General features: G+C 40.5%; 5 protein-coding genes and 1 non-coding gene across 7 annotated transcripts in view; 4 read left to right on the top strand and 2 right to left on the bottom strand.

Moving 5' to 3' along the window:
• The window catches only part of LOC146628216 (mannose-binding protein C-like), a 2,225-nt gene extending 2,197 nt beyond the window's left edge, over positions 1 to 28 (top strand). Inside the window, exon 5 of the mRNA XM_085357654.1 lies at positions 1 to 28. This exon is cut by the window's left edge and continues 741 nt beyond it. The gene's annotated coding sequence lies outside the window, so the exon portion shown is untranslated.
• A 1,477-nt stretch (positions 29 to 1,505) lies between these two features.
• Positions 1,506 to 3,997, top strand: LOC146628215 (mannose-binding protein C-like). Its single transcript, XM_085357653.1, has 5 exons — positions 1,506 to 1,556; positions 1,808 to 1,997; positions 2,161 to 2,214; positions 2,987 to 3,052; positions 3,305 to 3,997. The coding sequence occupies exons 2-5, from the start codon at positions 1,823 to 1,825 to the stop codon at positions 3,685 to 3,687; spliced, it is 678 nt and encodes a 225-aa protein (XP_085213779.1). The 5' UTR covers positions 1,506 to 1,556; positions 1,808 to 1,822; the 3' UTR covers positions 3,688 to 3,997.
• Positions 3,998 to 4,406: 409 nt separating this feature from the next.
• trnam-cau (transfer RNA methionine (anticodon CAU)) lies at positions 4,407 to 4,478 on the bottom strand. The gene has a single exon. It is a non-coding gene; the product is annotated as a tRNA-Met (tRNA).
• Positions 4,479 to 13,400: 8,922 nt separating this feature from the next.
• Positions 13,401 to 15,679, top strand: LOC146628213 (interferon-induced transmembrane protein 5-like). The gene is made up of 2 exons (XM_085357652.1): positions 13,401 to 13,640; positions 15,321 to 15,679. Exons 1-2 carry the CDS (start codon positions 13,434 to 13,436, stop codon positions 15,540 to 15,542), a joined length of 429 nt encoding a protein of 142 aa, XP_085213778.1. The 5' UTR covers positions 13,401 to 13,433; the 3' UTR covers positions 15,543 to 15,679.
• Positions 15,680 to 21,215: 5,536 nt separating this feature from the next.
• LOC146628212 (uncharacterized) lies at positions 21,216 to 28,963 on the top strand. Its single transcript, XM_085359418.1, has 11 exons — positions 21,216 to 21,343; positions 23,909 to 24,057; positions 24,243 to 24,431; positions 25,193 to 25,254; positions 25,494 to 25,547; positions 25,669 to 25,767; positions 25,920 to 26,055; positions 26,331 to 26,449; positions 26,948 to 27,043; positions 27,236 to 27,346; positions 28,466 to 28,963. Exons 1-11 carry the CDS (start codon positions 21,336 to 21,338, stop codon positions 28,529 to 28,531), a joined length of 1,089 nt encoding a protein of 362 aa, XP_085215544.1. The 5' UTR covers positions 21,216 to 21,335; the 3' UTR covers positions 28,532 to 28,963.
• Positions 28,964 to 33,692: 4,729 nt separating this feature from the next.
• LOC146628211 (uncharacterized) lies at positions 33,693 to 46,069 on the bottom strand. 2 transcript variants are annotated; one of them, XM_085359417.1, is made up of 5 exons: positions 45,752 to 46,069; positions 44,697 to 44,845; positions 38,000 to 38,164; positions 37,786 to 37,920; positions 33,693 to 34,659 (listed from the first exon to the last, which is right to left on the bottom strand). In XM_085359417.1, exons 2-5 carry the CDS (start codon positions 44,751 to 44,753, stop codon positions 34,270 to 34,272), a joined length of 747 nt encoding a protein of 248 aa, XP_085215543.1. In that variant the 5' UTR covers positions 44,754 to 44,845; positions 45,752 to 46,069; the 3' UTR covers positions 33,693 to 34,269. The 2 variants fall into 2 exon arrangements, with proteins under 2 accessions (XP_085215543.1, XP_085215542.1); XM_085359416.1 differs by lacking the exon at positions 45,752 to 46,069 and having other exon boundaries at positions 44,697 to 45,169.
• Positions 46,070 to 71,503: the final 25,434 nt, after the last annotated feature.

The raw sequence follows: 71,503 nt of genomic DNA, 5'->3' as shown, positions 1-71,503 counted from the left end.
TATTGTCAATAAATCATTTAAGCTAACTCTTCATGGTTTCAAATAAATGCTTTTGCATCACTATTGTGCTTTCTGCTATATGTCAGTGTCTTTATGTTAGACAAAAGCCTTTTTCTGTCTCCATCTTCATAATTCTATAAATATAATAATAAATGTATAAAGAATTAAACATTGAACTGCAATAGAAACAAATTTTGTAAGTGTGGCATTCTAATCATGAACTAGTGAAAGTAGGTATTAAAGTATTATTCACATGGTTATAATGCAGTCCCAGACAATGCCATTTGAAGATATTGTTTAATTTTTTCCAAAGGGTGCTTTGAACACTTATGTAGTGTTTTCCTATAAAAACATCACATATTGTGCATTTCTACATAAAAGCCTTTTCAGCTGATTGGTGTTTGCTTTTTGCGAACGCAATACTGTACTTGTGGCTGAAAAACTGGAAAGAAATATTAACATACTTAGGAATAAAATTGAGGTGTCATCATAACTTCATAATATCAGAGATCAAAAAAGAGGTTGTGAAATCTTTATATAAATAAAGGTATGTGCTGTTATATTTGTTGTTAAAAATCCCCCCCCCCCACACACACACACACACACACACTAATCCAACTCCCAGTTCCCATATGAGAGTATGCAGCTGTTGTTTATATGGAGGTCTGTCTAATATCTCAGCGATTTTTCTGTGGAATGAGCAAAAAGGAGGTCCACCCAACATAGCAATGCTTATTTGTATTTTGACTTCTTCCCTAGAGTCTTTTAAGCACATCCCTAATGCTTCCATGGGAGTTGAGAGGACAAGTAGCAGCCATATGCTGCTAATCAAATGTACCAAAATTCCTCTACAATTATGAGAGAGCCTGATGAAATCATACAGAGGATGCTTTGTTCAAATTATTGCTGCTAAAGGTGATTCTGCAAAAGTCTGATTCACAGTGTTTGTAGTTTTTCACTAAGAAGTGAACGTAATGAAATATTTACATTGCACACAACCTCTGCAACATCTCAGTGTACTATTTTAAACATTAAACTACTGTTAAATTTCCTTTAAATATGTGTTTCAAACAATTCAGCGTCAACTGATTTATTAATCTTAAATGTTGAACTTCGTCTTTTTAAGTCTGTCAATTTTAAGAGAGCTTTAAAACAATAATGCACTCATGTTTTAATCTTATAGTGATGATTGTGTGGTCAAAATGTGCACAATTCTTTTTGAAATTGAGTTTTGTACAGGGAGTTGCCTTTTATGTTAAGTGGCAGAAACTGTTTGTGCCTCATAAAGTCAAACGTTATCATTTCTGCATTCACCCATAACTACATCAAATCCGTATTCTCATGTTTAGATTCATAGAGTCTTTAAGGTATCACAACACAGTGGCCTTTTTTTGGTTTGAAAGGAGGGAGGTTAATGGACAATCCCTAATGAGATGTTCCAGCTGCTTACTGTGGACTGAATCCCTCCCACATTACTTCTAGCAAATATCTCAGTTCTTTTTCTGTGGAAGCAGCAAAGAAGCAGTATGCCCAGCACATCACTTCTCGTTGGTGGGGTGAGTTCTCTCCTGTTTATCTCTGTATTGTACTAAATTTTGTGCTACCAAATGGTTTTAACTCTTGAAAACACTTTAAAACAACAAAGATAAAGAAGTACAACACACTAGCTAGAAAAAATTAATTAAATTTAGCAATTTCTGCATAAAGAATGTCTATAATTGGAAAATTTATCATTCTTCCATTTGAGGGTTAGGGCTACATGGCTTTTATATGGAAAACTTAATACTATATTTAACCAAAATTTCAGTTCTGAACTACGAAGATGAGACTGCTTCTTTTATTCTCCGTCATCTGCTTGATGGCCACTGTCAGCTTCAGTCAGCCTCCTGGTCCTCCAGGTCAAAAAGGTGAAAAAGGAGATCCCGGATATCCTGGGTTTGCTGGGATGATAGGACCACCTGGACGAAATGGTGTTCCTGGATTACCGGGGATTCAAGGTCAAAATAACCGATGTTATTACTTCATTCCAGCAGTATTTTAAAGGATGTAATTTCGAACTAAATTTAGGTCATTTATTTTTTATTTGGACAGACAAATATATTTGATTTTGAAGCCACAAGCACCTTTAGCTGGCTCACTACCTGTTTATCTATTCTGCAGGGGACCGAGGATTTCCTGGGATACCTGGATATCCTGGCGTTCGTGGAACATGCTGTAAAGTTTACACTTAAACACCTTTTTTTTGCAATGATTGCTTTAGATCATGTACACCTCAGTTATCTGGCATGTTTTCTAAAGATAAAGGCTATGTGTCCCCTGATGTGCCTTGAAATCTATGCATATGGTGACACAATTAGGCAGGCGCAGGATTAGAAATAAGTCTACTGTATTTATAGTCTGTAAAGTCTAAAGGGAAGCTTGACTGTAGACTGTCGTTCTCTCTGTAACATTTGTAGTCACACAAATTTCTCACAAGGCCTCAGTTGTTTTGGTTGGTTACATTTACTCAAAGCTGGAGTATATAAAACAATTTATGCCTGCACGCATTTTGTATTTTCTCATGTTATCTTCTGATTTGTTGATCATAAGTGCCCACAACATAATTCACATGGGGGTAATTTGATCACTGTCTAAATTTACATGCTGGTTAGCAGCATGTCAACGATGATGGATGAGCTAGAAAAACAGTTTACAAATGGTAACCACTTGTTTTTTCCATATTTCTCTCATGACTGAACAAAACATCCTGAAACAGTTTAAAGAGCCCGTAAGCTTAACAGAGTGATTATCTAATCATTTCAGAAATCAGAAAAACAACAACAATTCCTTCCATGTCATAAATAAATAAAAGTTTGGAAAAGAAAATCTATCAGTGGTTAAAAGTGAGGCATAAAACGAAGAAACTTTAAATGGCCATTTGTAGATACAGCAGAGCTGTAAGTGTGGCCTCTGTGTAAAGTTCACTAACTTGATCTGTTTGATCCAGCTGCTACTGAGACGAGCTGCCCAGACCTCAGAGCTTTGAAGGACAGACTTGCCAAGCTAGAGCTCGGTAAGTGTCACAATCATGTGTTTTTAATTCAAATTCAAACACAACTCAGTTACAAAGAACTGTTTTTGTCAAATACACAGGACATCTAAAAAATGCAACTTTAAGTCTAATTTTCAGACATGATTGATAAGTCATCATATTCATCATCATATTTCTGTGTGACAGTTTTCCATGTCTCTACAACATTAGATTGATTTTAAATAAAAAGCCTAAGAGTAACAGTTTGCTTTATTACATTTTTCTGTTCTCTAGCCATTAACTATCATTTTGTCCGGAGAGTTGGTCAGAAATACTTTGTGTCCAACAAGGAGAGAGGCTCTTTCTCCAGGGCTGTCGAATTCTGCTCCCAACAACACATAGAGTTGGCTCTGCCCCAGAACGAGGAGGAGAACAACGCACTGACTCAAGTGTTTGGCGATGTTTACAAGGCAGCTTGGATCAGTGTCAACAACAAAAAGGCAGAGGGAAATTTTGAGGTGGATATGAAAAACCAACGTCTGACATTTACCAAGTGGGGAGAAGGTCAGCCAGACAAATCCATCCAAGATACAGGCTGCACCATGCTGTCAGAAAACGGCATCTGGCAAGTTACACCAGAATGCTTCCTGAACGCTTACATCATTTGTCAGTTATAGAAAGTTCACAGTTCCTTGCAAATCTCACTTTGGGGGATTTTCTTTCCCCATGTCATGTTTATCTCAACTTTTCATGAAGGGAATTAACACATAACTTTCTTAAACAATGATAAATTACATTCTACCCCATGTGGGGTTTTTTAACAGTTTATTATTTTTCTTTTACCTGTATTATAATATCTGATTTTAAAAAAATTACTACTGCAAACGAAACATATTTAGAGTATTCATCTCTCTTTTATATAAATGCCAGATGGTATTCTTAATGTGTACATGCTTTAAATATAAAAATTATACAATAAAAACAACACTGCAGAAGTGTGGGATTTTACGTTTACTTTTTAATTTTTACCTTTTACTAAAGTGAAAAAACGCAACTTTAATTGCTGTTTTCATTAATTGGTTTGACTTTGTAAACTGATATTAATGAGGCACCATATAGTTTTCTGCTCTTTTTATTAAACGCAGACAGTAATTTTGTTTGTCTCTAAACATTTTAGAAAGTAATTACATAACAAAGAGAGTGAGAATTTCAGAACAAAGATAGTGTTGTAGATATAAACTGTATATAGGTATAAAGTTACTGTGGTTTGATTAGATGTTAATACTAAAATAAACATTTATTCCAAATGAATGTAATTACACGATTTAATGTAACATTATGTTACATATCTTGTAAGATTAGTTAATTAAAAAAAAAAGAAAAGAAAAAACATACATAGCAGAGGATGGTTTCGATCCATCGACCTCTGGGTTATGGGCCCAGCACGCTTCCGCTGCGCCACTCTGCTGCGCTGAGTTAGCGGCACGGGACACTATCAATTGGAGCTCTGCATACGCCCCTCCCACTGTTGTCTTTCGCAGAAGCGACGACGATAACGCATTTTACACCACATTTTACACCACATTTTGAGACGAAATACTTCGTAGATAATACGCAGCTTAAACCTACCTATCACACTACTGCAACAGTCTATGAGAACAACAGCTACCTGCTCCACGGTCACATAAAACATCACGAGGGACTTTTTTTTGGTTGTTCCGCCTTTGTTGTAAAGCACAGTTATAGGCGGCAGAGGGCGTTGTTGCTCATTTTGTTTCAACATTTGAAACAACAGCGTTCAAAAGCAAAGAGACACGTTTAAAAATCTAGATGATTCAATTCATTAAGTTATATTTGTTTTTTTATTCAGCCATACTTTGAACTCACAGCTCACTATAGTGGTCATAAGATTTCACAGTACTCATTTCTCTACTTAGCGCATTATCATGCCCGAGTTTATCATCAAAGTCGGTTTTCATTGTGTCATTGGCTCAAAGTTGACTCATTTTTATCACGTTTAAATAGCATCAGAATCATTTTACTGGTGTTCGGAAATCAAACGAAGAAATTGTGCCTCTAACAATGTTTTTCATAAGCTCTACAATACAATGACAGTTATTGTTTTGCTGAAATAAATCTTTTGAAAAATTGGAAATAATTTATAAATTAAATAACCTGTGTGTACTGTAATATTTTGATTATGCATATTTGATTGATTGATTGAATCTTTATTTTGAACATGTTGAAAAAGTATAAAAAAAATAGAATTAAAAGAGACAAATGAACAAAGCAAACAAAAGGAAAACGAGCAACCACAACTCCAAATAACGTCCATGTTCAAAAAGGAGCAGGAAGAAGCATAAGCTTATTTAATCCCACCCCTTTTCCACTATCTAGTATCAATAGACTACAGAAATACCTCCTTGTAATTACATTATATATTATGTGTAATTTTTTTTTTTTTTTTAATATATACACATATATGTTTCTATCTATCCATACCTACGTATATACACACATACGCACATATACACATTTTCAATAACCCCATTAACACCTGAAGGATACACAACCTACAATTTTATATATATATATATATATATATATATATATATATATATATATATATATATATATATATACATATATACATATATATATATATATATATATATATATATATATATATATATATATATATACATATATATATACATACACACATACATACACACACATATACACATATATATATATATACATATATACATATACATATACACATATATATACATACATACATACATATACACATACATATATACCCATACCAACAAACCAGTGCATGCGCACACACATGAAAATATTAGACAAGAACACCCTATCAAATCTCTACCTTTTCCCTGTACCCTGTAAAAACCATATCCTTAAACCGCTTTTTAAACTGCGCCATGCTTGGACATTGCTTCATATCTTTACTTAGTCTGTTCCACAGCTTCACTCCACACACAGAGATGCAAAAACTTTTTAATGTTGTACGGATACGAGGATGTTTTAAATTTAATTCCCCCCTCAAATTGTATCCCCGTTCCCTTTTAGAAAACATTTTTAGAATATTGTCAGGAAGCAGGTTATTTATTGCTTTATACATAATTTGTGCTGTGAGAAAATGAACCAGATCTGTGAATTTTAGAATTTTTGATTTTAAGAATAGTGGATTTGTATGATCTCTGTAACCAGTTTTATGGATTATCCTTATGGCCCTTTTTTGTAATATAAAGATTGATGATAGCGAACATTTGTAAGTATTGCCCCAAACCTCTGCACAGTAATTCAAATACGGTGCAATCAGGGAACAATAGAGAATGTGGAGTGATTTGTGGTCCAGAATGTGTTTTACTTTACTCAAGATTGAGACACTTCTTGAAATTTTGTTATGTATATGATTTATATGAGACTTCCAGTTTAATTTATCATCTATAATCACACCAAGAAACTTATGTTCAAGTACTCTTTCAATTTCCACACCATCTACATGAATCTGCACTTGTGCATTTCTAAGGGAATTCCCAAATAAGATAATTTTAGTTTTACTTAGATTTAGCGATAGTTTGTTCCTGTTAAACCATTTTTTAATTTTGCACATTTCTGAAGTAATTGTATCCAGCAGCTCCTTTAGATTCCCCCCAGAACAAAAAATATTTGTGTCATCTGCAAATAATACTAATTTTAATATATCAGATGCCTTACAAATATCATTTATATAAATAATAAATAATTTTGGACCCAGTACAGAGCCTTGTGGAACACCACAAGCAATGTCCAAGCATGATGAGGAATGGACACCCAGCTTCACAAATTGTTTCCGGTCACTTAAATAATTTTTCACCCATTGCAGTACAACCCCCCTAATCCCATACCGTTCCAGTTTATTAATTAATATGTCATGATTGATTGTGTCGAATGCTTTCTTGAGATCCAGAAATACTCCAGCTGCATACTGTTTCTGATCTATAGCATTCGTAATCTCCTCAATTGATTCGATTAATGCCAGAGATGTTGATCTTTTTGATCTGAATCCATATTGACTGTCAGAGAGTAATTTATATTTATCTAAGAATTTGTCTAATCGTTTATTAAACAGGTTTTCTAGGATTTTGGAGAATTGTGGTAGTAAAGAAACGGGCCTGTAATTTGTGAAGTGGCGTCTATCCCCGGTTTTATACAGCGGCACAACTTTAGCTATTTTCATTTTGTTTGGCACTTTTCCCGTCTGAAATGATAAGTTGCAAATATATGTTAGAGGTCCTACAATTCCTTCAATGACCTTCTTGACGATTTTCATGTCAATATCATTACAATCAGTGGATGTTTTATATTTACACATGTGTACAATGTCAATTATTTCTTTTTCCTCCACTGATGTGAGGAACATTGAGTTAGGGTTCCTATCAATCAGGTTTTCACTACATTCTACTGATGGCAGTGACTCAGGAATTTGTTCTGCCAGTTTTGGTCCAATATTTACAAAATAATGATTAAAGCTGTTGACCTTATCAGCAGTGTTTTCCATAATATTGCCATTATCGATAAAGTATTGTGGATAACTTTGTTGTCCAGAATTATTTTTAATGATACCGTTTAAAACATCCCATATTCCTTTCATATTATGTTTATTGTTGTTCAATATTTTACTATAATACTCCTTTCTACATACACGTATAATATTGGTCAACTTATTTTTGTATTTTTTATATTTATTTTCAGCTTCTTTTGTTCTTTGTTTTAGGTATTCCCTATAGAGTGTATTTTTCTTTTTACATGCATTTTGTAAACCCTTAGTGAGCCATGGTCTATCTGAATATTTGTGCTTTCTGTTGTATTTTATTGTTGGACAGTTTTTATCGTACAACTCCATGAATATTCTTAAAAATATGCCATATGCAATATCGATATCAGCTTCTTTGTACACCTTGTCCCAGTCCTGATTTAATAGATCGTTCTTAAATGCAGTCATAGTTTCTTCTGTCCTTACACGTCTGTATCTCAGTTGTTCTTCATGCTGATTTTTCTTATAATTAGTGTCATAAACTGCAAAAACTGGTAGGTGATCACTGATGTCATTAATTAATATTCCGCTCACAATGTTGTTTTCCATATTGTTAGTGAAAATATTGTCAAGTAAGGTGGCACAATGTGGTGTAATTCTGCTAGGCCTGGTTATTTTAGGATGTAAACTCAAACTGTACATAGTGTTTAGGAATTCGTCGGTCATTTTATGCTTTTTTGGATTCAACAGGTCAATATTAAAATCACCACAGATAAACATAACTTTTTGATTTGTTTTAGAGAATATTTCCTCTATGAAGTCATTAAATACTTGAATACTAGAGCCAGGTGTTCTATATATACAGCTAATTATTACATTTTTTTCTTTTTCCTTATAAATTTCAATTGTTATACATTCTAGTAAATTATCAATTACAGTTGTCATACTTTCTACCACCTTGTAGTTTAGGTTTTTATCCACATACACAGCTACTCCCCCTCCACTCTTGTTCCTTCTATTTACAAAATTCACTTCATATCCCTCCAGTCCAAAGTCCATTCCTTTCTCCGCATTGATCCATGTTTCAGAAATGGCAATAATTCCAAATGGATTTGTCAACTCATTTAGATATTCCTTTATATTGTTGAAGTTGGCATACAGACTTCTGCTATTAAAATGGATTATTGATAATTTATTTGTTGATGGTGTGCTTAAACTGTTCATCAGTGAAGTAGCAGCAGTTACAGCTGATGTTGTAGAAGAAATTATTTTCCGGGTCTATATCCTTTTCTAAGTCTAGAACATTATGGTCTGTGTATCGAAATGTTCTCAGTTCCAGATTATCATAAAGAGAATTCCAATGAGTCATGTTGATATTGTTGCCGGATGCAGATGAAGTTCTTTTGGACTGTGCCATGTGTTGTGTTGTGTGTCACGTCACATGTGTATTCATACCTCCAGAGTAAGTTGACCTCAGTATTTGTCCAGCTCTTCCATATTTCTGATGACCAACACTTTGGCTTGTTCCGGTGTTCCATTGAGTTTAATGAATACTTTGCAGTTGGTGGTCCATGTATTTTGAATTTTTCCCTGTTTCTTCAAGTAACGTGCTTTCCTGGCAATGTCCGCATTTCTTTTTATCAGATGTTCATTCATGAAGACATCGGATCCTTTCAGTTTCCTTCCTATTTAATGGCACCATTTGATTTGAATTAATGCCACATGTCATTGACACAAAATTGACACAAAATATCACAATATTGTCATCTCTGATCACCCCCCTGTCACATTAACCTTAAACATCCAAATGCAACTAGACTGCAGCAACCCTCTACTGTTAGGTGCGAAGGATTTTCATGAATATTTGGAAACACTGATCTCTCTGTATTTTGTGGTAAATGAAAACTCAGAAACTAAGCCTGCTACACTTTGGGAGTATTTAAGGGGTACTATTATCTCTTTTAAATCAGCCAGAAGGAAGAGAAACCGGGCTAAGCTCCTTGACTTGGACAAACAAATTAAAGATCTGGATAAAGAGAATGCCCAAACGCCATCCACAATGCTACCTAAGAAAATACTGTCTTTAAAATATGAATATAATAATCTACTCTCAGCAAAAATCAGTAAAGCCTTTTTGTGCACCAAGCAGAAATACTCTGAGCTTGGTGACAAATCGCATAAAATACTAGCAAGAAAACTTAGGAAACAAGAACAAGACAGTACAATTCATAAAATTAAAAATAATGCAGTTAAGGCTTTAATGGACCCCGGAGACATTAACAATCACTATTTCCAATTTTATCAAAGTTTATATGCTAAACAAAATATAGATTGTGACTCTACGAAAAAGTTCTTGGATAGCTGCACTTTTCCAAACCTAGGGGAGGATGAACTCACATGCTTAAACTCAGAAATAACAGTAGAGGGGATCAAGAAGGCAATTAGTAAAACCAATAAGGCTCTTGGACCAGATGGCATCCCCAGCAAATTTTATAAGAAATTTAGTGAGATTTTGTGCCCATACCTGCATAAAACATTCACTCAAGCTCTAGCAGATAAAGTCCTCCCTCCCACCCTTACAGAGGCAATTATGACTGTTATTTATAAAAAAAAAAAAGGTAGGAATGCTGAGAATGCAGGTTCTTATCGTCCCATCACCTTGCTAAATCTGGATGGGAAACTATTGTCTAAAGTATTTGCCAGTAGATTAAGCCCCTTTTAACACAGTTAGTACACCCTGATAAAACTGGATTTATACCCCAGAGAAATTCTTTTTTTTAATCTCAGGTGACTATTCGACATTATTTACTCCACTGCCAGACCTAAAGAAGAGTTGGCAGTTTTGGCACTCGACGCTGAGAAGGCATTTGACCAGATTGAATGGCCCTATTTGTTCGAAATATTGGAAAGATTTAAATTGGGCAAGAAATTTATTTCAGTGGTAAGTTTTCTTTATGGCAATCCTCATGCTCGCATTCTTACCAACCAGAATCTATCACTATCCTTTGGCTTATATAGAGCGACAAAACAGGGATCTATTTTTTAAAAAAATACTGATACAACTACTAATAAAATCTCACTCTATGCGAATGATGTGTTATTATATATCACCCAGCCAGGAAAGACTATTCCTGCCATATTAGACAAAATTAAGTTATTTGGGTCTTTCTCTGGATACAGGATAAATCTGAATAAAAGTGAACTAATACATGTGAGTAACCCATTCAGTATAGCTTATGAGAAGCTCACTTATCTGGGTATTCAGGTTACAAAATGCTATTCCTCTCTATTAAAATCTAACTTCTCTCCCTTAATATCTGAGCTTCAGTCAAGTGTACAATTCACTTCCTATATCACTCATTGGTAGAGTTAATCCTATAAAAATTATAATTTTGATTGTGGTTGTACTTATTTCAACATCTCTCTGTATTCCTTCCTAAAACATTTTTTAAAAACCTGAATTCACTCCTCTTACCTTTTTTATGGGGCAATAAAACACATAGAATTGCTAGGAAACAGCTTTGCAAGTCTAAAACGGAGGGAGGGTTAGCGCTTCTGAATTTCTTGTTCTATTACTGGGCTTTGCATATAAAATTTATGACATACTGGTTAGCAGACAACGGCAATCCCCTCACATGGTCGCAACTGGAGCAGGAAGCTTGTCAGCTTTACTATATAGCTATACTGCCCATTGATAAGTCTATGTATGATGGCAATGTGGTAATACATAGCACCCTATGTATTTTTAAGCAGATTAAACTATGTTTTAATTTGAAGTCTCTATCCCCTATTACACCCATTGTAGGCAATCCATCTTTTAAACCATCTATTCTAGACAATGCATTAAAACAGGTAGGACTTTGCTCAGTCAGTCATCTATATTGGGACAGTGTCTTTGCCTCTTTCAATCAGTTACAAGAGATATACAAGCTATCAGGAAGAGACTTTTTTAGATACCTGCCAGACTCTGTCAGGAAATATACAGGTCTTTGAGAGTCTCAACATTTCCGGTCTTGATAAGTGTCTCCAACTTTCACCTTGTAGTGAGAAATTTATCTCTTGCACCTTTCAGAATTTAATGTTAGTAAACCCTGCAAGCTCATCCTTTATCAAATCTAAATGGGAAGAAGAATTAGGTATCATAATCACAGACACTCAATGGGAAAAAGGTTTGCAGAATATCCATAAATGCTCCTATAATGCAAAACACTTCTTGATTCAGTTTAAAGCTTCATCTACACTTTACTAGAGAAAGGTTAAATAAAATATACCCTGAGGTCTCTCCTATATGTGAGAAATGCTCCGTAGCTGAAGATACATAAGCCACAGTTTTGTTTTTTGTCCCGAGGTTAAAAAATATTGGGCCGACATCTTTGATTCAATGTCTGAAATTCTTCATGTGTAGCTGAACCCTGATCCACTAATAATTATTATGTGCATCTTTGATGATACTGTGGGAATAGACAGTGCAAAGTGATGTTTGATTTCCTATTGTATTATTAACGCAAAGAAACGTTTATTATTATCATAACAATAAATCAGATGCGCGGATGTCGAGCCAGAGCAAACGCACAGTCACCATGGGGACTTCAGCCGAGATCTAGGTTGCATCAGAAGTAGTTGAGTGGCAGATCTAAGTGTTCTAGCAGGAGTATGTGGTTTGAGAAGTTCACTAAGATAACTCGGCGCTAATTTACTAATAGTTTTGAATGTAAGGAGTAATATTTTAAATTGAATACGGTACTTTATGGGCAGCCAATGCAAGCTAGCTAAAACAGGAGTAATAGGGCAAAATTTCCTCGTACCAGTCAAGTGGCGGGCTGCTGCATTTTGGACTGTTTGCAGTCTAAGAAGAAGAGAAGAGGGAAGACCGTAGTACAAGGAGTTACAATAATCCAACCTGGAGGTCACAAAAGCGTGAATAAGCTTCTCCAGGTCCTCATGCGGAACATAATGCCTAGCCTTAGAGATAAGGCGCAGTTGGTGGAAGCTAGATCTCACTACTTGGCTCATTGGTCTTTTAAAACATAGTCTGTTGAGTCTGTTTAATTCCCTTTCAAATGTATATAATCCTTGTGTTTATATCAAAATGATTTTCAAAAAAAAAGAAAACAATGAAAAGGACAAGCACTTGATTATAAAGCGTATCCTCTTACCCTGGTTAACCCTATTGTCCAGCATAAATTGGTCAGTGGCCATCTACTGTGGGATCTTCAATGTATGCAACTGTTACAATTTGTTACAAATATTACAATTTGTTTGGCTTCAGCTTAAAAAATAATGTTCAGGTTGGGTAATTTACTTTATTTTATGTAAGAAACTGTGACCGTTCACATGAAAACCAAATGAAATGAACTGAACTAATAGTTCTTATATGTTTTAGAAATGTGTCCTGTTGGTTGTGTTAACCCACTCTGTTCCCACCAAGATACAGATGCCTGCCTCAAGACCTCTGGCAGACTCTTCATCAGACATATCAAGGCTTTTCAACATCATTCAAATGGCCTTCACCTTCACCCAAATCACCACGCACCACCTTCAAATCTCTAGGAAAATTATTGTTTGGATACTTTTCTCAGCTACAGTTTATATATTTGGTCTTTCTCTCAGAGAACTGTTTCCCTGTCTTCTTCTCTCTATCTCTATTTCAGTCTCACAGGCTTGACCACATAATGACAGACCTGCAGTGCATTAAAGGACCCTGCCCATGGATGCTCTCCCTGCCACCTCCCTCTTTATGGGCCTTTTTAAGCCTCTCGCATAGAGGAGTGGGGGGAGTACTCTCAAGACGAGGACCAAGCATCTGGAAGGATAACAAGCTCACAAAGTTGTCTATCCACTTACAGCTAGGATTCCCCTCTCTGAACGCTAACAATGGACAACCATTCCTACAACTTCCCTTCCGACTGCACCCCTCTTACCAACTGCAAATCTGCTCGCAAGCCTGTTGGATCCACTGTAGTGAACATGGGGAACACTGGCAAGAATCCTCCCCGAGACTATCTAGTCTGGTCGCTGTGCAACACCTTGTATGTTAACTTCTGCTGCCTGGGTTTCATGGCGCTTATCTACTCCATCAAGGTGAGGCCTTGTGCTCTTTTTCTTTCTTTGCTTTTGAAAATGTTTTATAATCAATTTACAGACATCTAACAAAGAAGGGTCTACATTGTTAACTCAGTCCCAATTAAAACAAATCTTTCTATTAATGTATTTATTTTTAAATAAAGTAGCCTTCATTGTTGTCTCCAGTTATTTAAACTCTTTATTAAAACATTTTGAAAACAACAAAGGCAGAAACACTTGGATACACTTGATGAAAAAAAATGGAAGAATTTCTATGCAGTGTAATACTAGACTTTTGTCAGTCTTGAACAGCTTAATGCTAACAAGAACATTGTGTTACTATAATTGCCTCAGCCTTCTGCAATGAAACTTGGCAGCAAAAGCAAAAGTTGTGCAAAGTTGGCAAGGATACTTATGAAACAATGGGCAAAAGTCAAGCACCAATGAGTGGCTGCACCTACAATAACATTTCTAAAAGAAGCAGCGGGAACCAGCAATTACATTTTTGACAAAAAGAAGAAAATTGTTTTCTTTTAACCATGTGTAAGTGAGGGTATAAACTGTAAAAAGAGGGGAAAAAACCCTGCATACCCTATGATTTTTAAGGTGTTAAAAAAAATTCTTATAAAATGAATATGGAAGCATTCTTCATTTAAAAATTGTACATTTTACTTTATTTTTTTTACAGATTTTTTATGTGTAAAAAGCAGAACAACTTCTAGCTTTTCCTCTGTGTAAAAGTTCTGTTGCAAAATCTTTGAGTTTGATTAAACACAGTAAGATTCTGAAGCATGTAAAGACTTATTATTGTCTCTGGTCGAATGTCTCACACAGTAGAAAGCAGGAGCGCCCTTTACCACAGGAATGGAGCTGCAGAGAAACATAAAACAAAACAAAAAACTTAACACATTTTAAAAAGTTAAGAAGTCCTGGAAAATTGCATTTTCAAATCTTGTTTGGAAACACCGCATGACTACCTGGAAATAAAAGTTCCCGAAAATCTCACCACAAAAGGGTGTGTATACCCTTTATTTAATTTTTTTTCTGCATGCACGCGGTGCAGCTCAGAATCACAGGGCCACTGGCTCAGCACTCAGATTAAAGACAGTCACTGGTTCCTTGTCTGGGGAGTTAAAAATGGCATAATTGGTATCTTTCTAATGGGCAAGTACTCATGGGAAATTAGAGAGTTGTATGGAAGGCCCTGGCTGGGTTCTTTCCACAATAAATGGATACACTTAGAAGCTATTCAGTCTGCCCTGGGTCAGCACTGAACCAGATCTGTGGGACAAGCTGTCTATAAACAAAAAGATGATCTGTGTTTTACCTTCTTTATTTACAGTGAATTCATATTATCTTTTTTATGTAGTGCAGATGAAGCTTTAATGTCTCTAGATGTCCCACAAGACTTATGAGACTGAGGAGCAGGGGCGTAATTTCCAGGGGGGGTTATGACCCCCCCCCCCCCCCCCCCCCCCCAATAATCAGACCCAACCAATATATAAATAGGCTGTTCATTTTCTTTACTCATTTCAGTTATTACCAGCAAAATAGTTGCATGTTTAATCATCTGGGAATTTACCCAGACTTTCAGCACAAAGTTACGTTGATGCTGAGGAGTCTTCATATTTAAATTACCAGTTAAAACTGACTACACCAGATGTCTTAATATGAATTTGTCTTCCTGCATCTTTGCAGGCCAGGGACCAAAAGACTCAGGGCAACCTGCAGCTGGCTCAGGAGTGTTCGGACAAGGCCAAATGGTACAACATCCTGGCAGCCGGCTGGAACCTTCTCATTCCACTCCTGGCCATCGTCCTGCTTGTCCTCCTGCTCGTCCACTTGGGCTCGTCTCAGGGCTCTTTCGACTTCCTTGGAGAAGATGGACTCCAAAACTTCCTGAAACTTTTCAGCTGGTAGATGAAGGCAAGAGATAAGAGTGATATATGAAGAAGGCATTTGATTTAAATCAAGAATATGAAGGCTGACATGAGAATTTATTACACTCCTAACCTAAATGGGAGTCTGGACTTGGGCTGGCCTCTCTACCCCCTAATCAGCGCCAAAATACCATTTTAACTCAAAGGAAATCATGTCAGTGCATTATGAGATGGTCTCAAAAATGCGGAAAAGTAAACTTAAACTTACAAAAAATAAAAATTAAGAACAAACACATTAAGAAAAAGCATAACAGAAATTTCACACATGGGATCTGAAACACTAATATTAAAATTTCCCCATTTTAATGTCAGCCTTACTAGGATTGGTCAGTAGAGATGTGAAGCTGACCAAAGACTGAATAAGTATTAGTATTGTATTGAGACTGGGAGCTGAATCAAGTTGAGAGACTGAGCAAGCAGCTACTCTGCATCGTTTTTGTTATTTATTGTATTTATGAGTGAATTTGAATGATCTTTTGTCAGGTTAGAGAAAGAGAGAGAGAGGGAGAGAGAGGAATAGCAGAGAGAACAGGGGGCTGTGGAGCTGATGTCTGAATACCACGAGGATGAGAAACCACTTCACAAAAGGACAATCAACATTCATCTTGCATTGACAGTCAAATATATTTTATCTCTCAGCAGGCTTTAAATGTTATTAGTCACGACACACATTTATTTTTTATCACTATTCCTGTGATTTTATAAGTATTTTGAATTTCTCTTGCTGTCTTATAAATGAGTTAAATAAACCAGTTACTGTTAACACTTTTAGCACAAAACTTTTATTCTTTTGTTTAAAAAAACTTTTGCTCAATTCATCAAAGATCTACAAATGCTTTTCAGGTCTTTCAGGAACATAGAGGCAAAGAGGCGCTCCATTAAATTGCGGTTTTGCACCTACACCCAACTTTAAAGGTATCATTTTGGGCCTCATATGTAAGCCTGTAGGGTGGTTCTAAGGCAACGGGAAAAGCATGGTTGTTTTCATAGCAGCTGTGAGCCTGCTGTTTTGCCAATTATATACAGCACATCCTATTTCTGGAAGCTGCACAAATGTGCCCTGCAGTTTTGAGGCAGTGCCGACCACTACAGAGGAGTCAGCACCAATGTGGAGGCCTGCAGTGAAGGGGCAACATGGCTCATTTCCACTCAATCTGCTCTTTGCTCAGGCATTATTACAGACTGAATGGGTGTTGCTCCCTGTTTAGCACTCTGAGACTTCAGAGTCAACATGTTTTTGTTAGTTTACTCGTCTACTGCAGATGGACTCATTAGAACAGCCTTAAAACACCAGTTTTAAACAAATTATTACTTGTTCTAATAATTGGTAATATATCTGACAACATTCTTTAATTTGTTCTAGTGTTGCTTATATTTTAAGGAGTGAAGATTGTAGATACAGATAGAGCAGTATACCATATGGTTCAATTACATTTTATTTACATAGCATCAAATCACAACATTGGTCACCTTAGGATGCCTTATATTATTAGGTAAAGACCATAGAAAAACAAAGATAACGCCCCAAGAATCAAATGACCTATGACCAAGCACTTGACGACAGTGGGAAAGAAAAATACCTTTTAATAGGAAGAAACCTCCAGCAGACGCTGGCTCAGGGAGGGGCAGCCATCTGCACTGACCAGCTGGGGGTTAGGGGAAGGAGACAGGATAAAAGACACACTGTGGCAGAGAACCAGAGATTAATAACAACTAATGATTAAATGATTGTGGTGTATAAGCACATTAAACACACCCCTCAGCAGCCCTGATCAAGCCCTGACTATAATGACATGCGTTTGCAACAGCTGTCCCAAAATGACTTACCCTTCCAAGTGTTTTCATGTTCAGCTAAGCCCTGGTTACCATGTGCAACCCATAAAAAGAGAAATCATTTAGAAATGTACGCTCCATGTATGTTTTTTTTTTAGCCACACATGCAATGAATCAAACTTGTACTTACATATGTAAAATATACACCCACGAATACCTCATGAGCAAATCAGAAACTAACCTTTCATATAATTCTTCAGAGGCTCTGTTTGCCCTCCTGCAACTCATTTCCACTCTTTGATGATTTGGGTGTCCTGCTCCTACTAACCTCCCACCTTCTGGACTCCCATCACATTAGCAGCTTTTCCTTTGCTAGCAACTTTATTTATACACACCCAAATCACAGCCTGTAGCTTCCAACTTTCTATTTTCCTCTTGTGGTCTGAGAGAAATGCTTACAGATGTCTGACCCATGGAGAATTACAGGATAGGAGGCGGCACCGCATAGGGAGGTGGTGCTAACTTCTCCATACTCTTTCTCGAGTCGCAGCTGAGGCCTGTGGGAGTAAAGACGTGCAGGAGGACTGCTTAAACTCGTGCTATCAAGTCAGTCAGGAGACGGAAAAACTTCTTAGCAATGAACTTCAGTTGTTTTTTTTTTATAGTTGTGTGAAGGTAACTCACACAGTACGAATTTCATTGCTCAGTGTAACCAATGTATTTTGTGGTGTATATGACAATAAACTTCTTGAATCTTGAATCTCTAACATTTACACTAACCTAAACTCAATCATTAGTTTTCCAATATTGGTTTGTTAGTGTTTTATGTCAAAACCAAACCATAAAGCTACCGGTTTATGGCACTGTAACAAAAGTACTTTTACTCAAATTACAACAAGATAAACAACTAAACACTTTTTCAAGACATTTTCTATGAATTAATAAAAACCGTATCATTACTGGACAGTCTTGGCCAATGAACTATCAAATAGTTGAGAGTTGATATCTGCTATCAACTTTTTGCTGTAATTTTACACATTTATATTTTTATTTAGGACACAGACATATTTCTTTGCAACAGCAGCTTTTTCTGTCACGGAGAAAAACTGACACATAGTCTTAAAATTATTATTCTTTTTCATACATAAAGATACATTATTACATTGCCACCTGAAGCAAACATTTTCTGGTTCAACATCTGGGCTACAAGGGTACTAACCAGGTGTAGAAATTGTGAAGATGCTGTGCTTTTGTGTTGTATTTAGTCTCACTCTGGCTTATCACTTATTTGAGTCTAACCAAAATTGGTGTTCTACAATGTGCTCCAAGATGTATATGATTATGAATATGATTTCTACACATGACACTGTGGAGAAAAATGTGCTTCAAGTCATTCATAAAGGGTCACATAGTTTCAATGATGTCAGCATTGTCTGTAGGACATGTATCAACGTCACAGCAATCAGGAGTGGTTTATGGAATCCATCGCTGGAGTACAATGACTCAAAATTTTCCTACAATATAGTACGGTTGCTACGGTACAATCCTCAAAAGTCCAGTACTGGTCATTACAATTCATCATTTACACAGAAGTCAAACTGATTCCCAGATCATTTCTTCTTGTAGCACGGTCCAGGTTTTAAGAGCAAGTAAAAACTAAATTTTGTTTCGTAACACTCGATAAGCTTTCTTGCCACACCACAGCTACATGTTTTCCCTTTTATGGATAGCCTAGATAGCTGGGCTGTTGTTGTATTGAAGCAGGACAATGGTCATGTTGTTTTGAACAGTGTTTACATTAAACTGCAGCGCTACAGGAGGGTTAAATATCTCATTGTCTCCTTATTAGCACCAGAATGACCTAACTGAAGTGTAGCACTACGAACATTTACACATAGGGCCAGAATGTAGGTTTGCAAGAGCGGTTTATGCCTAGGAACAGCTCCTTTTGGTGAGTTGATCCAGCAGAAACAGAAGCGTAATGTGAAAAGCTAATTTCTCTTGTGGGTTGGCTCAAATATAATTCATGTTAGGTTAATGTGCTAAAAACAAGCAAAAATTATAGCAACTTTTGGTAAGTTACTTGTAAAGGATCACTATGGTCTAAGATACATCATGTTTTCTTTGCTTATTTTCTTTGTAAATATCCATCCATCTCTCTCTCTCTCTCTCTCTCGCTCTCTCTCTCTCTCTCTCTCTCTCTCTCTCTCTCTCTCTATATATATATATATATATATATATATATATATGTATATAAAGTTGTATGTATGTATGTATATAGATTTAAAGTTGTTTGCTGCAGCATATTCTATGTTTCTGCATCCCAGCATTCAGTGATTGCCTGACCCCTTGTGGACAGAAAGCTTTCAAAGAAAGAGACTGGCATCTAATTCACTGATGCAAGACATTCCTTGGCCTTTTCAAAATAAAAATTTAAAATATAAGAAAAACCTTGGTTTACATCACATCACTGTGAGAGGAAAAAGACTAAAGGTTTATTCATTAACTATGAAGAGATATAATCTATTATCCATATGAAATGTTTCCAAGCAGCTTTCATACATCTATCAAAAAAGTCTCATTAGCTCAAAGAAGTATTCAAGATTATGTCTCTGTTTTGTAATTCTGTTTCAACTTCAGCTGGTTCACTCATTCTCAGTCTAGACCTTGATATGTTTGGAGGAAGTCAGGGGAGAGGTACAGCAGTGAGTGTCTACAGCCATCTGTAAGACAGGGTGGAGGCTCTGTCATAGTTTGGGGCTCCATTTGTTGTTGTTGTTGTTTGTTGTTGCTGTTGTTGGGGGAAACCTCTCAAAACTTGCTTATTAGTCAAAGTGATTCCGACATCATCTGTTCTTGCGAAGTAAAGACAATATTTTGCAATATCTGGCACTCAATAAGGGCTCTTCCTGGACCTGATCACACCTTGGCCTAAAGCGGATCACATTTTTCTAAGAAACTGTGGCTGAATAAAAAGGACATGACTATAAATAAAGCTTTATTCACGGGTTTTAAGTAAACATTTTCATTCCATGCTTTTTTTCCTGCATGTACCATCAGCATTAAGATGCATTTATTTAAAAGGTAATGATTTTTTTTTTTTTGCACTTTTGCTCTTGAAAAGCACCCTGTGTATGAAAGCATTGCGAAAAATAACGAACTGACCCGCAATATTTCCTGTTAAATAGCAATATATGTTGTTTTATTATTTAAATAAGTTGTATAAAGATTACATTTTTCTTTAAGACCGTGATTGGGGAGTTGCTGGTGCAGGACAGCAGTTTTCAGCGGTACCGGGTGGGTGCAGTGTAGTCAAAGTTGTGATCCTCCGCTCTCGATTAAGATTATGAAAAATGCATCAGAGAGAAATTTCTCAGTCTTCCCGCAAATGTAAAAGGAGTTGCTGAGGTATAATGATGCAGCTCTTAAGGGCTTTTCTTGTCCATTCTTAACCTGTGTATTACCAGCAATTGTGTTTTTAAGCAGAAAAATTATGTGTATACCTACATGTCTGTATAAGCTCTGTATTAGGGACGCAAGGTGCGACGTTTACGAGGTGGTCTTTGAGACAGAAATCAGAAAGTAGAGCGCGATTAAAACAGCAGGAAAACGGAAAGCGCCAGGTGTGCCAAAAAGTGATTCCACTCTGCTGCCCTCTTTGGCCAGATCTCTCTTGAAAAATACATTTTATTGCCAATGACACTTATGATATTAAACAGTCAATTTGCCAAACTCATTGACTTGTACTTGTGATCAGAATGTGCTTTCTGGGTTAAATTGACACGATATAATGGAAATACCGAAAGCAGCAGGTTTACGACCTTGCCAAATCACAAAGCTTCTCCCCGGGCAGAGACACCTGACAGATAGTTTTGACACACGGGGCGTTTCCTAACATTGAGGCACTTGAAGAGGAAAGTTGCCAGGTCATCGGATTTACCCCCAACACATCTGATCCAGGATCGACAGACCATCATAGTGAAAGGACAGCAAAGTCAGCATGAACAGGTAGGAGCGTGGTTAGAAGTGTGGTCAAAGGACACCTGTAGATTCAGTCAATGAATTAAAAACCTGTGCGCCAAGACGAGTTAGCAACTCATCCAAGAGTTTTTTTTCATTGTGATTAACATAATCGCAAGACTTGCGACAAAAAGTGCTTTTGTGATGCAGTAGCTTATTATTTATTATGTGTAAAGACGTTTACCTCTACCGTGTTTTAGTATTTCTATCGTCTCCATCTTTATTAATATTCTACCATCTCACTACATTTCGTAATTGCTAGATTTTAGAGAAAAAACCGTAAACGTCAGCTTACAGCGGTGCTGTGCCATCCTACATTTTTTGGTGTCGAGCCACCAAATCATTAGCATTTGTCCATTACTGGTAATATCGATACTTTTAACCTATAAAGCGAATGTAGGGAAGAGCAGTGTGCTACGACTTCATTTGATGAATCATAAATAATGTGCGAATTCTGAACACATTTTAATGACCCCTAAATTACTGTGAGTTTTACTTTCCACAATAATTAGTTAATACAACAAAACACACCTTTCAACATTTCATGTTTTTTGAAACTGAAAAGCTGAAAGGCATTTTTCATTTCCAATACTACTACTACTACTAATGATAATAATGATAATAATGATAATATCATAATTATTTAACTGGCTGGCAACCTGGAAACGCAGTATTGATACTATTGTGCTAGAACCTAAGCAATACCAATACCAGCATTGGTATCAATACTATCAATATTTGAATTGTCCATGCACCTCTAGTTTTGAGTGCAATGCCCAAAATCTGGCCAAAAATAAAGAATGGTAAATTGCTCCTTACATCAAAGTAATAATAATGCATTAAATAACAATAATGACATTATACACAATTATGTTAAACTTTCATTAACTTGTCTTACTTTTATTGTTTTTTTTCTTTTGGGTAATTCTTGGAATGTGAAAATATCTTGCTGGAAATTAATTTTACAAAAGAAAAGGAAATGTTTTTTTGTTTTGTTTTTTATCACAAATAGTCTCAGGGTAAATTATTTCTATGTCTATTTTTATTGATTCTGAAAGAAGCAAAAAGGAGGATGAGAATGACGACAGGATGAAAAGCATTACATTTTCACCATTAAACACTCAGAACGTATCATTAGTTGTTCAAACTTGTTTTATTACAGGAAGGAAAGAAAGGTTTGATAACCAACTGATAACCACTAATCATGATACACATCATGACTGACTGGGCTTTTAGGTTTTGTCAAGCCAGTTAATGTAAGAAAGCCAGGCCATGTTGAAGTTCACAATATACTCCTCAGGTGTTCTCTTGAAGGCAGTCCTACCACAAGTATATCATCAGTGTGGTTACAGGTTTTGCAATCACTTCAAAAATGGAAATTTGAATTAGCACAGGGCAGGAAACAAATCCCCATGGTGGAACTGTTGTGTAGAGTATGGGGGAGCTTTGCAGTTTACTTTATTTATGTCCTGTTCTTGATTCCAGTCTTTGAATGAGAGCTAGACCATCAGGCAGAAAACTCCTGTGGTAGTTTAACTGACTGCCATGGTCATGTGCACTGATTTTTAATTAGATGCAGTGAGCCAAAACAATTATTTACGCAGGGCTCAAAGGTGAACACAAAATATGTATGATGTAATCAGCTCAGCTCACACAGATGCAGATGTGTTACACAGAAACATTTAATTAAGCTCATCAAGGAGACAATTGTAATACAACTAGACAGGCTGACAGCCTAGTCATGTGTGTTACACATTCATATCCACGTGTCAAAAGTGAAAGAACAAAGAAGGTATGCTAGCTATGCTTTCCAAATAAACAACTTCTGGTGCTAATAAAATGAAAATGAATGAACCTGTAGTAAAAAATACATACAATAATAGATGTTAGGTGTGTTTTATTTTGTCCTATTTGGCATTTAGTTGTAATTACACAGGCAGCAGGGCAAGCCCAACCACTTTCAGATGCTCCAGTGTGGTGATGAGCCACTGGATGTAGTGCATGGACAAACCAGGTAAAGAAAATATGATACACCCAAGCCTTGTGAAAATAAATAATAAATAAATGTTTTTATGGTTAAGTATTGATAAGATTTGCAGAGTGTGGTGTGTGAACTTTTTGTGGCTTTCTAAATGTCTGTCTTTCACTGCACAAAAGTGACACAGCATTTAATACACTTATATAAATGAAGTACCACTGCACCATTCTAATAAAATTAGCTAGCCACCCCTTTCATCCAAATATACTCAGGTCAAGAAGCCAAGATGGTGATGGTTATTTAACCTTACAAAATAAAAGCAATACATTTCATATAATTATATGATATAATTCAAATTTTTAGGTAAGATAAACTGCAATTTAAGGAAAATCAGCAGTTCATGTTAGAGTAAATAACTGGACTGTCGACCGTTGAATTTGATATGACTGATAAAAAAGTAATATGTGTAATGTGTTTTTAGTACATGCAATATCTAAACAAGCAGTATGATCACATCATCATCTTTACTCTACTTTTTCAAATGTTTCTTATTAAATATCACGTTCCCCATGCAGATGTTTGATCAGCGAGGTGGAGGTCAAAGGCTTCATTGAGAGGTGCATGACAGCAGTGGGTACCAAGCAGCATCATGCTCGCAGTCTAGCTGAAGTGTTGGTGGAAGGAGACCACAGGGGCCACTACAGCCATGGACTCAACAGGATGGGTCAGCCTCCTTCAAAACTGTGTTTTCATCATTGTTGCTTCATTGTTTGATCCTCACTGTACATATCATTGTGTCTTATTTGCACAAAAACTAAGCATCTTTCCTCACTGATGCTGGAGACATCAGCAGTAATTTTAAATTTAAGTCTGTGTGTCGTTTATGTGTACTCACTATATTTTTAACAGACATGTATGTGAAGGACATTCAAACTGGCATCTGTGCCAAGGATGGTGAGCCAGTGGTAGAAAAGGAGAGTGAAGCGACAGCACTGGTGGATGGGAAGAATCTCTTAGGCCCGGTGGTGGGAAACTTTTGTATGAATCTGGCCATAAAAAAGGCCAACGACGTTGGCATTGGCTGGGTGGTGGCACACAGTGAGTCCCATTTCAAGGAAATGTTATAGTGGCGACACAGTTAAACAGGTTTCCAGATCATTTATTATTGAACTGTTTGCATTTTACTTCCAGTAAGAACCAAAATATAGTGCACTATGTTAGACATAACTGGTCTTATACTAAACAAGCAATATATGTCTGTCATTTGTTGCCCTGTTTAAAAACCTGTTCATTTTACATAGATATTTACTAAAGTATTTGATTATACAAAATCTTGCCTTTATAAGTGCATGATTCCTGTTCAGCAACTAGTTGACTGTTTGGTTTGTTTAACACTCAGTGAGGTATATAAGACTCAGTTAGACTTTATTAACCCTCTGAAGTCATAAGTCACTATTGGTAATAATAACCCTACCCTTAACTTCTATTTTGGAGAAATAAATCTTTAAGCAGTTTTTAAGAGTGTAAATTAGAATTATTGCTTTCCTTGTTGCCTGACTGCCAAAACTTAAGATAACAATTAAAAACAACAAAGAAACCTACATAATTAGATTGCACAGGGTTTGATTAGGATTGGGGCCCATGATGATTTAGCTCTTAGAGGTTTAAGAAACTTTCATTTAAGGGGAACAAGTGCTCTGATCTCATCAATAAAATCTTGAGTTTTTAAATATAATTATTATATTTCAACACTTATTTATAGTGGAGAGATAGTTCTCAAATCTGACGACTAAAACAATGACAGTGCATTACCACTGCTGTTCAGCTATTAAATTTATATGTGACCTTTTTCTTTTTAGACTCCAACCATTATGGCATTGCTGGATACTATGCAATGCAGGCGCTGAAAGAAAACATGATTGTGAGTGAAATGTTTGTCTGTTGATCTTTTTTCCCCCTTTTCAGTTGATTTTTTCCCCCAGAAAGAATACATTTTTCAATTATAGGCCCAGATTTAGTATGTTTTAGTATAGCTTTGTATTTCCTTCCAGGATGATAGATGTCAATGACTTTGTTTCTCAGCTGCTTCTTTAGATCATAGCATGATCAGTTGCTTTTGCTTTTTGTTTAACTTTCTAAGAAAAAATCTAAACTCCACAGGGGATGTCATTTACCAACACATCACCACTGGTGGTTCCCACACGTGCTAAAGAGGTATATGTATTAACTATTTTAGAAAAGAATCCATAGTTAATGCAATATACGACATTTTAATTAAGATATTTATGAATTTGATCATAAAATCTTCATTATTCAAACTCTGTGAACTCTGCAGTGTACTTTGGGCACCAACCCCATGAGTGTTGCGGCTCCTGCTAAAGATGGAGACAGCTTTGTTTTAGACATGGCCACTTCAGCAGTAGCCATTGGAAAGGTAAGATCAACATCTCTACTGCTGCATATTTGTTTATTGCACATGTAAGCTGCTAACAAATTAAATGCAAGCGAGCAGTGATTGACCACTGAAACAACAACATTTTTAATGTGGAAACATTCTTCTCTTGTACTGTATATAAATGTGCATAGGTGGAGCTTCATGAGCGGCGTGGAGACCCCATTCCTGAGGGCTGGGGCTGTGACCCTCTGGGAAAAATTACAACAGACCCCAAGAGAGTGCTGACTGGAGGAGGACTGGTGCCTGTTGGTGGCAGTGAAGCCACAGGTCAGAAGCAACAGATCTTGTCAAGAATGTTTTCATTCTTCATGTGTGAAATATGTGTTTGTTTGCTTGCTTTTTTAAGTCTATATAATTGAACCACAACCCTAACTGGCTGATTTGTGCTTCATCTATACCAAGATACACAGATCTGAGAAACTCATATAGGAGATTAATTGGAAACCAGTTATCAGAACTGGTGGAATTACATGCCATTGATGGCTAGGATCAGTATAATACATTTATTCCATGCATATGTTTTTCTGTGTTTTTATCTTCAGGAGGGTACAAAGGCTATGGTCTGGGAATGATGGTGGAGGTGTTCTGTGGCATCTTGGCTGGTGCCCAGTACAGCAAATACATCCGCACTTGGAAAGTAACAGACCGTGTTGCAAACCTGGTACATCTTGTTTTGCCTAGTTGTGAAATACAAAGGACACACTGGTTCTATTTTAACATGTCCCTGATGTAACTTGTGACAAAACTGATAACAAAGTGTTCTAAAAGTCATGTTGTTGTTTTATCTGTGAAATGAAACAGACTGAGAAACAAGTTGAAACTGTTGTATCACCTTTTTATTAAGAATAATTCAAACACCCCCCCACCCCCCCTTTGCTCCCACAGCAATGATAAAATACAGTTTTTGAGTAGCTAGAATAGATAATACACTGCAGATAATGTGGTGCTGATTATTAGATCTGGGGCAAAGTTCATAAAGTAATCAGCCATCATGTACCAGCAGAAGAGAAATCAGCATGACACAAGTCTGAAGTGTTTGACTGCTGTTATCTAAAACAGAGGCCCAGCTAGTGACTCTGATATAGGTCATCTGACGTCAAGGCTCTGTTTGATGTTCATGTTTGATGAGCTCACAGTGTCACCTGTTTCGTATTTTCAGGGTCAGTGTTTTGTGGCAATCAATCCAGAGAACTTTGCTCCCGGGTTCAGTGACAGGATGTCAGATCTGCTGTCCATCCATAGAAACCTGAATCCTGTGAGTTGATCCCAGTGATGGAATATTAAATGCTAAAAAAGATTAATCAAAAATGCAGTTGATATCCAGTAGTTACAGTTTCTTTGTTTTATGAAATCAAGTAGGGACAAACATTTGCAGATTAAAAGTGAATTTCTTGCTCTATACTTTCTTTTTTTTCTTTGTTCCTTTTTTGTGGCTTATCTGCTTCAGGCTGACCTAGACACTCCTGTTTTGGCTGCCGGAGATCCAGAGAGGATGAACATGAAGAAATGTGAGGATATGGGTGGGATCCCTTACCACATCAACGTCGTCAAATACATGGTAAAAGCTAAGAAGTGGGGATGTTCTCATGCTAGTCTAAACTGCAGTGGCTAAAGGTTGTCCTTTTTCACATAGAGCTCCCAACATGAAATGCTTTTCTTCAGACCTGTTGCTTTTACTGGAAATACTCCATTTGATTTGAGTGAGAGTGCTTCTTTGGTGGAGCCAGGGAAAAAAAAGTGTTAATTAAATAGCTCCTGCTCTGTTTTCAGTTACACTCACACATTTTGCTCTAGAGAAAAGCTGATAGAGTCCCAGATATTTAACCTCTAGTGTTGCATGAGCTATGTTAAATGGTATTGGTAAATGGACTGGTTCTTATATAGCATTTTTCTACCCAGTCAAAGCAATTTATACAACATGCCTTATTCCCTCATTCAGACTCATTTATACAAGCACTTTTTCCCACACCCAAGTGCTTTCTATCTAACATTCGTATTCAGATGAATGCATCAGAGAGTAACATGGCGTTCAGTATGTTGCCCAAGGTATTTTAGGTATGCTGAACAGAGCAGCCAAGGATCCACCGCCAACCTTCAAATTAGTTGATGACCTGGCATCACATATGAGTAAAGCTGTGACTTATTTGTGAGAAACTGCCCCTCCCTGGGCCATCAAGGTCACACAGCCAAAGTGTGAGTGAGGGATGAAATGCCTGGGAAGGGATTTCAAGCCTGTGTTGCAGGTAACTGATAGCTATTGTCATAGGCTACTGTATTCATTGATTCAAGGTAGATATAGAAATCTAGCCTCTTTTACTCCTCTCAACCAGTCTATCTTCCATGTCCAAAATGAGAACATTTCTAACCAACGTAGAGGTTAAATACTGGGAACTCCCCATCAGCTGTTAGAACTCAAGAAGCCTTTCAGATGAAAGGTGAAATATTTTCAAATCCAGTTCAACTCACATGCTTGAAGACTACCATAACCTGGATGACTGAGAACCTACACAGACTACAGGAAGATTTAGAGGTCCTGTTTTAGCTTGGCATTAACACAAGTTTATGTTTTTAACTAGAAAGTAAATGAGAGTATTTTTACCTAAATACAATCTGACTTTATTTAAAACCTCTTTAAGCATGATGCTAACTTCATTAGCATTTTGTATTTTTCCTGCAGAATGAATGCGCCAAGAAAATCGGTGTCAACCCACTGTTGCCATGTGACAAGATCGTCTCGGGTTAAGTTTATCCAAACAGGATTCTCAGCTGTGGAAATCAGCCACTAATGCTCAACTTGAAGTGCAATTCTGTTAATACACCTTATACATTTTAACAGTAATATTTTATTCATGATTATACATGTGACATGTACTGTTATTTTTTTTTTTTTACTTTACTAAAAAAAAAAAATGATGTTGTTGCAGATGCTTTTGAAGTTTCATCATACGTAAAGACACAGTGCTTTATCATCTACAATTAAATATATCATTCCTTGTTGCTGATGAAAGACAGTACTGTTGCTGCACAGCAATCACAAAAGTATTATACTCACTTCTAATTGAAAATAAGAATTTTCTGCTTCTTTGCTACTGATGTGAAAATTTTATTTTTACTGTGAGATCATCTTAAAAAGATAATTCTTTTATTCCCAGATCAATAAATGCCATACTATTTGGAATGCAATGTGTGTTTTTCTATGCATTAATGCAATCCTGTTTTTAATAGACATACTTTAGCGACCTCTTGATCTACCAATAGATGAGGATGTAAGCTTCTCTCACTCAATCTCATCTGTCAGGGTTCATAGCCTAAACAAGTAGTTCAAATAATTCTCCATAACTTTAGTTTATAAATGCATGAAATGCACGAGAACTAGCACAGAAATATATCTGATCTTCCAAAAGCCTAAAATTTCATTTTTACTAAATGTCATCAATAATTTATGTTGCAGTTAAACTCTACTACATTCTAAAACCATGCAAAATTCAGCCATGTCCTTCTTTCAGTTTGAGCTTGTGAAACTGTCAAACGCTTTGGGTTTACATTCTCCTCCAGTTTTTTGCTCATGTAAAAACCTTAAACACTAACACAAAGAATGAGTTGTGTAAAATAATCTCTTAACTTTCGAATCAAATTCAACTCTACTGACTTGAAAATCTGATATCACAACACTAGATGGAGACATAGACTCATTAAGTCCTGGGTCACTATTTGCTAATGCTATAACCTGACAGTTGTATGATATAGTCCAGGGGTCCCCAATCCTAGTCCACGAGGGCCGGTGTCCCTGCAGGTTTTAGATCTCACATTGGGTCAGCACACCTGAATCACATGATTAGTTCATTACCAGGCCTCTGGGGAACTTCAAGACATGTTGAGAAGTTAATTTATCCATTTAAATCAGCTGTGATGGATCAAGGACACATCTAAAACCTGCAGGGACACCGGCCCTCGAGGCCTGGGTTCAGACCCCTGATATAGTCAGTTCAATTCAATGCAGTTATATTTATGTAAATCGGAAATTTATTTAAACTGCACATCACAACAACAGATGTCTCAAGGTGCTTTATAATGTGAGGTAAAGACCCAACAATGATACAGAAAAAACAGACAAAACCCCAACAATCAGATGACCCCCTATGAGCAGGCATATAGGTGTAGGTGGCATATAGTTTTCTAATGTTTTTCTTTTGTTTTGGGTTTTTTTACCATACATTAGATAATTTTAATGTAATATCACATAATTTGGTGGTAATTTCCTTGTTACACAATTCTTCCATCACTTATAAAGGACATAACCTAAGGACTGATTTGCAAACTACACTGCCACAGTTTAGACAACCTTAGCTATACACACAGATGTGTGTTTGTACTACATCGTGGTATAAGTACAATGAACTGCCCACACAGGATTACAGATGTATTTGTTAACACAGTGCACCACCAGCATTAGAAATCAATCAACTTCATTTATTGCCCAACTGCTTTCAGACATGTGGCTTTATTTGTAAACTGCCTCTATGCTCTATTTGAATTGGGGAGTTTTCTTTTTTCTCAGGGGGTCTTCAGCTTGAACAGCTAATTAACACTGAAAATAACTCAAGAAAAGGCCCCTCTCCAAACGGCAAAGAAAAAGCAGTACTGGACATTGACAGATGCCCAGATTAGGACCTTAATCTCCCATGCCAAAAGTCCTGTCACTGCGCTCTGGACTCTGGATGTCCCGTTAACACTCGGCCGACTGCAGACAAAAGGGGAGAAATCAACAAATCAATGGGCTTTCAGTCCCACCAGGGGAGGGAAAGGAGGTGGCGGCAGAGTGGGAAAGGAGGTGGGGGCAGAGTGGGGTAGTGGTTGGGTGGGGTCAGAGTGGTGAGTGCTGGGCTGGGCCAGATTTGTGAGTGGGTATGGAAAAGATGCATAAATATTAAGTCTGGGCAGAGGGGGAAGGTGGCTGTGTGCTCGGGTGGAAGGCTCCACTGAGTCCAAGGATTAAGAGGCCAATTCAAACACTTGCTATAGGGGCCAGACTCAGAGGTGTGTGTTCATGGATGGATAAATTGATGGTGGGGGTCTAATCTGCCCTGGCCTTGGCCCGGAGCCCTTGTGTGGATTAGACCAGGCCCCAGAAAGCACAGAGAGAGCAGGGCCGCTGGCTAGGATTAAGCAGATTCTAACAGGTGTGTTCTTTTGTAGGGGGAGGGAGTCGTCACTTACTGAACGAGCAAATCATGAAGTAACTGTTTATTACTCATTGACGCCAATGATGCCAAAAGATGTGGATTTGTGCCTGCTAAAAAACATGCTTGGTGATGAGTGTGTGGTGGTGCAAGGTGACATGCAGGAAACTAGTCAAATGAGGCAAAATGGAAAAAGATAAATAAAGAGGTAATAAACTCTCAGATTACTCCCACAAACACTTCGTCATCCCAGCAGATCGGTTGTTGTCATAGCTGGACTGGCCATCGGGCATACCGGGCGTTTGCCCGGTGGGCCACTGGCGATTTTTTGTTTTTATGGGCCGATGGATTTTTTTTAATTTTTTTTTTTTTTTTTTTAGGAAGGGTATATATAATGAAAGGTGTTGGATTGGCCAATTGGTCATGATCGACTCTGGGCTGGACCAATTACAGCCGAGGAGGCCGAATGCACCCGCCCCCTTGTTTAGCAATCACGTGATTTTCGCGCATTGCATGCCGTGAACTCGTGGCAAAACAATCCAAGTACCGCATCAAATGCAAGCATTTGCAGCACCGCAAAACGTTCATTCTCCGGTTCCAATACCTTCTTGTTTTTTCTTTGCCGCACAAAAAAGGAATGTACAAAACAAAAGGAGAACAATGCTGGTCCGTACAAAGACAGACTTGATGAAAAGTCAAAGAAAAGATACGAGGAAAAAATCAAAGGTGTGAAAGTGTCAGACCCTTACGAGCACACAGAGGGACAAAAGACGTTAGCGTGCTGCCCAACTTTCACCACGCTCATATTTATAATTACACGGTTCTTGGAGTGAGTGCATACACTCATGAAGTTTAGTAACTTCAGGTCACTGCAACAAGCCCAGGTACAGTTTACCGACGGATGGGTGCAGGACCTTGAAATGCACCATGTAGAACGAAAGACCATCGTACGAACAAAGGTAAGTTTACCAGTCTCACAAATCGTCTTCATAAATACACATTCGTTAACCGTTTATTAATATAACCTTTGAGCTCAGCGGTAATTAATTAGTAGTGGAAATAATTTCTGGTTCTTTACAGAAATGTAGCAGTGACAACAATATTGTATGCTGTAATCGCACTGGACAATTAGTGATACAAAACAACTGTTTTATCCTGTGAATAAAAGTATATGTTTTTGTCAATGTACCATAATAACAGAAGCGAAACGCAATATTGTGTCAGGACAATTTACTATTTATGCACAATAAATAAAGGAGCATAGCGCGACAATTTCTGTTCAGCGCCAGACTTGCTTGTAACCTATATCACCAATTATGTTAAGAAAAATGACGTATTAACGACTAAAAAACTCTGACCTTTGTGGGAATGCTTGGAGCAGACTAACATGTGAGCTGGAGTGTTCTGAGACGTTATATTTGGTAGGGGAGACCGGGGATAGTTGTAACGTGGGTCAGTTGTAACACTTCCAATTTCTCCAATCAGGGCTAAGTTTCAAATGATGTGACTCATCCTGTGCATGCCCAATTCAGTTCTGCTATCACATGTGAAAAATCAGCACATTTTGTCAAAAACAGACAATTTAACACCAAAAAAAGTAATTTGTATGCCAAAAAGTAAGTTTTTCTACTTTATTTCAATTTATAATAGCATTATCTGCTTTGCAGTTAAAGTCATCAAACTTAAATTATGTTATTTGTATGTCTATGGGGATATATTCTGTGTAGGTCTTTAGTGCTAATGTTTTAGCCGTTGGCTGTAATGTTAGCTAGTTCATGGCTATAGGAGTCTGGGTCAGTTGTAACAATAATGCAGATGTTACAACTTACCACACTATTACTTTAACTTATATTAAACAAGTTGGGGCAACGGCATCAGCAGAGAGAGGTTCACTGGTCACTTTTGTATATGCGGTTAATGCCATTGGCAACACAATTCCTCCACTGTTTGTGTTCCCACACATACACTATGCACACCACTGTGTCAGAGATGGACCAGTAGGAAGTACTGGTAGTGGAAATAAATCAGGATGGGTGCAAGAAACAGATTTCCTCATCTTTCTGAAGCACTTTGCAAACCACACCAAGGTAAGCCATGATAAAAAGTAATGGAATTGCGATGCTGGTGAACAACTACATTTTTTCAGCTTCATTGTTATGTTCAAAATTGGTGCAAGAGTTGTAGGTTATAATGCCCACTGAACCAATGAGGCCAAACTCAAGGAAGACCAACCAAAATTAATGAAATATTCAGTTGCAGAAAATTCCATAATTTGTCTTTTTGGGGGGGTTGGAATATGTTCAAAAGCTAGATTTCTGCATTCTGTCACACACACACAGCTACATAAATGGCTCTAAGTGCATTCATGTGTTGAATAAACAAAGATTACATGTTAATGTTTTGTTAGTACCCTTATTGAAATAAGGGTACTATGTTACAACTAACCCACACTATGGGGTCAATTGTAACATTTCACTATTTGTGTTTGAGGCCATACCATGCAATGGGTAATTGTGCTGCAGAGAAAATAGCTGCACTATTTAATAGCCGAGACATGTAAATACTTTGCATTACATTTTGAATCCACTACCTTAAAAGAGCTCCAATTTACAGACAGAAATGTCAAAAATGTTACAACTATCCCCGGTCTCCCCTATATCCAGACCATCCGTCGGCTCTTACTTCGGAAACATGGCTTAAAACATTTCTCTTCAACGACGTAATCCGATTAAAAAAAAAACGATCGGCTTCCCATGGCTGTCATGCGACCGGCTGTTGCAGTTAATAATACAACAGCTTCTTGCCATTTTTTGTGTTTCTTTTTATCCTGTGTAACTGAGTTCAATTGAAAGCCTGCGTGCGCTAGTACCTCTTGCCACAAGTTCCCAGAATCCTTTGCGGTTTTACCCCTGAATGACGTCACATTTTCAATCTTTATCCTGGTGGGCCGGTCTCTAGTCAAAATGCCCGGGCCGATTTTTTGTCTCAGTCCAGCCTTGGTTGTTGTACCTGTGAAACAGCAGCTCCGCTATGGAGGAGAGGGAGAGAGCACTTTCACACTTGTAAGAGGATCAGCTGTGAGGAGCTTAGAAGCTCAATGACCACGTTAGAAATAGAAACAGACTTGGGGGATAGTTTATTGCACTGATGGGAAAGGTTTAGGAATAGGTGCCATGTTTAATTGGACTTATAACCATCAGTGGTGGGGAAAGGCATATGCACAAGTGTGTATTGGCCAGTAGGCGGGAGGAGGAGTAGAGTGATCATGAGAACGGGGTGAGCTAGGAAAGCTCTGCTGCTCTCATGCTGAGTCTTTAATGAAGTGAAACGACTTCCTGGTCTGTTCCTCCCAGCTGTTGTCCCTGCAGAGCCAAGATATTTGGCCTTGGCTCTTTGTCCTTCTCTGCCTACCATACCTCCAAATGTCCGAGCGAACACAGGAAAAAATAAAAGCAAAGCATCTGTTGTGTTGTTCACTCCAACTGCTCGGGAATGCAAATACGTCTCCATCTGTTGTCTCTCTTATTCGGATTTGAGCTCGGTGTTGATTGGTGCCACGGACTTTCTTAAGTGCCAAGAAGATGCTGGATACTGAACTCGAGGCTGGAATATTGGAATGATTTGCATAAAACACCATCCAGCACCTTCCCTCCCTCTGCTGGGACGATCTTCTTAATACTAAACACACCATCTAGAACAGTAGTGTCAAACACAAAGCAAATACTTCAATCTGGCCCATCCGACGGGTTTGGAAAATATGAACAGCAGCATAGATTTTAAGCTAGATTAGATAGATTGTTAACCCCCCCCATCTCCAACTGCCATTCAATGGATAAACAATGAAATCACAGAAAAGTTCCTGTTTTTTCACTGTCTGCTGTAGAAAGGACTGTTTTCTTTACAGCCAGTCCAAAATGTGTTTGTTATAATTTACAATTTCATAACTACAAAACAGTCTGGAAGATGAACTACCAGAACGTTTTCTGTAATTTCACAAAATGATCATGTAGTTTCTCTGGGCTATATGTGGCCCATGATGTCAAATGAGTTTGACGCCCCTGATCTAGAGCATTTTGACATTAATAAATAGGTCTTAATATATTTTTTAATGCTTTATTTCTTGAGTTGAAGTCATGTCACATATAAAAACAGATAACAAAAACACAAAAAGCAAGCCCCAGCATTCTCACTTCAACAATGAAACTACGCACACACACACACACACACACACACACACACACACACACACACACATTAAGTGAGATTAGATAATGTTCATGAGAAACTACAGAGTTTGAAGTAAATCTAAATAAAAGTCAACATTTCCTTCCCCAAAAAACTCTTATTGCACTGGTAACTGAATAGTGCAACAAGAGTTTGCTGGTATCTCAGACATGTGAGTATGAGAAAGTTGCCACTCTGTGCAAAAGGTGTACAAGATTTCTACATTTTACCACCAAGCAAAACCAATCACAGGATGCCCTGAGGTCTGCTCCACTGATAAATTTGTTGACGGTCGCTTTAAGCTCAATTTATTCCAGTTTTAGAATCTTAATGATTTTAGCACACTCATCTTCACTCATATATTTACATTATCTCCAACATCAATATGAGTCACTGCAATATAATAACTGACTAATGATTTACCAGAGTTTCACATGTTTGAACACTCACACAGGTTACTTTTACCTAAATAGTGATTTCTACAACAAATATTTCACAAAATGCTGACAGCTGCTTTACAGACCACAAAGTCACAACATGAGAAAGATGTATACATTTTGTTCTGAGCTGATAATAAAGCCACAGTGTCTACTGATGGCAGACTGATTGTAAAAGCTTCTTCAGTGTTTGTAAAGACATTCATTTTAACAAGTTAGTATGCTCTGATATGAGATTTGCCAGTCACTAAATGAATGAGGAGTTTAAATGGAGCACCACAAACCTGCTTTCACAGTCTTTCTGAAACACACCCTTGGCGTGGTGCAAATAAAGTGTAAATAAACTGCTGGCAGATGTTCTTGTTTAGCATGAGAAAGTTGCACAAACCACAGGAAATTCATATAAAATAACAAAACAACCAGCCTCGTGCCTGTTCAACCTTAGCCACATCACCAAAATGCAGAACACCAACGACAAACGCAAAGTACATAAATAAGCATAAATAGCTGTAGTTACCCTTGTTTTTTTCTATAGTACACATACTACATACCATACATTGTGAAAACACATACAGGGAGTGCAGAATTATTAGGCAAATGAGTATTTTGTCCACATCATCCTCTTCATGCATGTTGTCTTACTCCAAGCTGTATAGGCTCGAAAGCCTACTACCAATTAAGCATATTAGGTGATGTGCATCTCTGTAATGAGAAGGGGTGTGGTCTAATGACATCAACACCCTATATCAGGTGTGCATAATTATTAGGCAACTTCCTTTCCTTTGGCAAAATGGGTCAAAATAAGGACTTGACAGGCTCAGAAAAGTCAAAAATAGTGAGATATCTTGCAGAGGGATGCAGCAGTCTCAAAATTGCAAAGTTTCTGAAGCGTGATCATCGAACAATCAAGCGTTTCATTCAAAATAGTCAACAGGGTCGCAAGAAGCGTGTGGAAAAACCAAGGAGCAAAATAACTGCCCATGAACTGAGAAAAGTCAAGCGTGCAGCTGCCAAGATGCCACTTGCCACCAGTTTGGCCATATTTCAGAGCTGCAACATCACTGGAGTGCCCAAAAGCACAAGGTGTGCAATACTCAGAGACATGGCCAAGGTAAGAAAGGCTGAAAGACGACCACCACTGAACAAGACACACAAGCTGAAACGTCAAGACTGGGCCAAGAAATATCTCAAGACTGATTTTTCTAAGGTTTTATGGACTGATGAAATGAGAGTGAGTCTTGATGGGCCAGATGGATGGGCCCGTGGCTGGATTGGTAAAGGGCAGAGAGCTCCAGTCCGACTCAGACGCCAGCAAGGTGGAGGTGGAGTACAGGTTTGGGCTGGTATCATCAAAGATGAGCTTGTGGGGCCTTTTCGGGTTGAGGATGGAGTCAAGCTCAACTCCCAGTCCTACTGCCAGTTCCTGGAAGACACCTTCTTCAAGCAGTGGTACAGGAAGAAGTCTGCATCCTTCAAGAAAAACATGATTTTCATGCAGGACAATGCTCCATCACACGCGTCCAAGTACTCCACAGCATTGCTGGCAAGAAAGGGTATAAAAGAAGAAAAACTAATGACATGGCCTCCTTGTTCACCTGATCTGAACCCCATTGAGAACCTGTGGTCCATCATCAAATGTGAGATTTATAAGGAGGGAAAACAGTACACCTCTCTGAACAGTGTCTGGGAGGCTGTGGTTGCTGCTGCATGCAATGTTGATGGTGAACAGATCAAAACACTGACAGAATCCATGGATGGCAGGCTTTTGAGTGTCCTTGCAAAGAAAGGTGGCTATATTGGTCGCTGATTTGTTTTTGTTTTGTTTTTGAATGTCAGAAATGTATATTTGTGAATGTGGAGATGTTATATTGGTTTCACTGGTAAAAATAAATAATTGAAATGGGTATATATTTGTTTTTTGTTAAGTTGCCTAATAATTATGCACAGTAATAGTCACCTGCACACACAGATATCCCCCTAAAATAGCTAAAACTAAAAACAAACTACTTCCAAAATCATTCAGCTTTGATATTAATGAGTTTTTTGGGTTCATTGAGAACATGGTTGTTGTTCAATAATAAAATTATTCCTAAAAAATACAACTTGCCTAATAATTCTGCACTCCCTGTATATGTCATATCAAAACAAGCCCACACCTGCAGTTGTTTCAGTTTTTCACTGGTGTTTCCTGTCAGCTGGTCAACCTCACTCAGGCGGACATCCATATCAGCCAACCAAACGACAAGTTCCTCCCTTTGTGCTTCAAATCCCTCCCACTCTGAGACAAGGAGCTGAAAGAGATAGAGAAAAGAGTCAATTATAAAGAAGAGAGAAAAGTGAAACCCTCCTCAGAAGGTCTGACTCGCATACGTGCAGTTGTGCAGTGATGGACTCCAGTTTGGCGTTCACGTCATCCCTCGTCGATGCCAACAGCCGAGTCTGCAGGGTGCCCTGGAAGAGCTGAGTTAATGTTAGACTCCTCCTGGTCAGGCTCTCCAGCTGGATGAGCCGAGGTCTCCCCTCTCGCCGCTGCCTCTGAACACAGAAACACAAATTGCATCTGAAGCAGGAGGTGCAGATTTTTTTTGCTATTCTTTTCTAAATGCAGGCTAGATCAAGTGGAGGTATTTGGAAAACTTTTTTGGCCAGCGGACGACTGTTGTCTTGCAGAAAGTCAAATCAAACATATGCGATACACAATCAATTCACAAGAACACATTATAAAAAATAAGTCCAGTTCTTGCCTGATTTCAAGTGAAATCTGCATCAAAACAGGGTGACAGGGAGTCCGGTGACGTGGGCGGTCAAGATGGCAGCTTGAATGGGGAAGCTCCGTCGCAGCGGCAGCTAATTTGCATTGGACTTAGAGCATTACGCTACACAGCACTTACAAAATATAACCTCAGGACAGTGGGAAGCTTGAAGACTCTTTGTGAAAGCTCAGAAATGCCGAGTCACCAACAAAAACTTACGCTTCGACGGCAAGAAGGCGCTAGCAAGGAAACCTCGGCGAGAGCTAATGTGCACCCGCCCTCACCTCCAATGTCGGATACTATTCAGACTGCTACAACTGAACAAATGGCCAAAGACATTGCAAGTATTTACGTGCTACTTAAGGAAACCTCCGAGACACAAGAGAGCAAGCTGAACGCTATCCAAACTGCTACGAGGGCAGTGGAGGCTAAGCTAGCGGATATGGCTACTCGAATAAGCAACACTGAGTCTCGTTTAGATTTCCTTGAGGATGCTAGCAGAGCGCTAAAGGAAAATCCTCCTGCTACTAGTGACGAGGTGAACGCTCTACGACAGAAATTAGACGACATCGAAAACAGAGGACGGAGGAACAACCTGCGCTTCGCCGGCTTTCCAGAAGGCTGCGAGGGATCGGACGCTCTAGCATTCGTGCGCAACGCGATCCCACAACTCCTGAAGGTCGACTTCCCGGGCGGGCTGGAGATTGACCGCGCACACCGCAGCCTGGTGAGACGCAAACCTGACGGTCATCCCCCGAGGGTCATCATCGCCCGATTTCTGCGGTTCCAGGACAGGGAACAGATCATGGAAGCTGCGCGGAGGCTGGGACATCTGAACTGGAACGGCCACCGCATTATGATCTTCCCTGACTACTCCAAACTTGTCACGGACAAACGAGCGGCATTTAATCCCTGTAAACGGCTGCTGCACGACAGGAAGATAAAGTTCTCCCTACTGTTCCCAGCAGTACTGGTGCTGAAAATGACGGAGGGCAGACGTGAGTTTACTGACCCCAAAAAAGCCCAGGACTACATTCTGTCTTTACCTTGAGTTATTTACAGTCAGGGCTTGGATTTAAACACTACCCTTTTTTTTTTCTCTCTTTCTTTTCGCCCTAGCGTTAATTAACACGCTGTACACGCTATACTTTGCACCTCTTAACTGTTTAGTTTCAATATTATAGGGCTTCACAGCTTTATTTGATTTATTCAGTTGTGCTACTTTTGAGAATACAACACAATCTGCTTGGTAGAGAAGCTCACTGAGACTGTTAAATTCCTCTTTTAGTAATTCAGTTGTCATGAAGCCCTTTTCAGTTTGTCAGGGGACAGTTCTAACCAACCTGCATAAAGGTCTGTTCAGTTAGCTAAGTCCCAGAATGACTGTTTTCCTCATATTACGACGACTTAATATGCTGCTGCTGCTGGCGACGGGTCCTGTTTATGACTGTTCGACTGGTTAGAGTCACGGACCATGAAGTTTATGTTTTGCTTTCTGGGGCTCATAGCCCACCTGAGGGTGACTAGTGTTCTCGGTTGCCCCAGACGTATCTGTTTAAATGTTTATCAGTTGTTATTTTTATTTACTTCCAAACCCCCCCCCATTTTTCTTACAGCCAGCCTTCCAAATATTGCCCACTCGGTACTGAACTCCTGGTTCTAATAATAAGTTACCCCACTGCTATGTGTCTGATACGTATTGCATGATGGCGAATAAGCAACAAAGGGCCCTTACTTTGATGACCTGGAATGTAAAAGGCCTTAACCATCCAATCAAAAAAAAGAAGATCATGACATTTATCAAATCAAAAAAAGTTGACATTGTCTTTCTTCAAGAGACTCACTTGTCTCCCCAAGAGTCAGATAAACTTTGCCGGGATTGGGTGGGTCAGGTATTTTTTTCGTGTGGCAGCAGTCAGAGTAGGGGTGTCGCAATTTTAATTCATAAGCAGTTACAGTTTAAATGCTCCCGGATGGTTAAGGATGAAGATGGGCGGACATTGCTACTCTTGGCTGAGATTCAAGGCCATAGGATGATTTTAAGCAATGTCTATGCACCAAACATCGACGACCCCACCTTCTTTGGAAACTTGGAATGCAAAATTAGTGATATGGGCGACTACCCAATCCTGATAGCAGGGGACTTCAATTTAGTCATGGATGATATACTGGATCGAAGCACTCCCTCACAGCGACACTCTAGATCAGCTTCGGTCGCTATAAAAATGTGTAGGACCTTGGGCTTGGTGGACGTATGGAGAGTATTCAACCCATCCGCAAGAGATTACACCTTTTATTCTGCCCCCCACAACACTCTGTCAAGAATAGATTATTTTCTTGTGTCAAATTCTATCATGCCCTCAGCAATGTCCTGCTCTATTGGTAGTATACACGTTTCTGACCACGCCCCGGTGCTCCTACATCTGAGCTCATTTGGTACCCCCCCCCCCCCCCCAAGTCTCCCAGATGGAGGCTAAACTCAAGCCTTTTACATGATCCCAACTTTTTCCACTCCTTGAGAGAGCAGATCAATTCTTATATAGAAATCAACCTCTCTACAGCTCCCAGTGCGGGTGTAGCATGGGAAGCTTTGAAAGCTTTTATTAGAGGGTTCATCATCCAGCATGCCTCATATAGGAAAAGAACTGCTCTGTCCAAGCAGATAGACCTGGAGAGGAAGATTGCCATAGCTGAAGCCGCTTTTAAGGCAGACATGAGCTCGGCAAATCTGACCCACCTAACTAGACTTAAATATGAGTTTAACTCAATTTTGACTCAGAAAATGGAGTTTTCTCTATTTCGGGCTAGGCAGAAATTCTTCGAAGATGGAGATAAACCTGGCAAACTGCTTGCAAGATATATTAAACAAAAAGAAGCTCAGACTATCATAGCAGCAATTAGAGCACAGGATGGCACTATGGTGTCAAAACCCTCTGAAGTGAATGAAGCCTTCAGAGATTTCTATATGCAACTCTACTCCTCAGAAATACAAGCAAACTCTCAGGAAATTAACAGTTTTCTCTCCCCCCTCAACCTCCCAACTCTCTCTAGGACACAGGTGGACTCCCTGGATGCCCCAATTTCAAAGGAAGAGATCTTAAGGGTAATCAAAAATCTCCCAATTGACAAGGCCCCTGGGTTGGATGGGTTTACAGCAGAGTTTTACAGGAACTTTGCAGTGGAGCTCTCCCCTTTACTCCTGCAAATGTTTGAGGAAGCCCTGGATAAGGGCAGCCTGCCACCAACACTGTCAGAGGCACTTATTTCCCTTGTCTTAAAGAAAAACAAAGACCCGCTTGACTGTAAGAGTTACAGGCCAATAAGCTTGATCAATTGTGATTGCAAAATTTTAGCCAAGTTACTAGCAACCAGATTAGATAAGGTCATGACTTACTTAATACACCCCGACCAAGTTGGCTTTATTCGGACTCGCTGCTCTGCCGATAATATTAGACGCCTAATTGATATTATGTGGGCAACCCAGAATAAATCCCCTACGGGGGACTTTTCTCCAGCTATAGCCCTCTCCCTAGATGCAGAGAAAGCATTCGACAGGGTGGAGTGGCGTTTTCTATTTTGTGTAATGGAAGCATTTGGCTTTGGCCCAAAATTCATAAGGTGGGTCAAACTTCTCTACAACAATCCGAGAGCATCAATACTAACGAACCGTATTATATCACAGTCCTTCGACCTCCACAGGGGTACAAGACAGGGCTGCCCACTGAGTCCTCTGCTTTTTGCTTTAGAGCCTCTGGCAGCGACAATACGTAGAGACCCTGATTTTCCAGGTATCCAGGTCCACAATAATAACCACAAATTGATGCTCTATGCTGATGACGCCCTGGTCCTAATATCACAGCCAGAACGATCTCTACCTGCTCTCTTGAGAATTATTAACCAGTTCTCTAATATATCAGGATATAGAGTAAATTGGTCAAAGTCTGAAGCGCTCCCTCTGACAGCCTTCTGCCCCAAAACCCTGTTCCAGCCAGGGGATTTCAGCTGGCCTCAGACTGGTATTAAATACTTAGGCATTACATTCCCCCGTTTGTTACACAACATAGTCCAGGCTAATTTTGAACCTCTATTGGACAAGTTCAGAACCGACATAATTAGATGGTCCCCTTTGTTCCTCACCCTTTGGGGTAAAGTTAACATCATCAAAATGAATTGTGCTCCAAAATTTAATTACCTACTACAAACACTCCCGCTAAAAATCCCATCAAAATATTTCCATCAATTTGACAGATTATGCAACCAATTCATATGGAATAACAGACGCCCTAGAATAAAGCTTAAAAAGCTACAGCAACCAGTGGAGTCGGGTGGCCTGGGGGTCCCAAATCTACTATTTTACCATTATGCTTTCAGTCTGAGACACATGGTTCACTGGGCTCTCCCTCCAGAACGAGCCCCCCCATGGCTTAGTCTGGAGAGTACTTTGTGCTCACCACTCCCTCCGATGCACATTTTAACCACCAAGCTCCCACCAGATATACAAACCCACCCCATTCTTTCTTTCCTGCAGACGGTCTGGAAGAAGGTGGCCTTGCTACTAAATTTTAACTCCCACCTTCACACTGAGGCTTCCATATGGCTCAATCCCAAACTCTGCATTAATAAATCGCCGTTTTTCTGGAGACTGTGGGTCCAGAGAGGGATACTTGTTCTCGGAGACCTGTATCAGGGGAGGATTCTCAAGTCCTTCAACGACCTTAAAGCACAGTTTCAGTTGCCACAAAGTCAGTTTTGGAGGTACTTGCAGCTCCGGCACTTATTGCTCAAAACCTTTGGTTCCTCCTCCACACCACCTCCAAATATTGAATATCTCAGCTACATCAAAAAAATCTTTGGGGGGGGGGGGGGGGGGGGGGGGGGTCGTGAAGTCTCTAAATATTACTCAATGCTTGTTACGGGCACGAGTAAAGGACTACCTGCCCTCCGGTTAGCTTGGGAATCTGACCTTGGTGTGGCTTTTACAGATCAGGAATGGACTGCAATGTTGCAGAATAGTAAAAAGGTGTCCAGGGAACTTAGAACGAGACTAATCCAATTCAAATTACTACACCGAATTTACTGGTCGCCACACAGACTGTATAGGGCGAACCTCATTCAGTCCCCTGAATGCTGGAGATGTCAGACTGGGGTAGGCACATTGACCCATATGATTTGGAGCTGTCCTAAAACCCAAATCTTTTGGACTGAGATACATGACTTTATCAAATCAACCATACGATGGGATATTCCTTTTTCACCAAGACTATTTGTGTTGGGAGACCCATCACTCCTTAACTATGCTCCACCTAAGGCTGCTGAGTGGGTACAGACTGCATTGATGCTGGGGCGTAAACTCATTATCTCCCAGTGGAAGGCCCCCTCCACCCCACCTGTCTCTGTATGGCATATTCAACTAGGGAGACTCGCTGCACTAGAACAACTCTCATACAGGCTCCTGAATAAAGTGGAGAGTTTCCATCTGAAGTGGGATCCATATCTGTCCAGAATAAAACGAACAGACTAGACCCTAGAGTGGGATAGTCATTGGAATTCTGATGAAGCACTCTCAGGGATGTCAGAGTGTGGCATGCAGTAAGACCCACATAGTCAAAGGCTGGCTGTTTTTGTTTCTTTTTTTTCTTTTTTCCTTTTTTGTTTGTTGTTGTTTTTGTTTTTCTTTCCATGCTTTTGTTTATCTCTTGCTTTGTTTGCCCCCCCCTCATTTTGGTTTGGTATTCTCTACTGTTCTGCTGCTATGCTGATGTTTTTTTTTTATGCGATGTAATCTGTCTCCGCAGTGGACTGTAGTGTTCTAAAAAGTACAATAAAATATTAATCATAAAAAAAAAAAAACAGGGTGACAGAAGTAAAACGAGTGCACAAAGCCTCACTTTGTACAAGCCTGCTATTACAGTTCTCCTCTATGCAGACGACTTTCCGGTTTTCAAGGCACAACTTGGATCTGCTGTACGAATCTTATGGATACACACTAAATAAAACAATAGTGTGCATGACTCCAGATTCTGATCCCTCATCCTAATATGGTCCCAACATAGCAACAGCAATAAAGCAAATGTTGAGGCTTCAAAATACAAAGTCCATAAACCAATGGCTGACATGGGTTTTATCATAAGGGTGACAAATATACAGATTTCAGTCTGTCTTAGAGATTTGATGTTCATTTACCTGCAGATGCACTATACGTACCTGCTCCATGGTTTTTCACAACATTTTGCACATCACTATTTAATACAGGAAGTACGTGAACTAAAACAAGTCATCGTTCTTTGTGAGAGGACCATATTAATGAAACAAACCTCAATGACATCATAGGGATCCCTAAAGATGCTCCTGCTGCTTCTCTTCCTCCTCATCCTAAGCTTCCTTCTCCTTGTCCTCGCCTTCCATCCAATTGTAATTCAACCTAATTGTGTTTCTCCCCCTCCTCTTCCTCATTTTGTTGGAGCTGTGAACACAATTAATGTGAATCTGGATTAATTTGTGCAAACAAGAAAAATCTACAGCTTTTTGGTCAGAGGTGCTCTTGTGATTTAAGCCGGGTAGAGTAGATTTATGTGTTGATGCTACCTGCTTCAGCTCTGGCTGCTGAGTGATATTTACACCCTGGCTGGATTACAAACTTTAACCATGTGCTGAACTTTGGCCCGGCGTTGATACCTCTTGTTAGTATAACGACCTCTTCTTAGCTTGTATGTATGATGTATGATGGTGGATAAATGAAATATACAAAAAAATTAACTATATTACAAAAGAACATCTATCTTGGAAACATCAAATGACCGGAGAATAACTTGTCAACTACTCCGAAACTAAGTTATGCAGGAACAGTCAAAGACACACCTTCTCATGTCACATTTCTATTCATTTATATATTATTTGATTAGACAATAAAGAGTTATTCATTCAAAACACTTATGCATAGCTGTATTTTATACAGCTCATACAGAATTCAAAGTAGAGGTTCATGTGAGTATTTAATGTACGGCTCAGATCTACAGAATTTCAGAGTTTCTAGAGCAGACAGAGCTCACGCCACAACAGGCTTCAGGCGCCATTTTAGTGACTTTAACAATATATTAAATTTTAATTTCGGTCTAGCTGACATTAGGTTATGTACGCAGCACGCAATTGAACCACATATTTTAGAAGCCAAAGGTTCAAATTAGCTGGGAGCAGCTTCACTTAATTATAACAGTGGTTTTGTTAGGAAAACAGTTGGATACTAAATTGCGCTGACCTCAACGGCTAACGTATCTAGCTAATCGCTACTGTTAGCACAACATTAACAGCAAGCTACAATGACGAGTAACAAAAACAAAACAGTAATAAGGTTTCAATGAAAATGTTTTACCTTTTCCAACAGTCCCAGAATCCACAGCTTCACAGTTCAGCAGGTACTGAAGACTGTTATCCGTTTCGCTGTCACCGTCCGTGAGTTTTTTCCCCCGAAAGGTCACGGCCCGCCGCTCGCACACTGTCTGCGCATGCGCATCCCAACGACTGACCCCCTCCGTCCGCTCCCGGGAGGTTACAGTATGACGTGTTCTGACGTCACTCTCTCGCTCCCTGTCATTTATTTGGCTCGAAACACATATTAACAAATTGCTCAGTGATGAACAACTACTCAGATCATTTACCTAAGCAGTGCGCTTTGTCAAAACGAAGTGTGTGTTCATTACACTGACATTCTGTTCTGCAATTGTTATTTACTTGTATTTTATAATTTGACTTACATACTACTGGGTGGTTTGTAAAGTTTACAATAACTAGTATTATCATTATGCTATATTTTCAAAAATATATAATAATCTCAAAAGTAATGCATTGGAGTAGAAAATAGTAATGCTTTATTAAAATTTAAAACTAAAGTACAGTATTTGAATGTGTGTATTGTGTCTATTGTTAGCAAATATTTGTAACTTTTATTTGAATATTCAGTTTCCTACCATCTTCTCTTAAAGGGTAATTGCCAGGTATCCCGCCCTCCCCCTTCGCACACACATGCACACAAAGAAAACACACAGTATAATTCACAGCCTCATTATAGTGAATAAATATTTATGCCATTTACACCATCAAACTTAGATTGCTAAGGATGAAGAACCTTTTGTTCTTTAAAGAACCATTTGTAATAGCTGAAGAACCATCCACAAAATAAAAAGGTTCTTTGACGTATGATGGTTCTTTAAAGAACCATGAAGACATCTGAAGAACCACTGAAGAACCATAATTTTTCTGAGTGTGGATGGGGCGTGGCTGGATTGGTAAAGGGCAGAGAGCTCCAGTCCGACTCAGATGCCAGCAAGGTGGAGGTGGAGTACTGGTTTGGGCTGGTATCATCAAAGATGAGCTTGTGGGGCCTTTTCGGGTTGAGGATGGAGTCAAGCTCAACTCCCAGTCCTACTGCCAGTTTCTGGAAGACACCTTCTTCAAGCAGTGGTACAGGAAGAAGTCTGCATCCTTCAAGAAAAACATGATTTTCATGCAGAACAATGCTCCATCACACGCGTCCAAGTACTCCACAGCGTGGCTGGCAAGAAAGAGCATAAAAGAAGAAAAACTAATGACATGGCCTCCTTGTTCACCTGATCTGAACCCCATTGAGAACCTGTGGTCCATCATCAAATGTGAGATTTACAAGGAGGGAAAACAGTACACCTCTCTGAACAGTGTCTGGGAGGCTGTGGTTGCTGCTGCACGCAATGTTGATGGTGAACAGATCAAAACACTGACAGAATCCATGGATGGCAGGCTTTTGAGTGTCCTTGCAAAGAAAGGTGGCTATATTGGTCGCTGATTTGTTTTTGTTTTGTTTTTGAATGTCAGAAATGTATATTTGTGAATGTGGAGATGTTATATTGGTTTCACTGGTAAAAATAAATAATTGAAATGGGTATATATTTGTTTTTTGTTAAGTTGCCTAATAATTATGCACAGTAATAGTCACCTGCACACACAGATATCCCCCTAGAATAGCTAAAACTAAAAACAAACTAAAAACTACTTCCAAAAACATTCAGCTTTGATATTAATGAGTTTTTTGGGTTCATTGGGAACATGGTTGTTGTTCAATAATAAAATTATTCCTCAAAAATACAACTTGCCTAATAATTCTGCACTCCCTATATTTAGAGCTATTACTTTCTTTTCTTTTACTCTCCACTATTGCTCCCGAGTCACAGTTCCTCACTTCTAGGTATACAATTAGAGAAAACTGTATTTGCGATTTCTGATTTGCAGCTAACTTTCAGTAAAACAACAAACACTAGTAGGAAAACAGAAAAGACAAAACAGAGTCAAATGACCCCACCTACTTATTGTTACATAACAGCAAGAAAAAAAATAGCACCAGTAATCAAACCCATTACTGAGAATTTTTGGGGATATGGCCCAGAAGAGGATGTCTCTCTTTTGATCAAGCTAAGATTAGAGATGAGTAAATAAAACTTCTCATCGTCTCTTTTCTTGAATCACTTTGTGGTTTGCACACCTTTGGATATGGCCACCCCTGATGCCAGGTTCTTACACCCACATGTCAAGAGACAGCTGAAGTGCTGACCTGCTTTTGTCTATGTGTGAGGTCCTAATGGCAGTCTAACAGTTGTCCCCATGTGTTTTCCACTTAAGGTAATGCTGACTCTGTCACTTTCCCTTAATTTCCTGTTATCACCTTCATTATTTAGCTTTCACAAGGAATTCATTTAGGTTTGTTTGCACTGATGCTTTCTGTCATAAATCAATAAACACAGCAAAAATAATGTAGATTAATCTGTTGTTTTATTTCATTCTTGCTGTTTTTAGTGGTTATTTTTTTGTATTTCTTAGGCAATGAGAACTGAGAACTGTGTGTGATTTTGACATTCATCCTTTCTGTATAATTACTGCTAAACCAAGAAAATACACATTGCAAATGGTAAGAATTTGATTTATTTCATGAACATGTTTACCAGTATTAGATTGTCAGACTGATCTAAAAACAATCCCATCTGTTAGGCCTCATCAAATTCTTTCACAGACACTGTCTCAAACTGGTGTAATATAGCCGGAATAGTTAGATTGCTCAGCTGGCAGTCAGCTCCTGTGAGCAGTGAAGATTTTGTCACTTTTGTGTTGCTAATGCCAGCTTCAACCCCACCCCACAGTGCAAAAAGCACACCTCAAACAGATTCAGATTTCACTCTGCATACACTGATGTCCCTGAAGACCTTCAACAGGATCCTGCTGTGTCCTCTTATGAGGTGACAGGTATGACACAAGTCGACAAATAGTCACAATCTGACTTCTCTGACTGTAGTTCTCACCATCAGCAGCAGTCTTGACTGAGCTGCCAGTGGCAGCTCAGTGCTTCATTTGCTAACCAGCTGGTGACCTATTGTTTTTGCTCTGAGCTTAATAATCATTGCAATCAATACTTTGTTGTAAAGAAAATCACACATAATCTCAACTAATCTGCAAACAACAACTAGAGAGAGATATACAGACTTTATTTTCTATTTTACTTTGAGGCCATATAAATATGTGATATATATATATCAAGTGGTGATTCAAGTGGACATTTAGTGTGCAGAGAGCCTCTCATGAAAGACGCATGGGGAATATGTATTTGGAGTGGGCTCCATGTTCAGTATATAAGTATACTGCTCAAAAAATTAAAGGAACACTTTTTTGCATCGTGACAATTAAACTGAGTTACTGATCTGTCAGATAAGTGGTGGTGGTGGTGGTGGGGGGGGGGGGGTTCTAATCAGTTTCAGCTGCTTTGGTCTTCATAAAATTAACAACAGGTGCACTAGACAGTGAGGCAATCCACAAGACAGGAATTGTTTTACAGATGGAGGCCACAGACATTTGGCTAGGGTCAGTGTCACTACTGGTAGCATGAGGTGACACCTGGATCCTACAGAGGTTACACAGGTCCAGCTCCTCTAAAATGATACCTTCGTGCGTGCTATTCCCAGTAGGCTTGTGTGTCTCTCAGCACACAAATCAGGAGCATACAGGAGATTCCAGGAGACAGGCTTGGATAGCTGGACTGGGTCATAGAGGTCCTTAAACCATCAGCGGGAAGGGTATCTGAGGAACAGGATGACCACTACCAGAGCCACAAAGTGAGCTCCAGCAGGCCACTAGTGTCAATATCTCTGATAAAACAATCAGAAACAGACTTCATGAGGATGGCCTGTGGGGCTAATGTCCTCTGGTGAGCTCTGTTCTCACTGCCCAGCAACGTGTAGCCTGATTGGCATTTGCCATAGAATAACAGAATTGGTAGGTCTACCATTGGTGCTCTGTACTTTTCACAGATTTCACAGATTGGTTTGGTAGTGGGTCAATATATCCATGGAGAGAAGTAATTTTTTAAAATCTATAAATTGTCATCTGTTTGTTCAGTTTTGGTTTGATTTGGTTCTCTCCCTTGAGTTTTGATCAGCCCGTAACTGAAGAGGTCTGCTCGCTGCTTATAATATTTCCAGGCAATTAAATGAAATCAAAGAACAAATGACTCACCCGTTCTCAAGCTGTTATATAAACAAACAATGAGATAATTTCAAACCATGAAAGGCTTTTGATCATTCCCCTCCCTACTAAATGAAAGCTATTTTCTTGGTGCCCAGCAAACCTCATTCCCCCTTAGATAAGGTGTTCTGGTGCGAGATGTTTTTTTTTTTCCTTTGGCAAAAGAGGCCTTGGTACACAGCAAAAGGACTTACAGAGCAACCTTTAACACACTCGCAAAGGCCACCCATCACACAGTCTGCTTCATTAGGCCAGCTGCTGCCCTGTTTTCTATAAGGAGTCAGAGGGCTGCTGACAATAACAGGTGACAGGTGATGGTGGGAGGGCCTGGGACAGCAGCTCACCCTTCTCTGTGGCCAGTCACTGTTGGTTTAGGGGCTCCCAGGCCAGTGCTTGGGCCTTGTGTGATGGATTGCTACAGCTGACATGGTGATGGTTGGGGGAAACTGATCCAACAACAACCTGACCCTGAGGACCCCAAAGCCTTTTCTGAGCTCCCTTTTTATTGTGCTCACTCACTGAAAAGCAGGATTAGAGAAATGTATCAGTTTGCTGGACAGTTTATGGTCTCTTTAGAGATGTTAGAGATGTGATTTCAGCTTGTGAGTGTTAAATAGCAGTAACAGAGGGTTTCTCATTCTGCACTACCTCAATGTGTTATTTATGATGATATACACTCACCAGTCACGTTATACCTTTGTGTTTCAGAGCTGCCTTAATTCTTAATGCCACAGAGTTAACAAGGTGCTGGAAACTTTCCTCAGAGAATTTGCTCTATATTGACATGATAGCATCAGACAATTGCTGCAGATTTATCAGCTGCATATCCATGATGCAAATGTCTGGTGTCTGTGGAGGCCATTTGAATACTCACTGGCATGTTCAAGAAACCAGTTTGAAATGATCGCATCTTTGTGGAGTAGGGCATTATCCACAAAGTACCCTTCAGAACATGGTTACAATGTGGATATGAAGACATAGGAGACTTTTTGTTAGTGCGCCAGTGCTCACTGCTTCACAAAAAAATAATGTTGCTCTTCACTAACACAAACATACAAATGCAAACTTCTTAAATTTAAAAGAAAAATATATATATTAAAATAACTAAAAACTAAAGAAATTGCATCAAGCCACAGCCTCTGTCCTTCCTTCCATCCTTTCAAACCATAAAGGGATGGAGGTGGTCAGCAACGATATGTCTGTGAAGGTTCTCAGTCATCCAGGTCATCGTAGTCAAAGGAGCTTGCAAAGAAAAGCGTCTGGACTTCTTTAAGTTGCTTGAAGACGTTTCACCTCTCATCCGAGAAGCTTCTTCAGTTCTAAGGTCAAATGGTGGAGAGTCCCAGATATAAACCTAGTGGGAGTGACCCCCCACAGAGGGACAAAAGGACCCCCTGATGACCCTCTAATCGCCTGAGCCAAGGTGGGAAACTGGGCGTGGGTCCCAATCAGCCAGAGTTTCGGGTGTGTCCATTGTGAAACCTGGCCCCACCTTATCATGCGAATTCCTGAGGTCAGATGGCCCAGGATGTGAGTGGGCGTTAAGGCGTCTGGGAAGGGATCTCAAAACTGGATTATAGATGGCAGAGAGTTGGTGTCGTAAACCCCCGCCTCTGTTCAAAGATGGTCGCTCACAGTGGACATAGATGGCTTCTTTTACTCCTCTTTCAAACCATCTGTCCTCTCTGTCCAAAATGTGAACATTGGCATCCTCGAAAGAGTGTCCTTTATCCTTAAGATGCAGATGGACTGCTGAGTCTTGTCCTGTGACAAGTTTCTCTGATACGCCGGCGTATCAGAGAAACTCAGGAGAGTTTTCTCCAAGCATGACATCCCAGTGTATTTCAGACCCAGCAACACGCTCAGACAGAAACTGGTTCACCCGAAAGACAAAACGCCAAAACACAAACTTAACAATGTGGTGTATGCTGTACAGTGCAGCGAGGACGCCACTCACATCCTGGGCCATCTGACCTCAGGAATTCGCATGATAAGGTGGGGCCAGGTTTCACAATGAACACACCCGAAACTCTGGCTGATTGGGACCCACGCCCAGTTTCCCACCTTGGCTCAGGCGATTAGAGGGTCAATCAGGGGTCCTTTTGTCCCTCTGTGGGGGGTCACTCCCACTAGGTTTATATCTGGGACTCTCCACCATTTGACCTTAGAACTGAAGAAGCTTCTCGGATGAGAGGTGAAACGTCTTCAAGCAACTTAAAGAAGTCCAGACGCTTTTCTTTGCAAGCTCCTTTGTCAGCAACGATACTTAGACTGTGGTGTTCATTTAGTACAAAGCAAAGGATCTAAAATGTGCCGAGAACACCAATACACCGTCACCAGCAGCCTGAAATAGTGATATAATTCATGATTGGTTGTTATGTCAAAGTCTGACCCTGCCATCCAAATGTTGCAGCAGAAGTTGAGACTCATCACAGCAGCTTTTCCAGGTGAGCCCATGTGAATTGTGGCCTCTATTTCCTGTTCAAATGTGAAATGACTGGCACTAAGCATGGTCTTCTGGTGCTCTAGCCCATCTAATTCGAGGTTCAACATGCTGAGCAGTCTTTGGACAGAATTGTTTTTGGACAATTCTATAAATCCTGATGTGGTACAAAAAATCCCAGTAGATCAACACTTTCTGAAATACTCACACCAGCCTGTCTGGCACCAACATCCATATCTCGTTCAAAGTCACTGAAATCACTTTTTGTATGATTTTACTGTTCTGTTCTATTGATGCGCATGTTTTACACATGTGATGATGAGCTGACATAATGATTTCAGCTTCTGTATGTCACCAAACAGGCTCACAGAATTAGCTTGTTAAACTGTTATTTGAGACTAATTTTATGTTCAATTACATTACATCAAATTACACTGTAACTGAATTCAGTTTGTGCTCGGCTGACCATCGTGACGCCATCTCTAACCCAATAGTCTCCCATATGTGGTATGTTGTGGTACTCACGCCCATAAACATGTTTCCCATCCACCCTCCATATGGGCCCCCACACTGACCTTCATCTCTGTATTACACACAACCACATGAAACAGACAATCAACAATAGCTGTTTCAACAAGGTAAAGAAAACTAATATGAGTGACTGATATTATCAGTAGATGTGATGTGAATAAGACACAATAATATATTAAATACCAAAACAATTACGCAAAAAGAATTTTCTTGCCTGAACAAACAGCTGCCAGATAAACATTTAAAGTCAGTGAGTATGTCTTCTTAAAGTTGCTATAAAACACTGAGAGAGCCTTTCTGAGTTGAATAAAAGTGAAAATAAATCAGGCAGTAAGATAAGGATCAGGTGTCTGCACACTGATGTATTTGTACTGAACCTTAAGGCTTGTTTATCCAGCTGTGCTAATAGACTCATTATGTGGAACACGTGTAGATTAGCCCATAGCCGAGGCCCGGCTGAGGAGCACTGTAGCTCCTTTTAGAGTCATAATGTACTTTCTCTGGCCAGTGTTCAGTTTTATTATGTCCTAAAATAGGAAATCCAAGGACAAGCACCATAATAAAGTGATCCAGTGGGGTCAAACTCATAATGTCTGCACTGGCAGACTAGTTTTTTAATTATTAACCACTCATTAATTCAGCTGTTTCAGATGCAGCCTTTTACCGCTGATCTTAACTTATGTAACAGCTGTGCGTTTTCTGCTTTTCTGGGCTTAAGATATAAACATTGATGTACTCAGTTACTGTTTGCTTAACACTTTGCCTTCGTAGTAACTCACAGGATTAAAATGTACTTTATTTTTTTCCACTCAACTTGTGTCACAGTTGTCCCTTTTTTTAAAAAAGAAACAGTTTCACTTATTTTTGAGTTGTCATAGTGTTCACTTCTAAACCTCACAGAGATCCTGCAACAAAACTGAGCTTTATTGTAATTCCACATTGCTAATAACGTACCTGTTGACTACTGGGGAAAAAAAGCTGTCTCTGCCAATCTGAACCTTTAGTCCCACAAACATTTCTTCATGGATCTGTTCCATTTGGCTCAGGTGAAAGGGTTCAGGTGAGAGCTGAGCTGACCTGTTACCTGCTTCTACAGCGGCCCTGAAAGGTCAGAATGCACTGCAACGTAAGTAAAACAAGAGCAAAACGAAAAATGCTGACAAAGTGCACAAAAAACCTCCCCAAACATCCTTAACAAAACTCACAAAACAAAACCAAAGTGTGGCGTGACATGCTAACAGTAAACAGCTAGTAGCAAACATGTAGCTACAGTATTGCATGATGACTCATGTGATTAAACTGCACATTACCTTGCTTTTTTCTCTTCCTCACCACACTGATTAATACACTCTTTCTTTTAACCATCAGTGCAGTTCTTCACATGCGTTTGTAGTGCTTTTCTACTTGCTGGTGTTTTTATTAAGATGTAGCGTCTCGCAAGAGCTAGCCGATTAAAAACGTGTGTAGGACACTTCTGTTGTCACATACAGCTCAGTTCGGTAGTGATGGGTCGTTCGCGAACGAAATGGCTCTTAGAGCCGGCTCTTTGACGTGAACGACGCGAGCCGGCTCCTTATCGCGAGCCGTCACGTGGGTTTTTTTTTTTTTTCTTTTTCTCAGCCTCTCTCTCGCACTTTTTTTCCGCTTCACTCTGCACGCGAGCCTTGTGCTTTACGCTGGGCAGAGGGGGGGAGGGGCGGTAGTTACACTCAGTAGCACAGGAACAGAGACAGAGAGAGAGAAAGAGAGGCAGGGACAACAACATAAGAAAGGTATAGTAATCATCCACAACTATTTTCGGTTGCAGATGATAAAGGATTCAGAAAGTTTATTCATGCAGGTCCATATGACAGAGAATGTGCATCTTCTGTTTGTTTTCATATTATAATTTATATTTAATTGTGTTGTGGTTTGCAGTGTTTTGTGTTCTTTTCACTTTAAATTTGTAAAAGGAAAAAGCTGAAAATTTAAATAGTTAAAACTTGAAATGTGAATAGTTGATTTTTGTATTATATGATTTATTTATTACATTTTATGTGGAGTGAATAAATAAAAGTATATTTACGGTGGCCCCTAGAGACAAAGCACATACAAACTTCAAATCACGTACGAACTCTGAAGCATGTACAAACTCCAAAACACGTAAAAACACGTACAAACTCCAAAACACGTACAAACTCCGAAGCACGTAAAAACTCAGAAGCATATAAAAACTCAAAACACGTACAAAAGACAACAGAAGTGCTCCAGGATGCTGGGCACAGTGTTGAGCCTTTGTTATCTTGTGGCTACACAAGCCAGCAAGTACCAACGACCGGATTTGGTGTGTGGTAATAACAGGTAAATGAACTTTTTTTTAAATTATTTGAATATATATGAGTGCCTGTGTATAAATACACAAACAATACACACATGCTTTCAATTGTGTAATTTAAGTGATCTAGTAGCTCTGCTTTGGAAGTTCAGTTCATGCTAGAAATGTGTTTTGGAGTTTGTACGTGTTTTGTCTCTAGGGGCCACCGCATATATTTATATATAAACATATATAAATAAAACCACTTTTTTTTACGTTAGTAATTCCTTTTGTGCATAATTTTATATTATTGTTAATAATAAATTAATTAAAGCAACAAAACAACCTGAAGAGCCGGTTCGGAGCCGAAAGAGCCGGCTCTTTCTAGTGAGCCGAACCGAAAGAGCCGGATCTCTAAAAAGAGCCGGAAATCCCATCACTACAGTTCGGTGATGTTAAGAAAGGTTTAAAGCTACCGTGTGAAAATAGCTTTAAAGTGAGGAATCACATTTTATGAGACCAGAAAACTGCTGGACACAGAATGTTAATGTTTTGGGGCAAATACTGTTTTTGAAAAAACAGCAACCTATCAGCAACAAATATCCAGTTGCCTGCTAGTTTATGGTGAGCATAAAACTATAACGTCATGTTTGTTATCATATCTATGGCCACACAAAACAGATGCAATTATGTTAGACATGTTCGACCAGCTTGTTGAACACCTTAGTTTGTTTGTAATTCTACATTTTTTACATTTGGAAATAACTAGTAATTGTTCCAGGTGTAATTAATCCACATATATGTAACTACTCCATATATGTGATTACAGTCATGTAACATAAAGGTTCAGATTTACTGTTCTGTATAACACAAATCTTTAATTGAACAGCTGTGTGAGTCAAATGGGATATATTGTGCATTTCCATGTGTGTTTTGTCTGGGATCGTTTAGGTGTGGAGTAGCTGTGGGGGGTGACAGTGTCAGCTGGTCCATACAGTGAGACGACACTACAGCACTTCCACTCCATTGACAGCGAGGAAGTCTCTGGTCTGTTTGGTGCGATCATCAGGACAGCTGGTGCCTCGGCAGCTGCACGGCTGCGGGGTGGCTGGGAAAGAGCCCGTCCTCGGCAAACCCAGTAGGGGCTACTTCATCTGCTCAGCTGTTACCCACCCACCCCCACCCTTCCTCCTTCATATCCTCCCAGCTCCCCTATTCTTCATCAGCTGAAAGCAGCAGGAGAGACAGCTGGCTGATGCTGCCAGAAAGAGGAGGGTGAGGTTGTGTGTGTATTTGCATGGAGCACGGGGTAGTCAAAACACCAGTGACATCACTGCCAAACTGAAGCATTTAAATTCACTCACAAATGTGTTGTTTTGCTCCTGGTTGCTTGTCTTATTGTCAACTTGCAGGCTTCTGTTTGTGAAGACTGAAGTGAGTTTTCAGCATTTAAGTGACATAATTAAAGTGAACCTGCCCATTTGCACTGGCTTTAACACTACATGCATTAATAAAGTAAACTGGACTTTTTTTTACTTTGTATAAAGCACGTATGCTGTACTTAGTGTTTTGTTTCAAATTGATGCTTTATGTGCCAGTACCAATAATATCCTATTTTGTTATATACACTAACCCTGTGAAGCCTGAACCGTGAGATAAATGAAGCTGGAGTGTTTATTTAACCTTTTGACAATTTTTCAAAAATAACAATTTGCATATATTTTAACATTTTTGCGGCATTTGGCATTTTTGGACAATTTATTGATTGATCTTAAACAAACAAAAGAAAAATTTCAGATAAATTCATGCATGGTCCTAAGTCCAGAACCCCCTGGGTGTCTGGTCATTTGCTCACATCTCTTCCATTTACTCGATTCAATATGTGTCCAACATGACCTCTGTTTTCTTCTTTTTTCCAGTCCCTTGTTTCATGATTTTATTAAATGCCTGAATGACTTGTATTTATTTTTGTATATATTTGCACTATCTGTTGAAGACTATGGTGTATCTTTTTGTTTTACCACTTTGTTTAAGTGTTAGACAAAAAAAAATCAGGAATCCATCCAATACTGAGCATGCACTTTATAACCAGTGCAACACTGCAGGGTAAAAGTGCTTATTTTCATATCATTCTGAAGGATGTTACAATACAAAAATAACTGTGCCTGGCATGGATGTCCATTCATTGTGGAGGTTTTGTTGTTGATTATGACTTGGGGGGCGGGGCATCCTGGGGAGTTTAAATGAACAGAAGTCGAGTAGGGAGGAGGAATAAGAGGAGGAGGAGGGATGTGGCTGTACTAGAAAGCAGAGTTCCTTTGTCCTCAAAAAATCTGTCCATAGAGGGGTCAGGAGAAAACTTCAGTTCAAGAGGGGTGAAAACAGAAAGAGAAGTTGATGTCATACTGAGCACAGCTGCCTTGAGGTAACAGAAAGAGGTAAATCTGGATTACTTGAATGCAGTTATTAGGCGCAGTCAAACAGGATATCTAGCTTCTCCAAAGTATTTCCCCCTGGGTTACATGTTACTGTAATCATTATACCTTTGGATTGTTGATCAGAAAAAAAAACTTTATATTTATTTATATTTATTTATGTGAATTTAGGCAAACCAGCTTTTTTCCAAAATAATCTGCAGACTAATAACATGATGAAAATAATCTCGAGTTTTGGCTCCAGCAATATGCTTTTTTTGGTTATTTTAATATGGCCACACATTTTCACTTGCAATACATTAACGCCCATCTTTGATGAACCTGTAGGCTTAAATTCACTGCATGCCCAGGGGTTTAAAAAATAAACCCTTTGCTCTGGGCGGGGGGGAGGGTAGAACTGTGAATGCGAAGGATGGACAGGGTGGGGGCGGGGGAGGCTATACATATCCATCTGTCTGGGCAATAAAGCATGATCATTTCATCTCCACTGTCATCCTGTTACGGTTTCATCTAAGTGGTCACAGCCCATCTGCTGGTTGCTGGTGACAATTGATCCCTTATTGATTCATTGAAATGTTTAATGACAATCAAGGTCAATTAATTAACCATTTGCTTGGTGTTTCAATTACCCTGGGCTAATTTAAGTCCACTGATTAATTCTGGGTCCCCAATGGTGGAAATGAACCGCAATGTCAATGGCGGGATTAAGGGCACAACAATGGATGACAGATGACTGACAGAGCACTGAGTGGCTTTGGAAAGCTGTCCTGATGTTCGTATTGTAGATTTTAATGAGTGCATTGTGTTAACGGACTCCAAAGATGAACTGACCATATTGCTGCAATTTATTTTGACTACCACTGGAACATATTGAACAATTTCTTGTTATTTTTGTGAGGTCAACCTTGCCAAAGGACAAAGGCTGAGTGGCTGTATAGCCCGGTATTCATATCACAGATATGTGAGCCTGTCAATTAGAACAACAGGAAACCTAACAGTGTGAGTATGTGGGGGGGAATATACTTCAATTAAGCTTCTTGTTGTGATAAATCTTTAACAAGTAAACACTAAGGCCAGCAGGCAATCAGCATATCTTGAACGCTCAGGTTTACCTGGAGAGGATCGTTTGAAGAGGGGGCGATTCACCTCCTTTTGGGGGCCTCTTTTTAGTGCTGTGCCATACTGCACATTCTGGTATTGAGGTTTTGGTATAAAGGCAATATGAATCCTCATCAATTTGCAAATTCTGAACACATTTTAAGGACCACTAAATCACTGTGATTTTTACTTTTGTGCTGTCTTTTTTGGAGACCTTGAATATAAATGCACCTGTCTCTAAAGCACTTTGGGTTAGCTTCTGTTGTTTAACTACGCTATAGACTGTAAATAACATAGACGAGACAATCAACAAAGGTTTCATAATTCATGTTTGAGGTATACTTTTTCATTTCCTGGAAAAATTATTTCGTTATTTCGTTTACATACTGAACTTTATCGATAGAAACCAAGTATCTCTTTTTTCACCCATAGTTCACTAACGCCACAGTTACCACAGCCAGTTGGAGTCCCTCTCTTTAAAATTTAAACTAAAGTTTGAATTTTATGCAAAAGATAGCTTCATACATCATTTCTTCACTTTTCTTTACCACTTAATAGAATATTGATAGAATATGGTCATGGGTGGAAACAGGAAAAGTGGTAGGGCATTTGTGTGTGTATTTCTGTAACTGTGTATTCAGCAAATGATGTCAGCAAAACCTATAGTGACTGTTTGGAGGTATAATGTTGGCCACCTGACACAAAAGAGAGTTTGCAGGGTTTGCCGTTTCCTCACATTCTCTGCCAAGTTTGGCTAAACTGGAGATTTGCATTGAAATCTGTTGGATGATGTGAGGATCTATTGTTTCTGCTTCTAAGTGTCTTTCCATAAATCCGGTTAAAGGTTTTTTTTTCTACCCCACATCTTATAATAATACACTCCTTACTCCTTATACAAAGATAAACACAAACAAGCACATCTTTATTTCCACCTTTGTCTCCCACGTCCTTCACCCGCTGCTTAATCTCAGTGTTTGGTGACATCAGTGTTGCTCTGTGTTTGCTATCAAATACAGACCTCATCTATCAGCCCTCCTGGCCTGTGAGAAAGTCCCGCAGTCAGCAAGTGGATGTGTGTGCATGCGGTACCAGGAGGGTGTGTGTGTGTGTTTTCTCCTGGCTATGCCAAGATAAAAATCAATAAGCTGTAAGTGGTGAATTTAATCTCTTGCTATCTTGAGTTCGAACTTATCAGTGTTTCCCGTGTTAGATTAAAAAGTATCTCAGACCTGTTTTCTCAGACCGAAAAGGGCAACGTGTATATGGGGGTAAACATCTAAATATCTACAAATAATTTGGGGGATTTTTCTTTTGGAACTTGATCTCTTGTTTTAGAATAAAGCAAGGGAGTTCAAAGACTCTCATAGTTTGGTAAGTGAATTAAATCTTCCCCATACTAGAGCTGACCTGTTAAGAGAAAAGCAATAATATACATAATTAATGAGGATATAAATACATGATCTACTTTTCATCTAAATGTATTTAGCATTATATCTATCATATACATTAACTAAAAATGACTGAAAAGGATTTACTTTAAGATGGTTTGTTTGTTTTCTGATTTTTTAAAATCTCAGTTTTAATTTTCATCAGAATCCGAATCAGAATACTTCATTGATCCCTAGGGGAAATTATGTTGGTTACAGTGCAAACAGACAATGCAAGAAGTAAGAAATAGCACAATATATGCAATATATACATACATATAAGTCACTTACTAATAAATATCTGAATAAGAAAGAAGAGCATGTGCAAAAAGGGTGTAGCTATTATTAGTATACAGTGTGTTAGGTGGATGAGTTGTACAGGGAGATGGCCACAGACAGGAATGATTTCCTGTGTCGTTCAGTGGTGCTTTTTGGTAATCTCAGTCTCTCACTGAACGTGCTCCTGTGGCTAGCCAGCATGTCATGAAGTGTGTGGGAGGAATTATCCAACATTGTCTTTATCTTGGACAACATTCGCCTCTCCGACACCACCTTAAGAGAGTCCACCTCCATCCCCACAACATTGCTGGCCTTGGGATCAGTTTACTTAGTCTGTTGGCATCTGTGACCCTCAACCTGCTGCCCCAGCATGCAACAGCGTAAAGGATAGCACTGGCCACAACAGACTGGTAGAATATCCTAAGCATTGTCCAACAGATGTTGAAGGACCTCAGCTGCCTTAGAAAATAGAGTCGACTCTGGACCTTCCTGTAAAGTGCTGTGGTGTTTAACCCGTCTCTTCTGTGTCAACATAGCTCCAAGAAACTTGTAGTTAAGTCTCTGTAATGAACACACAGCGCATTTTCTTGATCACTGTAGTGGTAATCAGATTACTGTCACACTCTTACATGGCGGTAGTAACTTAAAAAGTTTTGGTAGGGTCATGTCTTGACCTTTTTTACCAGCAGGAGGCGGTGCCCGTCCGCGTAGGGCCTGATGAAATTAAACACTGCTGTCTCTCCACAGTAACACTTATTCCCCTCATCTAGTTCCAGCATGTCATTTTATACCTGTGTGTGTGCGCGCGCGCGCGCTTGTGTGTATTAGTGTGCTTTTCTGATTAAGAAAAGCACACTAATACATCTGGGGCGCACAATCTTGTGAATAAGGACATTTTGGAAACACTTTTAGGGGACCTAATTCTTTAAAGGATATTTGAGGGCATGTGCTTGAAGAATAACGCTTTGAATTTTGTTTCATCTCACAGGTAGCTTTTGCTCATGTCTTCACTCAAGGTATCAATTTACATGTTGTGCGCAAAGACGCTAGCACTGTGTCCTATATTTCATAACATCAGTCTTTGAGTTCCTATGGAGACTGCAGCCTGCCTCCACCCTCGCTTTCCCTTTACACAGCAGTAAGAATTACAAAATTAAGTACGCTTGGGGAGTGTGATCGTGTGTACAGCGTCTCTTTATGTCTGTCTCCACGTTGGTTGAGTGTGGAGTAAGTGCATATGAGAGCATGAGGGTGGGAATGGATGTTTGTATCTGTGTGTGCCTGTATGTCTGTGTCTATATGTCAGGTTGGGTGTCAGGCGCCACCTCTCTGGGGACATCTCAGGCCCTCCAAGGTTTGGAGGCCTATCTCCCCCTACCACCACTTCCCCTGCCAGTGGCGGACCCCCTCAGACATCGGTGCGTTGGTGGTTCTTTGTGTCCGGGGATGGGCGTCCAGGTACACACCGGCTCACTCCTTGGCGGCCGCTTATCGGGGCCTGGAGCCTGGGGCTCGCTCGGGCCACTTCGGAGGTGGGGTGCCCCCGGCCTCTCGGCCTGGGGCTCGGTCACTCAGGCGCAGCTGGCTGCCGGCGGAGCTCACGGGCGCGTCACTGCAACTCCCCCTGGCTTCTGCTCCGCGGCTGCTGAGTGAGCCCTCATCTGGGACTCTCCTCAGCTCTTTCCGGGACAGTGGCGCAGCTGCCCCTCTGTTGGTCTTCCTTGGTCTCTTGTGTTCTGCGGGCCTCTGGATGTCTGGAGTTTTGATCTCCTCCACACCTGCTTCACGCCCTGGAGGACGGGGCTGTGGCCCCCCCACACCCTCTAGCAGATTATTACATGAAGGAACCTTTTAAAAAAAACAAAAAACAAGCGCGTCCATGCTCACAGGTGTACACACGGGTGATCACACCCACAAACTACACCCTTTTTGGCTCCTACCTCAAAGCACACTGTGTTCTGTTGATCTTATGTGCTGCACAATAATGTTTAACATTTAGTATTTACTGTCATATTCCCATATATCATTGTGATGTTGTTTATTCTATTACTCTTGTTCTCTTCTGCTTGCTTTCTTTTTTCTTTCTCAGCAGGTGATCCAGGTGATTGATATATGCATTTTTTTTCTCTGCCCGTTCTGTTGGTTTTTGTCTTTTGCCCTTCTCCCCCGTCCCTCTTCTCAGCTGTTTCTCTTTCCCTCTTTCTTTCTCCCCTTCTTTCCCCCAGTCAAGTCTGTCCCGTATTCAGTAAGTGAAAATAAAATAAACAATAAAAGGTGAATCAAATGGACCATTACGGCAAGGCTGGGATGGTCAGTTTGGTAAAGTAAATCCGTTGGGCATCTTTCTTTGCCTTTAGACAACAATTCTGATGGCAAAAGAACCAAACGGGACAGGCCAAAAAAAAAAAAAAAAAGAATTACAAAATTAAGTTAACTCTGTAAATATTATTTATGACCCTAGGAAATGAGTTTTTGTTGGTAAAAGCCTTATCAGATGTGAAGTTTATTTATTTTGTTGCAGGGAACCAGGCAACTTATAGTAAGTGTTCAAGTGTTTCAGATACCAGAAGGGGGCAATAGAGGTCCATTCCCAGGTGGTATTCCCCAAATGCTAAATGGTTTTTTCTCCATCCAGAGAGCTCTCTTTCCCTCCCTCTTAATCAGAAAGGCACACTAATACACACAAGCGCGCGTGCACACACACACACACACACACACACACACACACACAGAAAGAAAGAGAAATCACATCGCTCCTCCTAGGGATATGCCAAGGGAGAATATCGCTCCAACCTAAGAGGAAACATGAGGAGTTTGCTTCAGGTAGGCTGTGCAAAACTTGACGTTGGTTCAGCAATGGTCGCTCATTCCACTACCCTTTCCACCTATGTTAAAACAAGCAATCAAACAATTGACCAACGACTCCAACACGTGTTGCCATGGATACATCTAAAATTAACGGTACTTTTTAAAATGTGTGTGTGTGTGTGTGCTCACCAGATGCAGATTCCTGAAGGTGCTGCAATTTCATGTATCTGTGCACTTTCCCGTCAGTGCGCTAAAGGTCAAACGCTTCCTCGTATTTTGTCACAGCTGCAACTGCATGGCATCCTCCCACATAAACCACTGGGTTGTGCATGTGTGCACGTCTGCATGTGTGCACTTATGTGACATGAGGAATGAGTGTGCTTCAAACCAAAAACAAAGGTAAGAGTAAAAATAGCACCCAGGGCAGCCACAGCTTGAGAGAATGACAAATGTGTAAAAGCAGGGGTGTTGGTGGTGGTGGTGGGGGTATTCACGTGATTCACATGAATTATGATTGGTAATGATTGGACAAAATGTTACCCTTAGATAAGGTTCAGAAATATATTACTTTAGCATAAACTTTTTGATCAAATTAAAAAATTAAGTCGTGCAAAAAAACAGGCACGCCTTTCTGACCTGAAATTCACAGACAGCACCTTACAGTAAAAAACAAACAAACAACTAATTGAAATGGAAAAAAGAAGTAAAACTATTTTCTTGTCCTTGTCCACAAACATACAATATGCTTAACAGTGTCTTTTTTTTGTTTGTTTGTTTTCTTTTCTTTCTTTCTTTCTTTTTTGTGTGTGTGTATTTTGGACACTTCACACTGCCCACTACTTTCATTTCCCCTGGAAACTGTGAACTCTGGGTTGTTCAAAGATCATATGACCTTTGTAACAAAGTTGCTGTGGCGGACCACCAGGTGGCTCCACTCACACACAAGTTGAAGGGAAGTGTGGGGGTGGAGATTTTGGCGCTGACTATATGTGAAGTTCTGAGTTAATAAAGTTGTTGGAGTGAGACACTGAGACCTCTCCTGTCGTTGTTACATACCTCCACATTGGTGACCCCTGTAGTGAACATGCTAAGGCTCGACGACGAAGCCAGCTCTGGCCTGGAAGCATCGGCGGCCGCCGGACCTTCACCTCCGCCGATGGCTGCGTTTGCTGTGGCGCTTAAATTGCCGGATTTTTGGCTTCACGATCCTCCTTCATGGTTCATGCACGTAGAAGCTCAGTTTGCTCTTCGTGGAGTTTCAGCCGACGACACTAAATACCACCATGTGGTGGCCTCACTTGACCCGCTGTCAACCCGCCGTGTGATGACTCTCCTCCGGGATCCCCCAGCCCAGGGCAAGTACGCCGCCCTCAAGGGGCTGCTGCTGCGGCGTTACTCCCTCTCTGATGCTGAGCGGGCCGAGAAACTCCTTTCCATCGCGGGCCTGGGCGACGGCACCGCCCTCGAGCTCATGGAGAGCATGCTGTCCTTGCTGGGCGCGGAGGACGGAGGATTTCTCTTCACCCACCTCTTTCTTCGACAGCTGCCGGCTCCAGTGCGCGCTGGCCTTGCCAACTCCCCGCTATTGGCCACGAAGGATTACCGCTCCCTTGCGGAAGAGGCGGATCGCATCCTCCTGGCTACCAGGACTTTCGGCGTCCAGACGGTTATTCAGGACCCACCAGCGTTTCCCCCCTCCCCCTCACCGATGCTCCACGGGCCCTCCGACTCGTCCACTGTGGCCGGAATCGCTGCACGGCGGCACCGCGGAAAGGGGCTTTGTTTTTATCACCAGCGTTTTGGAGCGAAGGCACGGCGCTGCCTCCCGCCTTGCAGTTTCCAGACCCAGGGAAACGGGCATGTCAGCGCTCTGTAGCAGCCGCGACCGCTGGCAACAAGGAAAGGCTGCTTTTCTTAGAGGACTCACGCTCGGGGAGGCGTTTCCTGGTGGACTCCGGCTCACAGAAGAGCCTTCTTCCCCCGGCTGGCTCGGACAGGCTAGCTGAGGGTTGCGGGCCATTGCTAACAGCGGCTAATGGCTCTCCCATCAAAACCTTCGGTGAAAGGTTGGTGACTGTTTGCTTTCACGACCGTGACTTTCAGTGGAACTTTGTTGTTGCTGCTAGCTCTGTGCCTATAATAGGCGCTGATTTTCTTTGTGCTCACGGACTACTGGTTGATGTGGCTAACAGACGTTTAATTGATGCTGTGTCCTTTTCCTCATTACCCTGTTTGACTCGGGGTGCTCAGCCCGTGGTGCATGCTAACTCAGTAGATTCGGGTGACGTTTTTCAGTGTTTGCTTTCTGAGTTTCCCTCACTCACTGTCCCCACTTTCTCGAGCACGGTGACGAAGCATGGGGTAGAGCATTACATAACTACAGTAGGGCCCCCGGTGTTCGCGCGCGCGCGCCGCCTCGACCCCGCCAAACTGGCTGTCGCTAGGGAAGAATTTGCCACCATGGAGCGTCTGGGCATCGTGCAGCGTTCGAACAGTGCCTGGGCTTCTCCGTTACACATGGTGCCTAAATCTGATGGTCGGTGGCGACCTTGTGGGGATTTCCGCCGTCTTAATAATGTCACGGAGAACGATCGTTATCCCATTCCCCACATCCAAGATTTTTCCGCCCATCTTGCGGGGACCTCGGTTTTTTCTAAGATCGATTTGGTACGGGGATATCACCAGGTTCCCGTGCGCGCGGAGGATGTCCCCAAAACTGCCGTAATTACACCTTTCGGCCTTTTCGAGTTTCTGCGCATGCCGTTTGGCCTGAAAGGTGCCGCCCAAACCTTCCAGCGGTTGATGGACTCGGTCTTGCGCGGGCTGCCCTTTGTTTTTGTATATCTTGATGATATACTGGTGGCCAGCAGCTCGAAGGAGCAGCACATGTTCCATCTGCGTCAGGTTTTTCAGCGTTTGGCGGAGCATGGACTGATTATTAATCCGTCTAAATGCCAGTTTGGGTTGCCCGTTCTCGATTTCCTTGGGCACCGTGTTTCCGCCGAGGGCGCGGTTCCGTTGCCTGACAAAGTCCGAGCTGTTTCGGAATTTCCGCGTCCCACGACTGTTAAGGCACTGCAGGAATTTTTGGGGATGGTGAATTTTTACAACCGTTTTCTCCCCAGAGCGGCACATCTGCTGAAGCCCCTTTATGGGGCGTTAAAGGGTAAAAAAGCTAATGACCCCGTTGACTGGTTTCCGGACAGCATCCAAGCATTTTCTGATGCTAAGTCAGCGTTAGCTAATGCTGCCCTTCTGGCCCACCCATCCCCCTCAGCGCCGATTGCGTTGACCACTGATGCGTCGGACATAGCGGTGGGTGCGGTGCTGGAACAGCGAATCTCGGGTGTCTGGCAACCGCTCGCCTTTTTCAGCCGTACGCTACGTGACAGCGAACGCAATTACAGCGTTTTTGACAGGGAGCTACTGGCGCTCCACCTGGCGTCTCGTCATTTCCGGTTTTTTCTCGAGGGTCGTCACTTTACCGCATACGTGGACCACAAACCCTTGACGTTTGCCATGTCCAAGGTTTCCGATCCATGGAGTGCACGCCAGCAGCGCCAGTTGGCAGCCATTTCTGAGTTTACCACGGACATTCGGCACGTGGCTGGTAAATCCAATCATGTGGCTGACTGTGCGCTGGTTTCTCCCGTCTTTCTCGGCATAGACTACTCCGCCATGGCTGCCGATCAGAGCGGTGACCCTGACATCCTCGCGCTTAAATCCACCCAGACGGGCCTCATACTGGAGGACAGACCCGTGCAGGACGGTGGTCCCCTCCTCGTCTGTGACGTTTCCACCGGCCGCCCTCGCCCTGTGGTTCCCGCTTCCTGGCGTCGTCAAGTTTTTGACTCGGTACATGCTCTCTCTCATCCAGGGGTCCGGGCCTCTGTTAAACTGGTCAGCTCTAAATTTGTTTGGCCAGGCCTTCGCAAATCTGTTAAGGAATGGGCGTCGGCGTGCATTCCCTGCCAGCGCGCGAAGGTTCATAAACACACCAAGGCGCCCCTGGAGCCGTTCTTCATACCCGGCAAACGTTTCGATCATGTGCATGTCGATCTGGTGGGTCCCTTGCCGCAGTCACAAGGTTTTACTCACCTTTTGACTGTTGTTGACCGGACCACCAGGTGGCCGGAGGCGGTCCCCCTGGCGTCCACTACCGCAGCAGTGGTGGCCAAGGCGTTTTTGTCGACCTGGGTCTCGCGTTTCGGCCCACCCGCGGACATTACGTCAGACAGAGGCCCCCAGTTCATTTCCGAGCTTTGGTCGGCCATGGCTGATGGACTGGGGGCTAAAGTCCACCGCACAACCGCATACAACCCGCAGGCTAATGGGATGTGTGAACGGTTCCACCGGTCGCTGAAGGCTGCCTTTCGCGCCTCCTTAAAGGATGGCAATTGGGTTGACCGCCTCCCGTGGGTTTTGCTTGGGCTGTGCTCTGCGGTTAAGGAGGATCTCGGCGCTTCCCCAGCTGAGCTAGTGTTTGGTCAGCCCCTCCGCGTGCCTGGAGAATTCTTGCCTGAAAATCCTCCTCCCTGCTTCGATCCATCGGTGCTCTCTCTCGCCCCGCTTTTGCACTCGCTTCGGGTTCCTGGTCCGGTGCACCATTGCGTGCCTGACACCTTTGTTCCAAAGACTTTAGAGACTGCTAAGTTTGTTTTTGTCAGGCACGATGCCCACAGGACACCGCTGCGGCCGCTGTATGACGGCCCGTTCAGGGTTATTGAACCGGGCCAGAAACATTTTGTTTTGGATTTTGGGGGTCGAAGGGAGACTGTGTGTGTTGACAGACTTAAACCAGCACATGTTCTTCTGGACAGTGATGTAGTGCCGGCCCAGGCCCCTCGCCGTGGCCGACCTCCTGCGCTGGGGTTGACAGTCTCTGGTTTTCCCCCCAGGACTACCCCCGGACCACCAACGTTTGAGCCTCCTCCTGCCTTTCCTGCTCGCCTTCACCAGCCTCGTTCACAGGATGGACCTTCCTCTGCCTGTTCTCTCCCTCCCAGGTTCAGTCGTGCGGGTCGTTTGCTTAGACCCAGGGTCCTGGACTGAATGGAGACCTGACTGTGTGTTCAAGGGGGGGTATGTGTGGCGGACCACCAGGTGGCTCCACTCACACACAAGTTGAAGGGAAGTGTGGGGGTGGAGATTTTGGCGCTGACTATATGTGAAGTTCTGAGTTAATAAAGTTGTTGGAGTGAGACACTGAGACCTCTCCTGTCGTTGTTACATACCTCCACATTGCTATCATTGCTAATATTGGAGTCATTGTGAGTTCCTGAGAAAACTCCCACTCTGTCTTTTCAGGTATCTATCTATCTATTTATGTTGAAGTTGTTCTCTTACAACTGTAAAATAGGAGCAACAAGGTAACACTAACAGCCTACAGAGAAGGATTTACAAACCATAGCACATCTGAAGAAAGCACAGTCCTGATGCCTCTGCACTGATGCAGCAGTAACTGGATTTTTTTCAACTTAAATGTCATTTATTTAATTAGACCTTGATTACTATAGAAATGCTGCACTAAATTATATCTACTTTGGAAAAATCTTTTTTTTTAACTTTCACTGTTGTGTAGTCTCATATTGTTCCATGGGAATTATGCATATGTATTTATCTATTTTTACTGATTATAAGAGCTCCTCTGAAGTTTATGAAGAACTGACTAGCATGAGGGGTGGTTCTCTCTACAGCAATGACAGCTGACAACTCATCCATTTTCCTTATCTGGGCTGAGATGATAGTAGACTAAGGTACCTCGGACATCCTTCCCCCAAATTCTCCAGCACTTCCTGGGAAATTGTTCCTAGGGCAAGAAGGATATCTAATCCCAACACTCATAGAGCAAGCACTTGTCTGTGTGATTGTTGGAGGGTTTTTTTTTTGTACAATTATGAGTTCTATAATCTTAAAATATAAAAACGCCTTCAGGTGGTTCTTGTGGTGATATAAATAAAATTGAACTGAACTGAACTGAAATCAGAAATGGGTCTTGTTGAACCAGTAGGGCAGGATATATCCCTATTTCCATTGCCAAGAAATAACCCAAACCAGAAAAAAAACCAAATTTCTGCTCAAATAATGACATTGCTCACAACCATGTCAAAGTGTGAAATGTGCACCCCGTCTTTTCACATTGCCTACCTCCCTCTTTATGTGTCTGTGTGTGCAACCTCCATGAGTGCCTGCGTTGACTTGCACTAATGGCCAGTCCTCGGCTGCTGCTGCTGCACTGCCTGGTGGGGCTTGCACAGACTCAGGTGACATCATACCCTCCTGCCACATCCACACGGGCCTGGTGCCACTCTGCTTTTGCCCCCTCTTTTAGAGCAACCCTCTCTATGAGGGCTTTCATGTCTACTAGGCCATGTCATGGGTTTAAGTATGAGTTCATTTCCCAGGCTGGAGTCCAGGGGATGTTTAATTTGGCCCCAGGCGCTAATCATTTCACTGAAGTGGAGGTGATGGCGATGTGTTTATATACACTGCTCATTTTAGGGAAGTACACGGACTCTAAATGCACATGCATTTGCCAACGTAGCTAGCATGCATCTGATTAGAAAAATTTTCACACTTTTTAAAGACCAGTGAGCAAAGTTGTTATTAGTTCCGTGTGCTTTTTGTGGAAAACAAGGACAAACGTGGATCGTCTTTCTTGAAGTTAACACGGCAAGTACAGGGCGTGCATGCAATTAAGGACTTAAGCACTTACGTAATATGCATGTGGTGCAAATGTGTGAATGGCAGGGGTACAAAAGTTGTTGTTTTGTGCCTCACAAACACACCTTGTTAAGGTTCAAAATTGAGGAAGGAGAGTACAAACCACTATTGTACTCTCCTTCCTCAATTTTGAACCTTAACAACCTGAACAGAAGTCTAAAGCATTAAAAGACTCAACGAAATACTAAATGCTCCTTGCCCAACTCTGACATTTATGCCAACCTTAACCTAACCGCAATGAACATTATTACAAAACCAATATTCACATTTAATATGATTTAGATTCAGACAGATTTATGGTCCCACATTACACACATAAATACACAGAGACACACACACACACATACACATATAAACATATCAAGGATACGCTTAAAATTTACTCCCAGTTTCCCACCCCTTCCTCTGTCTACTATGTGTTATTTCATTGAAAAGGTTGTGATAAGTGAAATCACACTAAAAATGTGAACCCTGCCCTCATGACTCAACTTACACGCAAACGCAGCATTGAGTCATGCAGCAATGCCACCAAACAAAGATGACATCATCTCACAATGTGTGTTCAAAGGGGAGGGGAGGGGGCATCTGCAAGTGGTGTGACTACTGTTTGGTCATTTAGTGTGTGTGTGTGTGTGTGTGTGTGTGTGTGTGTGTGTGTGTGTGTGTGTGTGTGTGTGTGCGCATTGGTGTGAGTGTCTGAGAGGTGTGTCTGTCCATGTGCATCTGGTTGTATGTGATTGCATGCCTTCACATCTTAACCCCCCACATGTGTGAGAGCATGCGAGTGCGATTCTGGATGACGCTGAGGAAGAAGCAGACTATGATTCACCACCCATCTGAAAGAGGTGACTCTCCAGGTGTATGTCAGCTTTTTCCCGCCAAAATCCCCCCCCCCCATTGTTTGTTCATCCTCCTCCCCCACCGGTGTACCACACTCCTTCTCCTCCTACAACCTCCCACCTTCTTTTCTCTTCTTAGGCTTCATTCTATCTCTGCTGACCTTTGACCTCATGCTCCCGTTGACCCAAGAGGCCGGGAGAAGTAACTCAGAGTGTGCCTCTGGACAGAAAAAGAGCTTGCATAAGTGTGTGCAAATGCATTATGAATAAATTATTTTTTAGGGTGTCAGCTTGTTAATATAAATTTCTGTGTTCAAGTAAGGAGCTTTTTAGTTCAGTCAGTATTTTTACACTTTGGAGACTGTGCAGATGTTAAGAAGTGTGCAGAAAATGGAAAACATTACAAATCCTGTCTTTTAAATTCACAGGCACTTTCCCACCCCTTTTCTTTCTGTTTTCCCTCGCAAAATATGATAAATAATAAAAACACAATAAAGCCAAAAACATATCACAATGTAATGACACAAAAATAATCAAAAACGTTCAACCGTATACTTCATTTATAAACCAGATACACAGCGGGTTAATCTTTTTGTGTGACTCAATCAGCATTCTTCTAAAAAGAAAAACCTGAAAGAGCAAGCATGGAGTAGAGTTGGGAACATGGCAAGGACATCACCTAGATGGGTGGAGGGGAATGGAAAAGTGTC

Source organism: Diplotaxodon limnothrissa, linkage group LG7, assembly GCF_057381915.1.
Source record: "Diplotaxodon limnothrissa isolate DT_005_m linkage group LG7, D_limnothrissa_male_GT1.1, whole genome shotgun sequence".
Lineage (NCBI taxonomy): Eukaryota > Metazoa > Chordata > Actinopteri > Cichliformes > Cichlidae > Diplotaxodon > Diplotaxodon limnothrissa.
Note: the sequence above shows the minus strand (reverse complement) of the source record. Positions and strands in the feature narration are given on the sequence as shown.

Excerpts from the sequence above, each read along its gene's own strand:
- LOC146628213 (XM_085357652.1), top strand. The coding sequence starts at position 13,434 with ATGGACAACCATTCCTACAACTTCCCTTCCGACTGCACCCCTCTTACC. Across the intron at positions 13,641-15,320 it reads CGCTTATCTACTCCATCAAG|GCCAGGGACCAAAAGACTCA; the intron begins GTGAGGCCTTGT and ends GCATCTTTGCAG.
- LOC146628211 (XM_085359417.1), bottom strand. The coding sequence starts at position 44,753 with ATGAGGAGGAAGAGAAGCAGCAGGAGCATCTTTAGGGATCCCTATGAT. Across the intron at positions 38,165-44,696 it reads ATCCCTATGATGTCATTGAG|AGGCAGCGGCGAGAGGGGAG; the intron begins GTTTGTTTCATT and ends TTCTGTGTTCAG. Across the intron at positions 37,921-37,999 it reads CCATCACTGCACAACTGCAC|CTCCTTGTCTCAGAGTGGGA; the intron begins GTATGCGAGTCA and ends TATCTCTTTCAG.
- LOC146628212 (XM_085359418.1), top strand. Across the intron at positions 24,432-25,192 it reads TGGCTGGGTGGTGGCACACA|ACTCCAACCATTATGGCATT; the intron begins GTGAGTCCCATT and ends TTTTCTTTTTAG. Across the intron at positions 27,044-27,235 it reads TCCATAGAAACCTGAATCCT|GCTGACCTAGACACTCCTGT; the intron begins GTGAGTTGATCC and ends TATCTGCTTCAG.
- LOC146628215 (XM_085357653.1), top strand. The coding sequence starts at position 1,823 with ATGAGACTGCTTCTTTTATTCTCCGTCATCTGCTTGATGGCCACTGTC. Across the intron at positions 2,215-2,986 it reads TGGCGTTCGTGGAACATGCT|CTGCTACTGAGACGAGCTGC; the intron begins GTAAAGTTTACA and ends TGTTTGATCCAG. Across the intron at positions 3,053-3,304 it reads ACTTGCCAAGCTAGAGCTCG|CCATTAACTATCATTTTGTC; the intron begins GTAAGTGTCACA and ends TCTGTTCTCTAG.